This window comes from Mus musculus, chromosome 8 (genome assembly GCF_000001635.26).
Source record: "Mus musculus strain C57BL/6J chromosome 8, GRCm38.p6 C57BL/6J".
NCBI lineage: Eukaryota > Metazoa > Chordata > Mammalia > Rodentia > Muridae > Mus > Mus musculus.
The window spans coordinates 105,933,244-106,000,945 of record NC_000074.6 but is presented as its reverse complement, the minus strand read 5'-3'; the positions used below and the strand labels follow the sequence as shown (position 1 = coordinate 106,000,945).

At 49.6% G+C, this 67,702-nt stretch overlaps 6 protein-coding genes and 2 non-coding genes across 14 annotated transcripts in view; all 8 read left to right on the top strand.

Annotated features, from left to right (window-relative positions):
• Dpep2 (dipeptidase 2) overlaps positions 1–16,001 on the top strand; it is a 21,082-nt gene extending 5,081 nt beyond the window's left edge. The window contains exons 1-12 of one of the 4 annotated variants that reach the window (NM_176913.4): positions 4,523–4,763; positions 10,036–10,350; positions 10,928–11,054; positions 11,348–11,496; positions 11,573–11,704; positions 11,925–11,994; positions 12,091–12,267; positions 12,778–12,862; positions 14,452–14,503; positions 14,709–14,765; positions 15,417–15,552; positions 15,665–16,001. In NM_176913.4, the coding sequence (NP_795887.2) occupies positions 4,552–4,763; positions 10,036–10,350; positions 10,928–11,054; positions 11,348–11,496; positions 11,573–11,704; positions 11,925–11,994; positions 12,091–12,267; positions 12,778–12,862; positions 14,452–14,503; positions 14,709–14,765; positions 15,417–15,552; positions 15,665–15,889 (1,737 nt within the window). In that variant the 5' untranslated portion in view covers positions 4,523–4,551 and the 3' untranslated portion in view covers positions 15,890–16,001. Of the gene's footprint in view, positions 1–4,477; positions 4,764–9,172; positions 9,299–10,035; positions 10,351–10,927; positions 11,055–11,347; positions 11,497–11,562; positions 11,705–11,924; positions 11,995–12,090; positions 12,268–12,777; positions 12,863–14,451; positions 14,504–14,689; positions 14,766–15,416; positions 15,553–15,664 lie in introns of those variants that run through there. The other 3 variants (XM_006531081.4, NM_001301204.1, NM_001301205.1) reach the window with 3 other exon arrangements.
• On the top strand, positions 12,315–12,445 carry LOC115485637. The gene has a single exon (XR_003947672.1). It is a non-coding gene; the product is annotated as a small nucleolar RNA SNORA75 (small nucleolar RNA).
• Positions 16,002–21,526: 5,525 nt separating the features above from the next.
• On the top strand, positions 21,527–27,426 carry Dpep3 (dipeptidase 3). The gene is made up of 10 exons (NM_027960.2): positions 21,527–21,932; positions 22,108–22,234; positions 22,675–22,804; positions 22,905–23,046; positions 23,317–23,386; positions 23,509–23,685; positions 24,742–24,826; positions 25,689–25,764; positions 26,116–26,251; positions 27,095–27,426. Exons 1-10 carry the CDS (start codon positions 21,655–21,657, stop codon positions 27,353–27,355), a joined length of 1,482 nt encoding a protein of 493 aa, NP_082236.1. The 5' UTR covers positions 21,527–21,654; the 3' UTR covers positions 27,356–27,426.
• Positions 27,427–34,796: 7,370 nt separating this feature from the next.
• Positions 34,797–57,356, top strand: Slc12a4 (solute carrier family 12, member 4). 4 transcript variants are annotated; one of them, NR_045594.1, is made up of 24 exons: positions 34,831–35,021; positions 40,176–40,270; positions 41,457–41,588; positions 45,219–45,365; positions 45,465–45,519; positions 47,008–47,138; positions 48,925–49,166; positions 49,310–49,524; positions 50,086–50,250; positions 50,343–50,441; positions 50,692–50,749; positions 51,118–51,292; positions 51,690–51,808; positions 52,995–53,093; positions 53,351–53,453; positions 53,785–53,889; positions 54,087–54,255; positions 54,906–55,101; positions 55,216–55,385; positions 55,475–55,606; positions 55,704–55,811; positions 56,240–56,424; positions 56,538–56,671; positions 56,773–57,356. NR_045594.1 is itself a non-coding variant. In NM_009195.3 (24 exons), exons 1-24 carry the CDS (start codon positions 34,907–34,909, stop codon positions 56,862–56,864), a joined length of 3,258 nt encoding a protein of 1,085 aa, NP_033221.1. In that variant the 5' UTR covers positions 34,831–34,906; the 3' UTR covers positions 56,865–57,356. The 4 variants fall into 4 exon arrangements, 3 of the variants coding, with proteins under 3 accessions (XP_006530855.1, NP_033221.1, NP_001240733.1); NM_009195.3 differs by having other exon boundaries at positions 53,334–53,453; NM_001253804.1 differs by having other exon boundaries at positions 34,831–35,027; positions 53,334–53,453.
• On the top strand, positions 49,247–49,309 carry Mir7074 (microRNA 7074). Its single transcript, NR_106042.1, has one exon. It is a non-coding gene; the product is annotated as a microRNA 7074 (primary transcript).
• Positions 57,357–57,543: 187 nt separating the features above from the next.
• On the top strand, positions 57,544–61,395 carry Lcat (lecithin cholesterol acyltransferase). Its single transcript, NM_008490.2, has 6 exons — positions 57,544–57,721; positions 58,459–58,615; positions 58,693–58,808; positions 58,905–59,000; positions 59,083–59,307; positions 60,806–61,395. The coding sequence occupies exons 1-6, from the start codon at positions 57,568–57,570 to the stop codon at positions 61,372–61,374; spliced, it is 1,317 nt and encodes a 438-aa protein (NP_032516.2). The 5' UTR covers positions 57,544–57,567; the 3' UTR covers positions 61,375–61,395.
• Positions 61,396–62,553: 1,158 nt separating this feature from the next.
• On the top strand, positions 62,554–65,218 carry Psmb10 (proteasome (prosome, macropain) subunit, beta type 10). The gene is made up of 8 exons (NM_013640.3): positions 62,554–62,991; positions 63,180–63,267; positions 63,355–63,452; positions 63,565–63,705; positions 63,965–64,080; positions 64,192–64,250; positions 64,799–64,950; positions 65,041–65,218. Exons 1-8 carry the CDS (start codon positions 62,936–62,938, stop codon positions 65,150–65,152), a joined length of 822 nt encoding a protein of 273 aa, NP_038668.2. The 5' UTR covers positions 62,554–62,935; the 3' UTR covers positions 65,153–65,218.
• A 1,865-nt stretch (positions 65,219–67,083) lies between these two features.
• Positions 67,084–67,702, top strand: part of Ctrl (chymotrypsin-like) — a 1,869-nt gene continuing 1,250 nt past the window's right edge. Inside the window, exons 1-2 of the mRNA NM_023182.2 lie at positions 67,084–67,167; positions 67,694–67,702. The exon at positions 67,694–67,702 is cut by the window's right edge and continues 95 nt beyond it. Of these exons, the coding sequence (NP_075671.1) occupies positions 67,116–67,167; positions 67,694–67,702 (61 nt within the window). The 5' untranslated portion in view covers positions 67,084–67,115. The remainder of the gene's footprint in view (positions 67,168–67,693) is intronic.

Here is a 67,702-nt window from a genome sequence, read left to right as displayed (position 1 = left end):
GTTGAGTTGTTTCTTGAATGTGACAGAGGGATTACTCTTGTTTTCCTATCCAATCTGCATCTTTTTACTGGAGAATTGGGTCATTTATAGATATTAATAACCAATGATTGTTAGTTCCTGTTATTTTGGTGGTGGTGATAGTGTGTGTGTTTGTGTACACACTTCCCTTCCTTTGGTTTTCTTGAGGTAATAAATATTTCCTGTGTTTTCATGGGTGTAGTTAACTCCCTTGTGTTAGAGTTTTCCTTTTAGTACCTTCTGTAGGGCTGGATTTGTGGATAGATGTTATTTAAATTTGACTTTGTCATGAAATATATTGTATTTTCCATCTATAGTGACTAAAAGCTTTGCTGGGTAGAATAGTCTAGACTGGTATCTGTGGTCTCTTAGAGTCTACGGGACATCCATCCAGGCCTTTCTGGCATTCAGAGTCTTGTTGAAAAGTCAGGTGTAATTCTAGTACGTCTGCCTATATATGTGATTTTGCCTTTGCAGCTTTTAATATTCTTTCTTTGTTTATGTTTAGTGCTTTGATTATTATGTGGTGGGGGGACTTTCTTTTCTTGCTCATTTATTTGATGTTCTGTAAGCTTTTTGTACCTTTATAGGCATGTCCTTTTTTTTTTTTTTTTTTTTTTTTTTTTTTTTTAAAGATTTTATTTATTTATTATATGTAAGTACACTGTAGTTGTCTTCAGACACACCAGAAGAGGGAGTCAGATCTCGTTACGGATGGTTGTGAGCCACCATGTGGTTGCTGGGATTTGAACTCCTGACCTTCAGAAGAGCAGTCGGGTGCTCTTACCCACTGAGCCATCTCACCAGCCCGGCATGTCCTTTTTTAGCTTAGGGAAATTTTTCATTTATCATTTTTGTTATAACTATTTTGTGACTTTGAGCTGGGATTTTTCTCCTTCTATTCCTATTATTTTAGGGTTGATCTTTCCATGCTGTTCCAGATTTCCTGGATGTTTTGTGTCAGGGATTTTTTTTTTTTTTTTTAGATTTAACATTTCCTTTGTGCCTGATTCTATTGTATCTTCATTGCCTGGGATCTGCTCTGACATTCTGTTTGTGATGCTTGCGTCTGCAGTTCCTGTTCACGAACCTAGATTTTCCATCTCCAGGATTCCCTCAGTTTATGGTTTTGTTTGTTTGTTTGTTTTGGGGCTGTTTTGTTGTTCGAGACAGGGTTTCTCTGTATAGCCCTGGCTATCTTGGAACTCACTTTGTAGACCAGGCTGGCCTCGAACTCAGAAACCCGCCTGACTCTGCCTCCCAAATGCTGGGATTAAAGGTGTGTGCCACCACGCCTGGCTTAGTTTGTGTTTTCTTTATTGCGTCTGTTTCCATTTTCAGGTATTGAACAGTTTTATTTCTTTCCTTCAACTGTTAGCTTTTTCTTGGTTTTCTTTAAGATTTATTCATCTCCTCCAATTGTTTGTTTCTGTTTTCCTGGATTTCTTTAAGGGATTTATTCATGTCCTCTTTAAAGACCTCAATCACCTTCATAAAGTTTGTTTTAAGTTGATTTTCTTGTGCTTCAACTGTGCTGGAACATTCAGAGTTTGCTGCAGTAGGATAACTGGGCTCTGGTGGTGGCATATTGCCCTGACTGTTGTTGATTCTGCTCTTACACTGGTGTATTACACTGGGTTTGGCGTGATTATAGATCTAGGTGCCAAATTCTGAGTTTGTCCTTGTTAGTTGTGTGTTTTGTTCCTTGTTTTCTGTATCCTCTTTGGTCTTATGATCTTTGTGGCCTGGATTCCTGGCAGCTAGCATGACCTTTGGTCCAGTAGGGAATTTCTGTTTGAATTGGAGGCTGGACTTCTGGTGGCTAGTGTAGCCTTTGGTCCATCAGGGTGTCTCTGCCCAAACTGGAGGTTGGGGTGGGACGGGACATAATGATGAGAAGGGAAGTAGGGATTGAGATACTGGGGAAAGGGCATTGAGAGAGTGGAGGTGATCCATGGGTGGACCACCTATTTGCAATTGTAACATAGTCTTTTTTTTTTTTTTTTGGCTTTTTGAGACAGGGTTTCTCTGTATAGCCCTGTATGGCTGTTCTGGAACTCACTTTGTAGACTAGGCTGGCCTCGAACTCAGAAATCTGCCTGCCTCTGCCTCCTGAGTACTGGGATTAAAGGTGTGAGCCACCATGCCTAGTGGGAAGTCTCTGCCTGAGTTTGGGGCTGGAGTTCCTCTAACTGGTGTGGCCTGCAAACTGTTCTTTTGAGTGGAGTGGCCTGCATCTGAGTGAGCAGCTGGCATCCACTGGAGTGGGGGTGGGGCATGGAAGTGGGGGCAGGAAGGGGTGGCGGTGGGTTGGGTCTTTGGGATGGGGGAGGGTACCAAGGGCAGGTAGACATCTTGCCTGATCTTCTGACTAGCCTGGCCTACACCTGATCAGCAGATATTCACTTCAGGTGGAGGCAGGGGTACAGCAACAGGGGAGGTGGGGCAGTGTGGCAGGAAGAAGTGGCAGCAGATGGTTATCTGGAAACAGAGCAGAGGGCATAGGAAGAAAAGCAGGCAGACAGAAACCCTACCTGTTCTCCTGACTGGCACGGCCTGCACCTCATCAGCACCACTCTTACAGAGGACCCAAATTTAGTTCTCAACATCCAGGGTGCACAGTTCAAAACTGCATGTAACGCCAGTTCCAGAGACGGTGATGCCTCTGGCCTCTTCATTCATTGTACTCAGGTACACACACACACTTAAAAATGAAATAAAATAAATCTATTTAAAATAATTATTACCTGAGCTATAAAGATGGTTCAAAAGTTAAAAGCTGGGTCTGGCGAGATGGCTCAGCGGTTAAGAGCACTGACTGCTCTTCTAAAGGTCCTGAGTTCAAATCCCAGCAACCACATGGTGGCTCACAACCATCTGTAATGGGGTCTGATGACCTCTTCTGGTGTGTCAGAAAAAAAGCAATGGTGAATACATTAAAAAAAAATAAATAAAGATTAGTTAATTGGACAGTGGTTTGGTGCATGCCTTTAATCCCAGCACTGGGTAGGCAGACACAGACAGATCTCTAAGTTGGAGGCCAGCCTGGTCTACAAGAGTTCCAGGACAGCCAGGGCTACACTTTTAACCAAGTGTGCTTGCTTGCTTGCTTGCTTGTCAAACGATAAATGAGCGCCATGGAGCAGAGCTATTAAAGGCTTCTGATAAAACCTCACATTCAGATCCAGGTACCTTTACCATGCCGTCCTAGAAAACACACATATTGGCCATCATCAAACACAGGCCTGTCTAAGCTGGTGGGTACCAGAGGAAAGAAGGGTGTCACACACATGGGAGGAATAGAAGAGCTGCAACTGCTTCTGAGATGGGTTGTGGGAGATAAGGAAAGGGTGTCCCAGAAGTTGGGTCAATATGAAGAGTGTCTTTGAGAGTAAACTTGGCCCCTGGAATTTGGCTCTGGACCTCTTGTCTGCTCTTAGCATTTGGCATTAGAGCAGGACAGTGGATCAAGCCTATAGACCCCACTACTCGGGAGACTTAGCAGGAAGACAGCTTGAGCCCAAGAGTTGCAGGCTAGTCATGACAACACAGACAGCCTCAGGAAGCAGGTGGGGGATGCTGCAAAGATGGCGTGATGGTTAAGAATGCTTGTTGTACATTGGAGGACCTGAGTTTGGATCACAGGTAACAATCTGGGGATGGTCTCATGAATACCTGCAATGCAAGGTGTGTGGGCTGTAAAAAAGGAGAATGAGTGGGCCTTGCTGATTCCTAACCTGGCAGGTGGGAACAAGTCCCAGGTTCAAGGAAATACTCTGCCTCAATGACATAGAGAAAAAACACTGGACACAAACACTGGACACGCTCCTGTGAGCCTGACACACACACACACACACACACACACACAGAGAGAGAGAGACAGAGACAGAGAGAGACAGAGAGGGAGAGAGATAGAACAAGGCCACTTGCAGCTATGGCCTTTACTTCATTAGGACAATGTCGCAATAAATAAATAAATAATAAATTACTAAAGTATTCAAGATCTAGCTAAAATCAGGCTAGAGGCAAGAGTATGGTTGAAGCCAGTCCTAAGAGTATCTGCCAACAAGGGTGGGGCCAGTTCTTAACAAATTTATCTCACACCGATTTTCCAAACCTACTCGTTACAGCTCAGGAGCAGCAGACCTTTAAAACCCTTCTCATTTGTGGGAGGAAAAAATGAGGGGTCTCTACTGCAGCTAGCTCGAGGTTCTGCCATTCTTACGGACATGGGCCACACATGCTGACCTCCCACGACTCCCACTGGCTCCTCACAAGCCAAGTGCCTTTACACAGGCAACCCTTCAAGGGGACCCAGAGCAGTGACAGGGCAAGGCTGTGTCTGGCATGCCAAGCAGAGAGGTGGGCCCTAGTCAGAAACAGGAAGGGATGAGAGGAAGGGCTCTGTAGCACAGGGGAGAAAGCAGAAGTGACTGATCCGTTCTGGTTTTCCCTGCAGCGCCCATGCCTCCCACAGCTCCTTCTTCCCCCGGATACTACCACGTCCTCTACAAAGGGCATGCACAAGCCCAGATGGCCTGGCATGGAGAGACATACTGCCTGATTGGAGGCTACCGTGTCTACGGAGATGCGCCGCTTCCCACACCTGCAAAGGCTGAGCAAGAGGAGAAGCCAGTGCCCAGGCGGGCTCCCAAGAGACAGCGAGTTCAGGAAGAATCGGATCAAGATCTAGGCTGTCCCGGTGCAAAAGTTCCTCGCCTGAAATTGAAGCATGGTGGCAAAGGGTAGCCCCACATTAGATGCTGCCTGAGCATCCTGGAAGAGAAGAAAGGCTGCTAGCTGCCTCAGGAGGTTGAGCCCTCTTCAGCAATGCCCTCTACTGAACACCAATGTAGGCAGAACCACAGCTGTTCTGCCTGCATGCTCTGCAGTCAAGAGCCCACCTGAATGCCAACTAGCCGTGAGCAAGAAGTCTCAGAGTAGAGTTGCTCTGCACAGCACCTGTCCTCTTGGTCCTCTAGAGGCGTCTTGGGAAGCAGAAAGGGGCGGTCTGCTCTGAGTTGAGCTGAGTTGAGGAGACAAGTGCAGAGAGAAGATACAGAGGGACCAAACCGGAGCTGTCTCTCTGAGTATGCTCTGCTCTGAATCATGCCAGCAGCCACCAGCACAAGCCAGGAGTGGCTGGACTTCCTAAACCTGGAAGAAATGAGCAGTAGTTAATAAAGGAGATTCCTGCCTAGTATCTTAGGAGACAGAATCAAGAGCCCCGGGGCGACGCGCTAGCTGGAGCTGGAACACTGTGGACCAAGTCCAGCAAACCCATCTCCAACCCCATACCCAAGGCCTCCATGTTCCTTTAACTTCAGCTCATTCTGGCACTGGGGACCTGGGGGGAGGTCCCTTCTGCCCAACAGAATGAGTTTATGTAACAATCTTTGACTTGAGCCAAAGATCAAGTCAAGCCTTCCTGTTCCCCTAAAGTAAATTCCTTTACAGAGAAACTCTGAAGTTTCTAGAGTCGTGTTCCTATAGGGAATCCTTGAGCGCACCTTGGAATCCTACTGTTGAGAATGAGAGATTTAAACACCCATACCAGCTTAACAAAAGCTTTTAAGGTGAAGGCCTGGAGATACAGTTTTAAGAGCTTCTTATAGTCCAGGCATAGTGGCACATACTTTTAATTTCAGTACTTGAGAGGCAGAAGCAGATAGGTCTCTGTGAGCTCCAGGATAGCCAGGGATATATAGTTAAACTCGGTCTCAAAACAAAAACCCCCTTCCTGTAACTGACCACATTGGTTCATGCCTATAGGTAGCCCTAGCTAGTCAGGTTGCTGACAAAGGAGGATTGTTTAAGCTACAAGTTAAGGACAGGATGGTTAATACAAAACTTACACACTTCCAAATAAACAAGTAAATAAAAGCTTTCCCAATAAGCCAGTTTATAGGAGAAACAAGGAACTGAGGAACACATCAGACACCATAGAACATCACCAGTAAACTCAAAACCATGGAAAATGCCAAGGACCAAACTAATAATTTTTTTTCAACAAGTCAATTGCAAAGAATCAATTCTTTTCAGAGCTGCAAACTAAACCAGGACCGTGTTCATCATCATACATCATTTTCATATTGAAATCCAAATAGTTATAGAAAGGGGGCGGTTGTGAGGATCTGAACATGACAGTTTAGGACAATCTGGTATAGTGGCACACACCTGTAATCTCAGCACTTGGGAGACTGAGGCAAGATAAATGAAATGGGTTTGAGAGTTGCCTGTGCTGTAGAGTAACTTCTATGCCAGCCTGAGCTGCAGAGTGAGACTCTGTCTCAAAAAAGAAAAAAAAATTTTTTTTTAGGAAGGTCAGGTAAAGGCACCTGCCACCAAGCCTGAGTTTAATCCCCAGCTCACACGTGGTAGAGAAGAGAACTAATGCCCACAAGGTGTCCTCTGACCTCCATGTTCTTCCCATAGCACATGTATAGCCACATGTGCATACACATATACAGACACACACATACAAGAAATAACACCAGAAAATGGACTATGAGCTTTTAAAGATGCCTTTATAGTGATTTGCTTTTAAAAGCCCTGACTTTCTAAGAAAAAAATTTACATATAAATGGAATGTGTGTCTATGAGTTCTTTACCTTTTTTATTTCCTCTTATCCCTGTAGCTATTGCTCAAGCTTTGCACACTCTAGGTAAGCCCTCTACTACTGAACTAGATCCCAGCCTTGTGATTTGCTTCAAAATAGGGCCAGGGCTGGAGAGATGACTCAGAGGTCAGTAGCACTTGTTGCTCTTCAATAAGACCAGAATTAGGCTGGGCAGTGATGGCACACACCTTTAATCCCAGCACTTGGGAGGCAGAGGCAGGCGGATTTCTGAGTTTGAGGCCAGCCTGGTCTACAGAGTGAATTCCAGGACAACCAGGGCTACACAGAGAAACCAAAAAAAAAAAAAAAAAAAGAAAGAAAGAAAAAAAAGAAAAGAAAAGAAAAAAGAAAAGAAGACCAGTGTTAGATTCTCAGCACCCACATGGTGACTCACAACCATCTATAACTCCAGTCTCTGGGGATCCGATTCCCTCTGCTGACCTCTGAGAGCACCAGGCATTCATGTGGTAGACACAAGCATGCAACTAAAACTCATACACATAAAATAATTAAAAAATTAGCCAGGTGTGGTGGCGCACGCCTTTAATCCCAGCACTCAGGAGGCAGAGGCAGGTGGATTTCTGAGTTTGAGGCCGGCCTGGTCTACAGAGTGAGTTCCAGAACAGCCAGGGCTATACAGAAAAACCCTGTCTCAAAAAAATAAAATAAAATTAAAAATTAAAAAAAAAACCATAAGAAACAAAATGCTCAGCAGCTCAGCAGGTGAAGGTGCTTGCTGCCAGCTTTGGCATTCTGAGCTTGGTCTCTGAGACATGCATGATGAGAGCAGAGACCCAAGCCCTTCCAGTTCTCTGACCTCCACACCTGTAGACACACAAAGAAATAAGTAAATAGATGTTGTAATCTGTTGCAGTGGCGGGAGAATTAGCTCTATTGGTAAGGACGTATGAGCGTGTGGGCCTGAGTGTGGATCCCTGGTACACAGGCAAAGAGTCAGGCACAGCAGCCTCTCACCCTGAACTGGGGAGGGGGGGAGGGGGGGGAGAGGGTGGAATCTCTGGGCTTGCTGGCCAGTCAGGGTCGCTGAAGTGATGAGCTTCAGGTTCAGTGAAACCCTGCCTCAAAAAAGATAGGGAACAATGAAGAAGATACTTTTAAGTCATCACCTCTCTCTCTCCCTTCCTCTCTTCAAGATTTTATTCTATTTATGTGTATAGATATTTTGTCTGGGAATCAAACCCGGGTGCTCTGGAGGAGCAGCCAGTGTCTTCAGCACTAAGCTCTCTCTCTCTCTCTCTCCAAGCCGTATTCTTTATACCCTTCAACTTCCTGGGGCTTATTAAGAACAGAACAAGCGGGGTGCTCGGCCCGCACCTCACTCTCTTATTCCTTTGTCCTCTTACCTCTCCTCTCACTTTTCTCTTTCTCTTTCTCTTCTTTCCTCTCTTCTCTCTCTCTTTCTCTCTCTCTCTTTTCTTCCTTTCTACCTTCTCTCTTTCTCCTGCATTTCTATAATAAAGCTCTAAAACCAAAAAAAAAAAAAAAAAAAAAAAAAAAAAAAAAAAAAACAAAACAAGTGTGATATTTACCCTCAAACCCACAATGGTGACAGGGAGACCGGAAAACCTGAGAGTTTCTCTTCCCCTTTGTCAACTTGGCCCGCACGAAAGTGGCAGTGGGGGAGGGGAGGGAAAGGAGCCAGGTCTGAAGCCAGCAAAGAACACCTTGGTGTGAAGCACAGCCCCAAAGGAATACGCGGTCTAGAGTGGGCCTACCAATGAAACCTACTTACTAGCTATAGCAGGCAAGGACTTACTTACTAGCTATAGCAGGCAAGGACTTACTTACTAGCTATAGCAGGCAAGGACTTGGCTACTTTTAGCATAGCACTACTACAGGCAGCGCACACTAATGTACAGTCCCGAAAACACAAATACATCGTCCTGGGTAGTCCAAATTTTCTGCCTCCTTATCGAAGAGTTTGCTCATTTCCTTCTTAAATTCAAAATATATTTATTCATTTGAGACAGGGCTCGCTCTGTAACTCTATCTGGCCTACTCATTATGTAGACCAGGCTAGCCTTGAACTCACAGAGATACACTTGCTTATGTCTTTCAAGTTCTGGGACAAATGTTATCATGTCCAGACTCCATTTCCTTTTTGAAAGAGGGTTTCTTGACATCTCCAAGTCCCCATGCCTCCTGAGGAAGGTTGCAAAAACTGGATCCTCTCCAGTGGGGGCCAGGGGTCAGAACAGAAAAGGTTTTTTTAATGGAGTATAAGCATAGACCCTGAAACTGCCTTAAGGGATGGGACTTCTACAAAAACATACATGGCCAGTGTGTGTGTGTGTGTGTGTGTGTGTGTGTGTGTTTGTGTGTAGTATGGGGGGGGGGAAATGTGTACATGTATGGTATGTGTTTGTGTGTGTGTTATATGTGTGGTGTCTGTGTTATATGTGTGTGTGTGGTGTCTGTGTTCTGTGTGTGCATGCATGAAGCCAGGGCTGATCCTGGAGAAAGCAGAGAGGGTAAGGGCTCAGGCTGGAAACAGGGTGGGGCTTGTAAGGACAGGAACTAAGTCCTTGAGGTTTCTGGGAGAGCTCTGGCCTCAAGAGCCTCAGACACCAGGCGTGGAGCCGCTGGACACAAGTAGCAGGTCTGAGGGCTTATCCATCTGCCCTGGCTTCCACACTGAGGTAGGAGGTCAGCCTGCAGCCCCAGGAGGAAGGTGCTGGGATGGGGGGCTCTGCTGCCCTGGAAGGTATTCCATGTCCTTCCATCTCTCTAGCTGACAGACTTTTGTTCCTGTGCTACTAAGTATTTCCCTGAAGCACTCAGGTGCTTACTCTCTTCTTACCTCACATGATCAATAGGAGAGTCCTGGGTGGGCACAGCATCTGCTGAGGAGGGAGACCAGTCCTCACCTTGAATAGGGCTGGGGCATGCAGGTGTGTGTTCCTAATAGTTCCCAGTTGCTGGCTGGAGTCTTCAGAGGATGGTAGATAAGGTGGAGAGGTCAGTGTGTCTCGGTACTTGTGTCCCTTGAAGAAGTCAGGGAAGGCTGCAGGTAGTCAGGGACAAGATGTGGTCTGCAAAGAGCTAGAGGCCCTTTCACTGTGAAAGAAACACCACGGGTCTACTTTCTTGGAGAACAGTCCCTAGTCGCAGCTAGGAATCACCTGGGTTGGTCCCTTGGGAACAGTAAACAGGGGGGACATTGGACAAAAGAAACCTAGACAGAAGCAGGCCACGGAAGTGCACTTCAAGACGGGGATAGTAGGTCTGTAGCTCCCCCTGGCGGATGTCATGCACCTCTTTCCCGTACAGCGGCTGTTTGGAATCTGGTGACCTCAAACCTCTTCTCACCAGACCTGGTCTGTGCGTGGCTTAAATTGAGGCTCAGGATTATATCACTGCCTTCTGTCCTTCTCAGGCTTTCGCGACCCTCATCCGTGCCGGCTTGCTCCGCCCTGAGCAAGATGTCGCTCACGGGCCTCAAGGGTCATTGGGTGCTTGGCCATGGGCTTTCAGTGTTCCTGTTGGTGCTGCTGCTGTTAGGGCCTTCACAGCCTCTAATATGGACCCAGACAAAACCAGGCTTCTCTGGTGCTTCCACTACATCAAGCATCCCCAGAGCACTCACCAAGCCCGACATTTCCAGCATTCCAACCACTCCTGGCAACCCCAATTTCCCAGACCTGCGAGATCGCGCAAGAGCTCTGATGCAGGAGTTCCCGCTTATAGATGGGTGTGTAAGGATGGCTTGGGGGCGGCCAGAATGAAACGGGGTTGAACATACACCTGGGGTGCAGAGGGTTCGGAGCCTGCTGTACTAATAAAGGTCCTCTCCTACTACCCACCCCTAGATGCTGTCTCCTATCAGCAGTGGGTGACCTCTTTCTATCACTTCTCTAGTGAGGAGTCCCAGCCCAGCCCAGGTTTTGGGGGATCTCAGTATGGTCTAGGTAACGATGGTAAGGATGGGAGAAGCTGTCAGAAATACGTTCTGCTAGACTTGGAAACCAAAGGGGCACAGTGTGTGTGTGTGTCCAGATTATTACAGAGCTCATTAGAAGTAGCCTAGACTGGGCTGGTGAGATGGCTCAGTGGGTAAGAGCACCTGACTGCTCTTCCGAAGGTCTGAAGTTCAAATCCCAGCAACCACATGGTGGCTCACACCCATCCGTAATGAAAAAGTAGCCTAGACTAGACTGTCCTGAAACTTTAAATGATCCTCTTGCCTTAGCCTTCTGACTGCTAGGATCACAGGCAGAAGTACTCAGCCAATTTTGTTTGACCTAACCTCTTTTTTGACTCTTCTACAGCCACAATGACATGCCTCTTGTCCTGAGACAATTTTACCAGAATGGACTACAAGATGCTAACCTGAGAAACTTCACCCATGGCCAGACCAGCCTGGATAGGCTTAAAGATGGCTTGGTGGGAGCCCAGGTACACACACACACACACACACACACACACACACACACACACACACACACAGAGAGAGAGCTGCTGAGGAAGGTTGAAGAAATTGGTGCCCCAGAAATGACAATTTAGTCAGATGGGAACTCAGTTACCATAGTGACAAAGAAATTAAAAAAAAAAAAAAAAAAAAAGCCCTAATATAAGCCTGTGGCTAGATGGGTCAGATTCATTACATGTGGCCTTTAAACCCACAAGTCTGTCCATTGTAAGGCCAAGGTAGCTCTCCTATACAAACCAACCCCTGGCTTTGCCTCCAGTTCTGGTCTGCTTACGTACCATGCCAGACGCAGGACCGGGATGCCCTGCGTCTCACTCTGGAGCAGATAGACCTCATTCGCAGAATATGTGCCTCTTATTCTGAGCTGGAACTTGTGACCTCAGTTAAAGTTAAGTGGATTTATTCAGGGTATTGGGGGAATGGATGAAGCTACTGTATAGCTCCTGAAAATAATCACCTGACCTACGCCTACAGCTCTGAACAGCACCCAGAAATTGGCTTGCCTCATTGGTGTGGAAGGTGGCCATTCACTAGACAACAGCCTCGCTGTGCTTCGAAGTTTCTACCTGCTGGGGGTGCGCTACCTGACGCTCACACACACCTGCAACACACCCTGGTAAGCACAGAGACCTCCAAAGCGGGAATCTGCCCTTGTGGACAAAGACCAAGGTTTGCCCTCGTAGATTCCCGAGACTCGCACACAGGGCTTTGATAAGAGCCAGACTGGGATTCCTCCTTTTGCCAACCTGGGTCTGTGAACCAGCTCTGTGGGATTGCAGGGGTAGTGTTTGGAGGGGTGTGACCATCAGTTAGTTTGCCCCATGCTTGTCCTTCAGGGCAGAGACCTCATCCAAGGGTGTCCACGCATTCTACAGCAGTGTCACTGGACTGACCAGCTTTGGTGAGGTAAGAACTCCGCACAAACACACACCCCCTTTCCTGAAAGGTAAATGTGTGCATACGTGTAGCCCCGACACCCTCCTCCTTAACCTGTCCCTGCAGAAGGTGGTGGCAGAAATGAATCGCTTAGGTATGATGGTTGATCTGTCCCACGTCTCGGATGCTGCAGCCAGGCGGGCCTTGGAAGTATCCCAAGCCCCTGTGATTTTCTCCCACTCCGCTGCCAGGGCTGTGTGCCCAAATGCTCGGAATCTTCCTGATGACCTCCTGCAGCTTCTGGTGAGAGATTTCCTAGCCCTGGAACCTAACTTAAGACCTGAACCCCCATCTTCTCATTGAACCCCTTTCTGTCAACCAGTGATAGATTATGGATTCGCACGAGAAGAAGAGAATTCACAGAACTGGCACTTATCTTCTGTTTTTGCAGAAGTATATTTGGCTGTTGTGTGAGGCATTCTGAAGAAAAAAAAAAAAAAGAAAAAGAAAGACTTGAATCCCCGTCCCTTCATCCCCTTAACCCTCAGAGCGAGCATTCTCTGCCCCACAAAACCATAAACCATGGCCTCTCAATTCTTGAACCTGGGGTAGGGAGATTGTTGAAGATGAAATTCTTACATCTCTCCAATCCAGGGCAAGACGTTACCTAAATCAAGGTCAAGCTTCCCTCATTGACACAAAGCCAGGGAGGGAAAATCTCCTTCAGGCTCCAAAGCTTTCTCACAAGGGTTATAGGTAGGCACATAATTGTGCTGGGATCCAAGCTGAGTGTCCCTTTGACCATTCCTGCAGAAGAAGAACGGTGGCATCGTGATGGTGACCTTCTCCGTAGGAGTGTTACCGTGCAACCCTTTAGCCAATGTATCCACTGTGGCAGGTGAGGCCCCTTCCCTGAAACCTACCTCTCTCTATATCCTTTTAATCCTTTTTTTTTTCTTTCTGGTTTTTCTTCCCCTCAAAGACTATTTTATTGGAATTTGAGAGAATAATAAACGAAGTTCCTCTTAGGCTTTCTGAATAGCACTGTTTGACCTGAAGCCATGGGGGTAACAGCACGGCCTTAACATTTTAGCCAAAAATGCCATCATGGGAGCTCAGGATGTGGTTCAGTTGGTAGAGTGCCTGCCTCCTAGGAAGGCCTGGCTTTGATCCCCACAGATGATAATACAGAATGAGTTCCAGGATAGCCAGGGTTATGCAGAGAAATCCTGTCCAAAAAAAAAAAAAAAAATTCCCAATCTGGACAGTACATGCATCACCTAATGCTACCCTGAAACAGAGTAGAATCCAAACTGACTTGTTACACCATCAGTTCTACAGCAGTGTCTCAACTATCTGTTGTGGATTACCAAAGCACTCAATCTACCCTGTCCCTGCTTTGATCCCCATCAACTGTACTCTTGTCTGAAGGACGCCCCGTCAGGTTTTCCAGGCTGGAATCTACTATGAATAAGGCTGGATATGACCTAAATCAGTGGCTTTTCAAATGCTTTCATTCCAACCTGAAGTCTAGTCTAGGGCTTGCTTGTGTTAGTTCAAGTGTCAGGTATATGGAGTACCAGCTACAAGAAGGAGAATCTAACACTGGGCTTGGTGACACATGACTTTAATCTCAGCACTCAGGAGACAGAGTCAGGCAGATCTCTGAGTTTGAGGCCAGCCTGGTCTACAAAACCACTCTAGGACAGCCAAGGCCTTTTACACAGATGAACCCTATCTTGAATTAAAAAGGAGGGTGATGCCAGGCAGTGGTGGTGCATGCCTTTAATCCCAGCACTTGGGAGGCAGAAGCAGGTGGATTTCTGAGTTCGAGGCCAGCCTGGTCTACAGAGTGAGTTCCAGGACAGCCACGGCTATACAGAAAAACCCTATCTTGAAAAACCAAATAAATAAATAAATTTAAAAAGGGAGGGTGATCTGTTTGGATCATGGAAGCCATCTTCCACTAATTCACCAAAATGAGAAACATAAAAGGAAGGGGAGGGGCACCCTCTGTAATTTTTCCAGGTCTTATGTTTGTTTGGTTTTTATTAATTTATTTTTATGTGAGTGGGTGTTTTTGTTGTATGTATGTCTGTGTACCCCACACATGTCTGATGACCCCTTCTGGAGGCTAGAATTGGTCATCAGATCCCCTGGAACTAGAAATATAGATGACCATGTGGGTGCTGAAAGTTGAACCCAGCTCAGACAATGTTTTTAACCTCTGCGCCATCTCTCCAGCTCTCTCTAGACCTTTTAAGGAATATAGATTTATTCATTTGGAGATACACACACACACACACACACACAAATGCATGACAAGAATGATATTGTACACATCAAGGAGAGGGGCAGTGTTCAAACAGGAACACCTAAAACTGTCTATAGTTTCACCGAGCGTCCAGATGGCATTGCTGTAAAGAAGCAAGTTTCTTGCCAAGAAAATGTTCAGATTGAGGGGGAGGGGGAGGGGGAACGCCAAAGAGAAAGGTCAGCAGAAGCACCAGTTTACTCCACCCAGAGACACACACTTCGTGTGAGCCAGTCAGGAAGGAGCCCCAGCTGCTGCAGCCCACTCCCTGAGAATTCATGGCTTAATGTATGAGAAGAAATAAAGTTGACTCGACTGTGAACAAAGGAGGAGTGGGACCAGCCAAGTCTACTCTACTTCCGGGACCACGTTTTCCCTAAAAGCCCCAAAGTGCTGACTGTGTCTCCCCAGATCACTTTGACCACATCAGGTCAGTCATCGGATCCGAGTTCATCGGAATTGGCGGAGATTATGATGGTACCAAACAGTGAGTATTTACCTCTCTGCAGCTTGTCTGAAGCTGCTCTCACCACATCAGGGTCCTCATAGCCTTTAGGCTTTGCCCACTTGACCTCTCTCCATCCCCAGGGTTTCTTTCCTGTGCTCTCCTGTATGTCTCCAGTTCAAGGCCCCCACTAAGGCTACTCTGAGAAAGCTCGTAGCAAGTAACACCCATACCCAGGCCCAACAGGTCCATTCCCTCTGAGCTGTCAGCAAAGTCGGGGATGGGGTGACGACTATCTTCTCTGCAAGCTCTTTTTTATCACGTTTTTTTTCCTTGTTTATTTGTTTCTGGTTTTATTTTTCAAGACAAGATTTCTTGGGCGGGCAGTGGTGGCGCACGCTTTTAATCCCAGCATTTGGGAGGCAGAGGGAGGCAGATTTCTGAGTTTTGGAGACCAGCCTGGTCTACAGAGCGAGTTCCCGGACAGCCAGGACTACACAGAGAAACCCTGTCTCGAAAAACAAACAAACAAAAAAAGGCAAGGTTTCTCTGTGTAGCCCTGGCTGTCTTGTAGACAGGACAGAGATCCGCTTGCTTCTGCCTCCCAAGTGCTGGGGTGAAAGGCGTATACCACCACCACCTGGCTGAGTTAGGATACCAGGTCTGAGATTCGCCTGCTGGTGCTTACAACAGGTTCCCTCAGGGCCTGGAGGATGTGTCTACATACCCAGTGCTCATAGAGGAGTTGCTGAGACGAGGCTGGAATGAACAGGAACTCCAAGGCATCCTTCGAGGAAACCTGCTTCGGGTCTTCCGACAAGTGGAGCAGGTATGCCGAGATGGGGGTAATAGAGAGGTGTAAGTGCCTGAACGGGTGCTCACATACCTAATGAGCTATGGGAGACCTGGGAGAGCCGCTGACCACCAACTGTCATCTCCAGGTCCGAGACAAAAGCAAATGGCAAAGTCCCCTGGAAGACATGATCCCAGAGGAGCAGCTGGACAGTGCTTGCCACTCAGCCCTGCGACCTCAGAAACAGCATCCAGAAAAGAACCAACCGGAGACTCCAGAATATCATATACTCAAGTTCTCACACTCGAAATCCTCTCCCCACATTGTCCCAAGCCTCGCCATTGTTGCGACCTTATTAGGCCTTATTGTGTGACTTTTAGAGGATACCCACCCAGTCCTCTCAGATATCATTCTGGTGCCCTGGAAGTCCCTCCACTTGTGAAGGGGCAAATATTTCCTAGAAGTAAATGCTTTGGACATAGAAACAGATGTGAGTGTCCTTCTCTGAAGTAGAGTAGGTTAACACAGGCTTCCTGCACTGGTGGTTTGTGGAACTAGGCATTTCGGCCACCATTTGCTCAAGGAAGCTGGCAGTGGCCTGTCTAACCCAGACGGTTGGACTCAGCACAAGATGAATCCAATGGGTGGGTCTGGCTTTGGGAAAGTGAATTTTGGGGATTTTCTTAGTATTTTATCTCAATCCACAAACTGAACCACTGACTCCCACTCTTATGATCCCTCAAAGAATTCCTTCGATCCCTAAGAAGGGAATGTGACTGGATGGTGAATAACTTTCATTCTTGTTTGGACAAAGGCCAGACTGCCAGGACATATAATAGTCATGGGCCTCCAATGGTTGGACTCCCTTACATGTGGTATTCGCCAGACCCCAGGAAGTTCCTCTCTACCAGGTACTAACTACTTAGGCATCCATTCTATCCTGCTCCTGGGCCCTGAGCAGACATCAATAACAACTGCAATAATTACAGGTAATATTAAGAGCTAATACTGGGCTGTTGATGTAGCTCAGCTGGTAGAGAGGGCTTGCCCAGCATGCAGGAAGCCCTGGATTTGATCCCCTGCCCCCAACACTACATACAACCAGTCTTGGAGAGTCCTGCGACTCCAGCACTTGTGAGGTAGAGTCAGGAAGAATGGGCATTTCAAGATATAACCAGCCTGTGGTACATGGGCTCATGACTCCCAAGAAAAAATGAAGAGTTGGGGATGAGGGGGGATAGCTTGCTCAGTCAGTGAAACCCTTGCCATACAGGCCTGAGGACCTGAGTTCAATCTTCCAAACTCAAAGTTTAAAAAGCCCAGGAGCTAGAGATGCTCAGTGGTTAGGAACACTGGTTGCACCAGGCTCTGCACTGGCAGAGCAGCCATGGTTCTGTCTACATTGGTGGTCAGTGGAGGGCATTGCTGAAGAGGGCTCAGCCTTCCAAGGCAGCTACCAGCTTGTCCTCTCTGTGGCTACCATTTGTCACCAAGCTTCAATTTCAGGCGAGGAATTTTTGCACCGGGACAGCCTAGATCTTGATCTGACTCTTCCTGAACTCGATGTCTCTTAGGAGCCCCGCTGGACGATGACTTCTCCTCTTGCTCAGCCTTTGCAGGTGTGGGAAGCGGCGCATCTCCGTAGACACGGTAGCCTCCAATCAGGCAGTATGTCTCTCCATGCCAGGCCATCTGGGCTTGCGCATGCCCTTTGTAGAGGACGTGGTAGTATTCGGGGGAAGAAGGAGCTGTGGGAGGCATGGGCGCTGCAGGGAAAACCAGAACGGATCAGTCACTTCTGCTTTCTCCTCTGTGCTACAGAGCCCTTCCTCTCATCCCTTCCTGTATCTGGCTGGGGCCCACCTCTCTGCTTGGCATGCCAAACACAGCCTTGCCCTGTCACTGCTCTGGGTCCCCTTGAAGGGCTGCCTGTGTAAAGGCACTTGGCTTCTGGGGAGCCAGTAGGAGTCATGGGAGGCCAGCATGTGTGGCCCATGTCCGTAAGAATGGCAGAACCTCGAGCTAGCTGCAGTAAAGACCCCTCATTTTCTCCTCCCACAAATGAGAAGGGTTTTTAAAGGTCTGCTGCTCCTGAGCTGTAATGAGTAGGTTTGGAAAATCGGTGTGAGATAAATTTGTTAAGAACTGGCCCCACCCTGGCTAGCAGCTCCTCTGAAAACCTGTTCATTCAAATCATCTGTTTCAACTACACTCAAGGGTAACCATATTAAAACTAGATCCTAAATGCTTTTTCTTATTCTTATTCTTTTTTTTTTCATTTTTTGAGACATTGTTCTAATATAGAACACAGCTGCAAGTGGCCTTGAACTCTGTGTGTGTGTGTGTGTGTGTGTGTGTGTGTGTGTGTGTGTGTGTGTGTGAATGTAATGTATTTATTTGTATTGTATAGGGTTGGATTTCTGTACATGTGCCTGTATAGGTGAGCACAGAGGCAAATGGCAGAAGACAGTAACCAGTGTCCTACCCTTTTCTTCTCTACCTTATTCCTCTAAGGCGTGGTTTCAACTTGGACCTACAGCTTGTCTTTTTAAGCTAGGCTGGCAGCCTCAAAGCCCCAGCAATCCTTCTGTTCTACCTCAGTATCACTGGGGTTACAGATGTTTTTGAGGCCATACCTAGCTTGTCACCTGGCTCTCCTGAGCTGGGCAACATGCTTGCTTATGCCTGAAGATGTCACTTTACCCCAACCCCCTTCGAAAAAAACTTTTTTTTTTTTCAATTTTTCAAAACAGGGTTTCGCCGGGCGTGGTGGCGCACGCCTTTAATCCCAGCACTCGGGAGGCAGACGCAGGTGGATTTCTGAGTTCGAGGCCAGCCTGGTCTACAAAGTGAGTTCCATGGTAGCCAGGGCTAAATAGAGAAACCTTGTCTCGAAAAAAAACCAACCAACCAACCAACCAAACAAACAAACAAAAAAAACCCAAAAACAACAACAACAACAAACAGGGTTTCTCTCTGTAGCCCTGGCTGTCCTGCAGCTCACCCTGTAGACTGGGCTGACCTCAAACTCAGAGATCTTTCTGCCTTTGCCTCCTGAGTGCTGGGATTAAAAGTGAGTAACATCATGCTCACTGTAAAAGATTATTTAAAAAAAAGATTTATTTATTATTATACATAAGTACACTGTATCTGTCTTCAGATGCTCCAGAAGAGGGCATCATTATGGGTGGCTGTGAGCCACCATGTGGTTGTGGAATTTGAACTCAGGACCTTCAGAAGAGCAGTTAGTGCTCTTATCTGCTGAGCCATCTCGCCAGCCCCCAAAAGATTAATTTTTAATTATTTATATTTGTACATGCTTGTATGTGCCTGTGTCTGTATTGGTGTGTACCCAAGGTGGCTACGGCTATCAGTAGCATTGACTCCCTAGGAGCTGGATTTGTGGGCAGTTGTCAGCTGCTGATATGGATGCTAGGAAATGAACTTGGGTCCCCTGGAAGAACATTCAGTTTACTCAACATTGAGCACTGTCTCCAGCCCCCTCAGCCCTGTTGAGACAAATAAATAAAGTCAAACAAGATTCCTAATTAATTGTCTGTTCAATCTTGGTAGGCCCCTATCCCTAGTTATAGACAAATGTTTAAAGGCAGAGTCTTGCCATGTATCCCTGGATAGCTTGGAGTTCAGCTCATAGACTAGGTTGGTAGGCTGGCTTCAAACTTGCTGGCCATCTTGCTTCTGAATCCAGAGGTCTGACATTACAGATGCACTCCATCATGTCCCTCTGTCTTATCTCTTAGTTTCTGCAAGACTTGAGGCTCACTGGCTGACATACAATGGGTCTCAATAAACTCTTAATCAAAAAGTAATAGACTGGCTAATGGAGAAGCCACACTGTGCATCCTATCAGAACAAAGGTTTTCCTTTTGCCTCAGACTCCATTTTGGCTTTGTTCTGGCCTGTCATTCAATAAGTTCTAATAGTGTTACCTTTATTTTTAAATTTTGATTTCCTTTTTTTAAAAAAAGATTTATTCATTGTTATAAATAAGTACACTGTAGCTGTTTACTGATGCACCAGAAGAGGGCATCAGATCTCACTACAGGTGGTTGTGAGCTACCATGTGGTTGTTGGAATTTGAACTCAGGACCTTTGGAAGAGTCTGTCTGTTGTGAGTGATTCTTTGGCAAGGAGTCTAAGCAATGCGATTTCAAGAGTTCAGGTCAGCCAGTACTACACAGAGAAAACCTGTCTTGAAAACACAAGGTCTCTCTATGCAGCCCTGGGTAGCCTGGAACTTGCTTTGTAGACCCCAACTGACCTCAAGCTCACAGAGATCCACCTGCTTTTGCCTCCTGAGTGATGGGATTAAAGGTGTGTGCCACCACTACCCAGACCCGGATCTCACTTTAAAAAAAGAGCCAGATGCAATGGCATGTATCTGTAATCCCAGCACCCTTGCAGGAAGATGGCAGAGACAAGAGTCTCTGGGAAGCATTTGAGCCAGCTAGATCAGCATAGCAATGGAAACAAAAAGATCCTTGGCAAGGTGGAAGCTGAGGACAGACTTCTAAAAATTGTCCTCTGACCTCAATCTGAATGCCACAGCATGTAGGCACCTCCTCACCCTGTTCTTTCACATGCATAGTACTACTAATAAAATGAAATTTAAAAAAAGAAAATGAAAAAGTTAAGTAAAATATAGGGTGTAATTTAGTGGTAGAGTAAGAAAGACTCGTCTACAAAGTGAGTTCCTGGACAGCCAGGGCTACACAGTAAAATCTATCTTGAAAAGCAAAATAAATGAATTTTTAAAATATCTGGACATAGGACTCAGTTTGACTGGCACGGCAAATGCTTGTACCCACTGAGTCATCTTGATGCCCTTCATTTTGTGAGTACAGTAGAAATAAGAGGGTACTGGATTCCACTCTAAGTGGTTGTAAGCCACCATGTGGTTGCTGGGAATTGAAGTCAGGGTCTCTAGAAGAAAAGACGGTGTTCTTAACCCCTGAGCCATATCTTCAACCCCCCAAAATGTATTAAGAACCGGTCTTAGTGTATATTGAAAGAAGTGTTCAGGGACGGGGAGGGGTACTTAGGAAAAGGTAATTAATAAAAAAAGGTGTAGGTTTCTCAGCAGAGAATCCTGCTCTTGGTTGGTTGGTTGGAGACAAGCTTTTCCTCCATATAGTTCACACTGGCCTGGAACTCTGTGTAGCCCACGTTGGCCTTGAGTGCTTTGAAATCCTCCTGCCTCAACCTTCCAAGTACTGGAATTATGCATGTGAGTTACTATGCATGGCTTGGTGGGGTTTTGTTGTTTTTGTTGTTTTCTTTTGATGTAGGGTATTGCTATGTAGCCCAAGTTGGCTACAAACTCACAGCCCTGCCTTTGCCTTCTGACTGCTAGGATTATACACCTGGCTGGGTAGTCTTTCTTCTGTTAGTAGCAGTGCATCTCTAGATAACAGCAGTACTGCTGATAGCTTAAACTCAGCCCAGGCAATATAACAAGACCTCACCACAAAAACAAGACTAAGCCGGGCGGTGGTGGCACACGCCTTTAATCCCAGCACTTGGGTGGCAAAAGCAGGCGGATTTCTGAGTTCAAGGCCAGCCAGCCTGGTCTACAAAGTGAGTTCCAGGACAGCCAGGGCTATACAGAGGAACCCTGTCTCAGAAACCAAAAAACCGAAAAAAAAAAAAAAAAAAACAAGACGAAACCTAACAAAACCCACACAGATTTAATTCACTCCTCTACACAGAACTTAGCACATCACAGAATATTTGACCCCACTGAAGGCACCAGCACTTTCAGGCACTAACACACATAGGTCTGGCCAGGGGGTGAGATTAGTTAGATTTCTGGCCACTAGCAGGCCCCTTCAACTCAGCCACAAACAATGAGGTAGTTGACGAGCGCTGCAAGCAGAGACCCGCCAGGCCCAAGGGGGCGCCCTTCTACTTGGGGGAGCGGAAGGGAGGTGGTGCCCTCTAGCGACTGCGCTTGTAGGAGTGGAAAATTCCAGAGCGTCCGTTGCGCAGCAGGGTGACTGGAAGCCCTTCCAAGCGAGGCCACGTCCTAGGGACCCTGAATCGAAGGTCCGAACCCATTGTCGCCCTCTGCCCTATCCCTGCCCTTCTCAAGCGCTCTTGTGACCAAGACTGAGCACCATGCAGCCCGCGGGTCTTGAGGGTCCACGCGCGCTCGGCCTGCGGCCTCTGGGGCACCGGCTGTCCCTGCTGGGGGTGTTACTTCTAGTTCCGTCTCTGTGGGTAACCTGCACCCTGACTACTCCGAGCCCCTCCAGTGCTCCGACAACACCGGAAGCCTCCAATGCCACGACCGCTCCAGGCATTCCTAATGACACGGCCACGTCAGGTGTGACCAGTGACCCTCGCCTTCGAGAGCAAGCACTGGCTCTGATGCGAGACTTCCCACTTGTGGATGGGTGCGTATGTGCGGGTGTGAGGCATTGGGGGTTAAGTTATACTATCGAGAAACATCCCTCCCCTTATACCTTTCCTTTGCCATACACGGGGACCCCCTTCTCCCTTTGACCCCATTGCCTATGGAACTGCCCTGCTCTGGAGGCCATGTTCTCACGCTGACCACACCATCTCCAGCCACAACGACCTGCCTCTGCTCTTGAGAGAACTTTTCCAGAACCAGCTGCAGGATGTGAATCTGCGCAATTTCACCCGTGGCCAGACCAACCTGGATAGGCTCAGGGACGGCCTTGTGGGTGCCCAGGTAACGCAGTACCAGAATGATGGAAATGTTGGGGACACGGAAACCTGAGAAGGCCAGGCTCTCAATAACTAGGTATTTGGAGCATGCCGCACACCGTCATGCAAGAGCATATAAAGAGTTTGAAGGCCAACACAGAAGAGCTACTTAGATGCTCAGGGTTAGTGGAAATACATATAAAATAATCAGGAATGTTCTTGTGCGTGTGGGGGTTGCTGGATCCACAGAGGATATGGTAACATCACCTGTGACATCCACATAGGATCATGGACAAACAGCAGCTATGTGTCACTCAGCCCCAGCATGTCCACTGGCTGCCAGGCTTAAATATCATGAGGGTACTATGGAGAGCCATTGATTTAAATGGGCTGAGGCAGGAAGGGCAGGCCTAAGGCTTTGAAGACCATACTGGTCTCACTGTGAACCCCTGGACCTACTCCTAGTTCTGGTCAGCCTACATCCCGTGCCAAACCCAGGACCGGGATGCCGTACGCCTAGCCCTGGAGCAGATTGATCTCATTCGTCGCATGTGCTCTGCTTACCCTGAGCTGGAGCTGGTGACCTCAGCTGATGGTGAGCCAGAAAAGAGCTTGGGACTGACTCCAGTGGTTCTTTTCTTGGGATACGATCATTTGACTCACCCCTCCCCCAACCCCCACCGCCCCTTTTCTAGGTCTGAATAACACTCAGAAGCTGGCCTGCCTCATTGGTGTAGAGGGTGGTCACTCACTGGACACCAGCCTCGCTGTGTTGCGCAGTTTCTATGAGCTAGGAGTGCGCTACCTGACTCTTACCTTCACCTGCAGCACACCGTGGTGAGCACAGCACTTGGCCTGAGCAGGGCGGCCTGTAGGATATGTGAGGAGGGAATGGTATGAGGCCCTTCACAGCATGGGCCTGACAAAAGCTAAGTTAAAGTAACTCACTGGGGGAGCCTGGGTGCCTCGCAGGTCCTTCACACTTGCAGAAAATAGTCGGGCCTGGTCCTCATCTGTTCTAGATGTAGGATGGAAAAACAGAGGCCCCAGTCACTGATAGCTAAACTCTAGCCAGCCAGGATTTGCTTTCTCTTGTCTGTTTTGCAGGGCAGAAAGCGCCACAAAATTCAGACACCATTTCTACACCAACATTAGTGGGTTGACAAGCTTTGGTGAGGTGAGGACGCGTGGATGTACCATATCCTCTGCCCTGTGTGTTTCCTAGAGATACTTGACCACACCTTTGCTCCCCGGCACACTGTGCTCCCTCCTAAACCCAATTGTCTGTCCCGCCCCCAGAAAGTAGTGGAAGAAATGAACCGTCTGGGCATGATGATAGACTTGTCCCACGCCTCGGACACCTTAGTGAAGCAGACCCTGGAGGTGTCTCAGGCTCCTGTGATCTTCTCACACTCGGCGGCTAGATCGGTGTGTGACAATTTGCTGAATATTCCTGATGACATATTGCAACTTCTGGTGAGTGGAGTAGCCCCCTGGGGCCCTCAAACCCAGGACTAAATACACTTTATTTAGAGCAACATTTCTCAAGACCCCTTTGGAAAATCTCTGTCTTCAGAAATATTTACATTGTGATTTATAACAGTAGCAAAATGATGCTATTGCACAAAGTAGTACTAAAAATAATTTTATGGTCAGGTGGCCAGCACAATATGAGGAACTGTACTAAAGGGTTGAAAAGCCTTAGGAAGTTTGAGAACAACTGATCTAAAGTGTCTATCCCCCTTCCCACCCAGACAGGGTTTCTCTATGTAAGCCCTGGGTGTCCTGAAACTCGATGGACCAGGATGGCCTTGAACTCAAAGAGGTCTGCCTGCTTCTGCCTCTCAAGTACTAGGCTTAGGACTTTGACTTTTTTTTTTTAAGATTTATTTATTTATTATATGTAAGTACACTGTAGCTGTCTTCAGACACTCCAGAAGAGGGCATCAGATCTCATCACGGGTGGTTGTGAGCCACCATGTGGTTGCTGGGATTTGAACTTCGGACCTTTGGAAGAGCAGTCGGGTGCTCTTACCCACTGAGCCATCTCGCCAGGCCTAGGCTTAGGACTTATCTGTGTCTTAAAGCGAGACATAGTGGCACATGCCTGTAACCCAAACACTTGAGAGGTGAAGGCAGGTAGATCATGCTCCTGCTTCCGGAGGTGACAGGTTGAAGCTAGTCTGGGCTACATGGCAAGGTCCTGTCTCAGAATTCCAAAAGGGACACAAAGAAGGAGACTCCTGTTTTTTTGTTTGAGATAGGGCATCTTGCATATCTCGGCCTTACCTGGATTTAATTCTTCTGTCTCAGCCTCCCAAGGCCTGGATGTACAGGCATGTTGCCACCATGTCTGAGGAGAGTCTCAACCCTAAGTATCAGGCTGGTTAACCCTCCTCCATCCCTGAAACCCAGGCCCAAATCAACCCAGGAGAAAAGGTTCTTCCAGCACCTGCTTCCCACAGCAAGAGAAGCAAGCACAATGGCAGTCCAGAGGGTCTGGACTGACTGCCCCTTTGTCTGTCCCTGTAGAAGAAGAACGGTGGCATCGTGATGGTGACACTATCCATGGGGGTGCTACAGTGCAGTCTGTTTGCTAACGTGTCCACTGTAGCAGGTATGTCCTGTCTCAACTTTTCTTAATTTAAAAAGTTGTTTCAAAACAAACAAACAAACCAACAAGGCCGGGTATGGTGGCGCACACCTTTAATCCCAGCACTTGGAAGGCAGAGGCAGGCAGATTTCTGAGTTCAAGGCCAGCCTGGTCTACAAAGTGAGTTCCAGGACAGCCAGGGCTACACAGAGAAATCCTGTCTCAAAACAAAACAAAAAAAGTTGTTGTTTGTGGTTATTTTCCCTGCATGTATGTCTGTGTATCGTGTACATCCCTAGTGCCCCATGGAGGTCCCCAGGACAGAAGATGTCGCCTCCCTTGGAATTTTAGAGTTACAGACAGTTGTAAGCCACTATGTGGGTGCTGGGAATTGAACTTGGGGCCTCTGGAAGAACAGCCAATGCTCTTAACTACTGAGCCATCTCTCCAGCCCCGCCATAACCACACCTCAGCTCTTTTTGCAGTTCCAACTGAACTGTAGCCACCAGGGCTCTCAGACAGCTCTAATAGTCTAGCACATGTTGGGCAATGGCAGACCCTCCAGGGACGATAAACTCCGCTCCGTACTGCCCCCGGAGGCGATGATGGGTTTGATCCCGCTAAGTCCCATTTCTGCTCTCAATCCTTGAGCCACCCTTAATCCCCACACCTCAAGACAGGACAGGCAAGCCCCCACAAGGTCCTCAAAGGACCTAGATGGGAGGAAAGGTCTAAGAGAGCCTTGTCCTGGTTGTTGTCACAGCAACCAGTTGAACAGGCAGCTGACACAGCCAGGAGGGCAGGGTAACTGGTCAGAACCAAACTTCCTCAGGTTAGAAATGCTCCAGATTGCTAATTCTTCTACCAACCAACCTCTACTTCCCAGATCATTTTGACCACATCAGGACAGTCATTGGATCTGAGTTCATTGGGATCGGTGGAAGCTATGACGGGTCTGGAAGGTACTTCCCCTGGGCTTTATCGTGGGCTGGGGCTGCAGCAGCAAACCTGTTAGCCTCAATTTCCCCATCCAAAAGTCTGACCATCCTTCAGGCCTCAACCACAAGTTCTGGTCTCCCAGCCCCCATCTCCTCTCCCCATTCCCAGGTTAAAGGAATTCCAGTCACGTACCACTCCCTAGCCCAGAAGAGCTGTGTGGGTACAGCAACAGGTTGAATCCATCCTTCCTAACTCAGCGTTCACTTATCTAAAGAACTTGGCCCTTAGTTTTAGTCATATATGCCTGAGCTGGTGGGAGTGCAGGCCCTAGACCAGGTCTCAGGGCAAAGGTCTCAGGGTGGCTATCTGCACAGGTTCCCTCAGGGACTGGAGGATGTATCTACATACCCAGTGCTGATAGAGGAGTTGCTGAGTCGCGGTTGGGATGAACGAGAGCTTCAAGGTGTCCTTCGAGGAAACCTGCTTCGGGTCTTCAGACAAGTGGAACAGGTACACAGGTTATGGAGAAAGGATAGTGTGTTAGTCAGGCCTCTCTAAAAGAAGAGACTGGATAGAGACTGTATGGAGTGCTAACAGCCAGTGCTCCGGGGAGTCCAGCAATGGCTGTCTCCCGATGGAAAGGCCACAATGGACTAGCTGCTCAGTGCACAAGACTGGATGCCTTAGCAGTTCCAAACCAGTGCTGGAGGCCTAGGGGCTTCCTGGAGAGCTGTTGGTCTTCAGTATCCATCAGAATCCCAAAGAAATTGGTTCTAATACTACTTCTTCGTATCTTAGTATCGGAGACAGGATAAATGAGCCTTCCATCGAGAAAGAGGGCAAGCAGGCAAAAAACAAACGCTTTCCTCTTGCATGTCCTTTTATTTGGGTGGCTACCAGAAGGCGTGGCCAAGTTTTTGGTGGATCCTGCTACCTCAAAAGATCCTGTCCAAAAATAAAAAATAGTTGGTCATCCTGGCGCACACCTTTAATCCCAACACTTAGGAGGTGGAAGGGGTGGGGCTCTATGAGTTTGAGGCTTGCCTGGGCCATGGTGACACCTTAATCCATGCCGCTAGGCACTCAGGAGGCAGAGACAGGTGGATCTCTGAGTTCCAGGAAGAGAGTGAGTTCCAGGACAGCCAGGACTATACAAAGAAACTCTGTCTCAAAAAAAAAAAAAGGAGAGAGAGAAAGAGAGACAGAGAGAGAGAGAATAAGACAGAAAAAGAAAATGGCTCACAGGCACGGCCAGCTGTTTGGGTTGATTGCAGGTGGAGTCAAGCAAACCGTTGCCTATCACAGATGGGTGGCTCAACACTAGGTTGTCTTACTGTTGACTCCCTCCCCCAGGTGAGAGAGAAAAGCCTTGGGCAGAGCCCTGTGGAGGTCAAGTTTCCAGAGAGGCAGCAGAGCAACACCTGCCACTCCCACCTGCTGCCTCAGCCTCAGGAGGACCAACACCAGGATACACACCTGAAGGTGACAAAGCTGCCAAACATCCTCCAGAGAGCCTCAAAAGCCCCTCCCCACCCCTTGCCAGGCCTCATGGCTACGCTCACCTCCCTAGCCCTCATCCTTTGGCTATGTTGCTCTGGCCACAGGGCAGTTTAGCAAAACCCACAAAGTTCCCCTCCTCATTGCTGAGACCCCAGCTTATGTTGAGAATAAATACCTGAAACATCACGCCAAGTGTCTGAGCCCTCGTCCTCCTTTATTGTTGGGATTTGGGTTGGAAGGATTCTCGGCGAGGAAACCTGACTGAAGCTGGAGCCCATAGACCAGCATAACAGAGTTCACCATGACAGGGAATGTGTTCCTACTGATCGGCTGTATTTTTTGTTTGTTTGGTTTACGAGGTTTTTTTTTTATCTTGTTTTGGAGACCCGAGTCTATGTTGTCCAGGTTGGCCGGGAACTCCTGGATTCAAGCGATTCCCCTGCTTCTGCCATCCGAGGACTAGAATTTCAAGCATGTGCCACCTTTCTGATTTTCCTTGCTCCTTCTAAGAACCAGTTTGGCAGCACTCGGGAAACAGAGGCTGGGGGATCTCCATGACTGGGAGGTTTAAGAGTTCTAGGCCAGCCAGGCCTGCACAGCAAGAGTCTCTGAAATAAATAAATGGATAAATATCAGTCCTGGTCCAGGTGTGCTGACTCAAGCCTCATATCTTACAGGCAAGATCCACAAATTCAAGGCCAGGCCTGTCATTATTATAATGAGTTCCAGGTCAGCTAGGGGTAAACACAGTAAGACTCTTTCTCAAACAAACAAACAAACAAACAAACAAGAAACTTGTACAGGGTGTTACAGGAGAATAGTTATGACCTGAATATATGGACATAAAAAGCAGAAAACTAAATTAGTAACTTCTATGCATTATTATCAAGTACTACTACCAAAAGAGTGAGAAAACAGGTCCCAACCAGGAAGACTTTTTTTTTATTATCATTTTTAGTAGGCTCGATGGGGTTTTTTTGTCTTAAGGTTTATTTACTTTTTTATGTATATGAGTACAATACCAGAAGACACACCACAGGAGGGCATCAGATCCCATTACAGATGGTTGTGAGCCACCATGTGGTTGCTGGGAATTGAACTCAGGACCTCCGGAAGAGCAGTCAGTGCTCTTAACCACTGAGCCATCTCTCCAGCCCCCAGGAAAGCATTTTAAATACATGGAGTTGACAGAGAGTTTATATCTGGAGTCAGACAATCTGTTATCAAAATTAGCAATGCATTAAGATAGGAGCAGAGCAGCTGGGCAGTGGTGGTGCACACCTTTAATCCCAGCACTTGGGAGGCAGAGGCAGGCGGATTTTTGAGTTGGAGGCCAGCCTGGTCTACAAAGTGAGTTCCAGGACAGCCAGGGCTACACAGAGAAACCCTTTCTCGGGGGAGAAAAAAAAAAAAAAAACCAGCAAAAAACAAGCCAGGTGTGGTAATCCACACCACAAGCTGGTCTCTCTCAGATCCAGCTATATAATGAGTTTCGGGCCAGACAGGGCTACATAGACCCTATCTCAAAAAAAAAAAAAAAAAAAAAAAAAAAAATCAAGACAGAGCTGGTAAGGTGACTCATCCCCACCCCCAGGTAAAAAACCTTACTAAACAAGTCTGGAGACCTGAGCATGAACCCCAGGGCTCTGGTAAAGACAGAGGGCAGAACTGACTCCACAAAGTTGTCTTTGAACTTCACACTTGCAGTGCGTGCCCTTCGTGCACACCTGTACATGCACATACCATACATACACGGCTACAGACTTTTAAAAGACGTTTGAATAGAAACTTCACAAGGAAAGAAAGAAAAATGTCTAGGAACCATATAAAAGGGTGTTAGTCATTAGGGAACTACAAGATGGAACTTCTAAATTACTGGGGTTGTAGAACATAATAGGTTTAGTTAGCCTGACTGGAAAGAAAAACAAACCAAACTCAGTCGTTTAGTTACTATTCTACTGCTGTGAAGAGACACTGCGACCAAGGCAACTTTTACAAGAGAAAGCGTTTAACTGGGTCCTTGCTTACTGTTTTAGAGTGTTAGTTAGTCCATGGATGGTGGGAAGCAGACAGGCACGGTGCTGGAACGATAGTTGAGGGCTTTACATCCTGATCTGCAGGCAGCAGGCAGAGAGAGTGAGACTGCGCCTGATAGGAGCTTTTACATCCCAAAGCCCACCTCCAGTGGCACACCTCATTCTTTGAAAAATAGTTCTACTCCCTGGTGACTTAGCATTCAAATAGATGAGCCTATGGCGGCCATTCTCCATCACACCAGACCTTGGAGCTTCCTTCTTTGGCAGAGAACCTTTCCTTTCTTAATAAACTTCTATTCCTAAACTAACAAGCCCTCATAATGAAGATGCCTAGGATCCAATACGTTAAAAACCTTTTATATCAGACTGGGTGGTGGCATTTAGGCAGCACTCTGCCTCCCCAGCACTCTGGAGGCAGAGGCAGGCAGATCTCTGTGAGTTCAAGGTCAGCCTGATCCACACAGAAGGAGTTCCAATGTACACAGAAACACCTTGTCTCAAACAAATGAAGCAAAAAACAGAACCAGGGCTGGTGAGATGGCTCAGTGGGTAAGAGCACCCGACTGCTCTTCTGAAGGTCCAGAGTTCAAATCCCAGCAACCACATGGTGGCTCGCAACCATCCTTAACAAAATCTGACTCCCTCTTCTGGTGTGTCTGAAGACAGCTACAGTGTACTTACATATAATAATAAATAAATCTTAAAAAAAAAAAAAAAAAAAAACAGAACCAAACCCCTTTTATGTCTATGCTTTTGTTAACATAAATTAACCCACTTATTGCAGGCCAGGGATGTCTCAAACAGTCGGATGCTGCTGGTCTTTTGATTCCTTCTGTTTGCGGTCCACTGACTTGTATGTGACAGAGGAAGTGGTCCTGTAGGCCCCGCCAGCCACTGTGCCATTTGCCATGGTTGGTCTTGCCACAGAAGGAGCAAGTGTGCTTGGCCTGCTGGCCCGTTTCATCTTTTGTCACTGTGTGGAGAAGGAGGGGTTGCAGTGGGTCCCCTACCCCCTGAAGATCCCAGACTTCTTGGTGTGCTTACATACATTTTCAGGTTTTCCCTATGGCTTTAGCAAATTCTTTATTGAGATGAACTCTATATACAACAAAACTATGTAAAAGGCCAATTCAAAGCTGGGGAGATGGCTCAGTGAGTAAAATGTCTAGCTGAATCAGAGAGCTTCAGATTCAAGGAGAGACCTAGTCTCAAAAACAAAACAAAACAAACAAAAAAAAACATGGATCAGGGTCTGGTGAAGGGGCCACAGGTGACATGTCAGGCCACGAAGGTGGTAAAAGGGACCCCTGAAACAGCCCAAGAAGCAGGCTACTCAGAGATGGATGAGGAAGACAAAGCTTTCGAGCAAAAATGATAGGGCAACAGAAGCAACTCAAGAACTAGCAGCCAAGGCCACCAAGAAGGGCCCTGGCCACCCATGCAATTAAAAAATCCAGAAAGGGGGACCGGAGAGATGGCTCAGCCGTTCCGAGCAATGAGTGCTCTTTCAGAGGTCCTGAGTTCAATTCCCAGCAACCACATGGTGGCTCACAACCATCTGTAATGGGATCTGATGCCCTTTTATGGTGTGTCTGAAGAGAACAACTGTGTACTCATATATATATATATATATATATATATATATATATATATATATAATAAATAAATCTTTAAAAAAGAAGGAAAAAAGAAAAAGAGAAAGAAATAAATTTAGTGAAAAGTACCTGAGGTGACAGTGACCCTCTTCTATTCCTATTTAAACATCTGGACTCCCTGCCACACCATCTTTTGCCACCTACAGCTACACCTATAAGGATTTAATCACAGCACAAAGAAAAAAATCATTGAGACAGGTTGACCAGTAAGCCCCACGGTTCTCTCTCTATGACTCCTTATCTCTGATATTACAAGTGTCCAGGCTTTTTTTTTTTTTATGTGCATGTCTGTCTTTACATACTGAGGTTATGTGCACCACATGTGTACCCGAGTCCACAGAGGCCAAAAGAGGGTATCCATCCCCTGGAACTGGAGTTACAGACAGACAGTTGTGAGCCACCATGTGGTTCTGGGAACACAAGCCAGGTCCTTTGCAAGAATAAGTACTCTTGGGCTAGAGAGATGGCTCAGTGGATAAGAGTACTGACTACTGTTTCAGAGGTCCTGAGTTCAATTCCCAGCAACCACAACCATCTGTAATGCCCTCTTCTGGTGTGTTTGAAGACAATGACAGTGTACTCACATATATGAAATAAATAAATCCTTTTAAAAAAAGTACTCTTAACCACAGAGCCATTTCTCAAGCCTCCAAGCTTTTTTAAATTTTTTTTTTAATATAGGATTCTTGGGGTTAAACTCAGATTCTCACGTTTGCAAGATGTATTTGTTGATTTATTCTGTGCTGTGATTAAATCTGGGACAGAAACAGTTCCAGGAAAGAGGAGTTTACTTTGGGTCACAGTTCCAGGGTCCAGTCCATCATGGTGAGAAAGTCCCTGAAGTCGGAGCTTGAGGCATCTGGGCACAATGCTTCTGCAGGCCGGAAACAGAGAGGATGAATGCTGGTTTCCTTTCTTTCTTTTTTAAACAAAAAACAAAAAACAAAAAAACAGGATTTCTCTGTATAGTCTTGGCTGTCCTGGAACTCACTTTGTAGACCAGGCTGGCCTCGAACTCAGAAATCCGCCTGTCTCTGCCTCCCAAGTGCTGGGATTAAAGGCGTGCGCCACCACGCCCGGCTCGAGAACATATATTTAATCTATTTATTATGGATACAGTGTTCTGCCTGCATGTTTCCTGCAGGGCAGAAAGGGCATAAGATCTCATTACTGATAGTTGTGATCCACCTTGTGGTTGCTGGGAATTAAACTCAGGACCTCCGGAACCCCAGATAGGTCTCTTAACCTCTGAGCCATTTCTTCAGAGAACATTTATTAAAAAAAAAAAAAAAAAATCCTACTGAAGTTAAAATTTGCCAGCATTTAGGCAAAATGGGCAGCCTGGTCAACAGAGTGAGTTCCAGGGCAGCCAAGGCTACACAGAGATTATAGGCATGTACTCTTATTATATCCCATTTTTTGTAATATGCACTAGAAAAGCACTCTACCAACTGAGCTACATCTTGAGTGAGCCTCTGTTTTTTGTTCTTTTGAGACAGGGATTATACATAGCTCAGGCTGTCCTCCAACTCAGCCTCACATCTCTGTTGAGTTCCAGGGGTGCAGGGTAGCCCACGATGCCCAAACTTTTCCTTTATTTGAATTTCATTTTCTGAGATTTTAAAGAGTCAGATGTTAGAGTTTCTGTTGCCAATCCTCAGTATCTCTCTTTTCCCCCTGTCTGGCTGCCCTGGAACTTACTATATATAGACCTGGCCTGCCTCTGTCTCTCTAGTGCCAGAGAAATGGCTGGACACTTGGGAGCCCTTGCAAACGCTTGCAGAGCACCAGAGTTCAGCTCCCGATGCACATCAGATAACTCACAACTACCTGTAACTGCAGCTCCAGGGGAGTTGACACCTTTGATCTTCCAGGGCACCTGCACACACACATACTCACACCCAGACACACATGGAAACCGATAATTAACAAGAAAACATCCAGGCATTGCGGCACACATCTTTTATTCTAGCACCTAGGGACTGCCTGTGAGGGCAACCTGGTCTACATAGAGATCAAAGCCAGCTAGGGCTACATAGTGAGACTCTCTGGGGGGGGGGGGGAAAGCAAAAAAGAAGAAGAAGAAGGAGAAGGAGAAGGAGAAGGAGAAGGAGAAGGAGAAGGAGAGGAGAAGAAGAAGAAGAAGAAGAAGAAGAAGAAGAAGAAGAAGAAGAAGAAGAAGAAGAAGAAGAAGAAGGGAAGGGAAGGAAGGAAGGAAGGAAGGAAGAAAGAAAGAAAGAAAGAAAGAAAGAAAGAAAGAAAGAAAGAAAATAACTTAAAAAAAAGAAAGAAAAGAAAGAGAAGAAAAGATGGGGCCTCTGTGTGTGTGTGTGTGTGTGTGTGTCCAAAGATCTTCAAGTGTTGTTCCTCAGTAGACACCCACCTGTTTTTTTGTTTGTTTGCTTCTTTGGTTTTGATTTTTGGACTGACTGGGGTAATGCTATTAGTTATACCTTGTATCTTTTTTTGGAATATTTATTACTCATAGCTTGTATTATATTTCTTCTTGCTCAGTTTATTTTTCAATTTTAAAGGTAAATTTAAATGTGTGTGTGTGTGTGTGTGTGTGTGTGAACCCTGGTACAGTCTGAGGGAGCTGGAGGGCATCAGATCCCCTGGAGCTAGAGACATATGCAGTCATAAGCTACCTGATGTGGGTGCTGGGGACTGAACTTGGGTCTGGGGCAAGAACAACAAAAGCTTGTAACCAGTGAGCCTTCTATACAGAGAGTGCAGGATAGGAGATGCAGAGCCGAGAGCACGCGCGCACAGCTGGAAAGCAGTTAAAGGTGCCAGAAAGAGAGGGAGGCCGATTGCAGCCCGGAAGAGCTGACTGGGAAGGGTTAGTTGTTGAGCTGCTTCAGGGAGGTCCTAGCCGAGCGGCCCACCCAGGCAGTTGGGGCTGGCGGGTGGCAGCAGAGGGCGCGGATTCTAGAGTCAGCCCAAATTCTAAAGGCTACACCAGAAAGGGAGAAAGAATGGAGATAGAGCAGAAAGATGAGCCCTGGAGCTTTCTGATAGGAAGGAAGCGGGGTGGGGTGGGGGAAGAGGCCAAAAGAACAACTCAGAAAGATAAAAATTCTCAAGTCAAGGCGACTAGGTAAGTTATCTGAGTGTGAAAGAAGTTAGCACCAAGAAAGGAAAGGACTCGGGTGCAGGAACCTCCAGGAGGTGAGGTTATGAAGGAGCAAGTTCAAATGAGATAACTGGGCTATCCCAAAGTGTCGATGAGGGATGGGCCGGTGTAACCTCTAGCGAGGAGGGAGCGGACTCCTCTAGGAAGGGCATACGATCTTCAACCACCTGCTAAGGGAGAGGCTGCAGCGAGCAGAACTGAGGGAGAGACCGTAGGCTACCAAAGTCCTGGAGAAGCGTTAGAGAGAAATGATGGTAATGGAAGAGTATGTATGTGAGGGTGATGAAAGACTTGAGGAGGTTTGGGGTGGTCACTGTGACATTGACCAGGTCCTGCTAGCTTTCCCGCTATGGAAGAGTATGTATGTGAGGGTGATGAAAGACTTGAGGAGGTTTGGGGTGGTCACTGTGACATTGACCAGGTCCTGCTAGCTTTCCCGCTAAATAACAAAAAGTGACTGAGAGCTAATTAGATTCAGGGAACAGAGCCAGTGCACCCTGCGCCCCGTCTCACCATCATAATACCCCTAAAAGTTAAAATACTTTCCCTCACTTTATTAAGTATCGCATTTGGGGCTCAGAGAGGGCAACCCCTTACCCAAAGACACACAGGAACCCTACCCTCCAGCAGCTAGAGTACTTCGTTCCCGGGGTCCTCTCATCCCCCCTCGGGGAGGAGCCGACCCGAGCCCCTCCTGCTCCCCGCCCCCGAGGGGCGGCCCGGGGGGCGGGTGGAGGAAGTGAGCGCAGCGGGGTGGAATGCGAGCGGGCGGGGCGGGCCAGCCTGGGGCGGCGGGGACTGCCGGCTGGAGGCCGGGACCGCGGGCCAAGCGCGCGCGATGCCTCACTTCACCGTGGTGCCGGTGGACGGGCCGCGACGCGGCGACTATGACAACCTCGAGGGGCTCAGTTGGGTGGACTACGGCGAGCGCGCCGAGCGGGAAGACTCGGACGGTGAGGGTGCGCCCGGCGGGGGCTGTGGCCGGGACGGGGGGCATCTACACGGGACTCGCGCCTTCGGACCGCGCGCGCAGACGTCCATGCAGGACTCCACTTTTCTTGCTCCTTGCGCGCTCAGACCGATGAGTCTTTTTGGTCCGGGACTCCCGGGCTAGGTCGTCCTCCACCCACTCCCAGCTCCTCCCCCGAGGGCCGCGGGCGGGGGCTGCAGACGTGGCCGCCTTGGGAGGCCGGGTAACGGGCTGCCTTGCTTAGGCTGGCGCCGAACGCGCCACGGGTCTGGGTCCAATGGAAGCCTGGATTGTAGCTTCCTCACTTTCTGTGAATCGCCCCCATCCTCTTGAGTGTCACCCTCTCTTCCTCTATGACTCACCGCCCCTCTCTTGTCCTTTCCCTACCCCTGCCTCCTTGCACACTGGCCCGGTAGGAGCAAAGGGTGTGCTCGCTGAAGAGCCTGTGTTGGCCTTGGTCTACGTAGATCTGTGCGTATCATGGACACCTAGGGAGCAGTCACACGGGGCCAGGCTTGTCTAGGCACTGTACATGAAGCAACTCGCTTTAATCCTCCCAACCTCCCCCATGGGACAGGTTCTGTTACTCGCACTTAGGAAGGAGTGAAGGGCGGTGGGGAAGAGTTATGTAACTTGTTCCAGTGGGATTCAAACCCGGATATGAGAATGTAGTGCCTTAACCTAGGTATCAGGGCTGGTTATAGAGGTAAACCCTTTCTCCCTTCCAGTGCCCCATCTCTCCATCTTCCACCCACGGAGGCTCCTCACACTTGGAATGGGAACGGTCCTGGTTATATGTGTCTGTCTGTATAGCTGTCCAGGCATGTGTAAATGCACGTGTGTCGCTGAGTATCACAGGGTCAGGTCAGGACGTCCTTATGGCTACTGTTTCCAGGAAGGCTGCCAGTGATGAGCCTGGTGCTATGATAACAAATGCCTGTGATGTCTGAGGCTGACCGTGATAGAAAGGTGTAGGAAATGTGTGTTGTGTCTGGTGATGGTATCGGAGGCTATCTGATAGGTCTGTGATGGTGACATGCTTGAGGGGTAGTCTGTGCTTCATGTGAACGGTGACTGAATGACCTGCCTGCCATGTGGACATACAGGCCAGGGGCATGGACTGCAGATGTCACGGAGATTTGTCAGGTTTCACAGCTGTGTGTAAGTAACCCTAGATCCCACATCCCCTGCTGCCCCTTGCCTGGTCCAAGGTGTCGGAACCATATCCCTCCTTCCCTGGGACTGGAAGGATGTCTGTCCCTAGATGATGTACTGAACTGCATCCTGGAGATTAGCCTGGACCAATGGGCAGTACTGAGCCTTTTCTTTGGCTCCGCCTTGGTCCCTCACAGGTTGATAGGAGTAACCTGGAGCTATGCTGGCTGTTGGCTGTGCCCTGCCAGATCCCTCCAGGCTAGGCCAGCTCCTCCCAACCCCACCCCCTTCTTCTCTTCCTATTTACTTTTCGGCCAGATTGTGGTGTGTCTGTGGCATGGGGGACACCCTGCATCCGGGTGAGTGATTTTGCTTCTTCTTTGTAGATATAGCAAAGAATCAGAGAGCACAGAACTATCTTAGGCCTAGCTCTGTTAGGATCCCCCCCACAACACACACACACACACACACACACACACACACACACACACGCCTCTGTTCTGAGGGGCATACATAGGCCTGCTCACCTAGATGGCCTGTGGCCAGACTGGGAAGGTCATGGAAGGACATTATAGGTAGATTCCATGTACATAGGGACCAGAAAGGTCATCCAGATCACTTCCTACTGTCAGGGCTTTCCCAGTTGCTGGTAGGAACACACCTGAGCCCTTCATAGGGAGCCCCAGGCCTGAGCTGTGCTTTGGTTCTCTGGGGGTCTCAGGTAATGTCTGAAAAGCTTGAGCCTGGCAGGCAGGCAGGCAGGCAGGCAGGCATGCCTAAGCCTGCCCTGGAATTTTTGGAATAGCTGAGGCCAGGGCGGGTAGCTTGAAGTTTGGGGGACCAGAGACCTGAAGCTCTGCTCAGACCCTTTCATATCCCCATAATCCTATGGGAGGGGTCCTTAAGTGAGGCTTTGCGAAGTGCCCTGCCCGTGTCTGGGACCAGACACTACCTTTTCTGATGCATCCGGGAAGTTGGGAGAGGGAGTTACTGTCTCTGCTTCATAGAAGATGACAGGGTAGCTCGGAGAGGCTAAGCAGTTTTCTGTGGGTCGCACAGGGCAAGGGGCAGGTATCCAAGCCAGCCTGCCGGATCTCTGAAAACCCAGAGGCTGGAGTATGCACGCAGTGATCAGACTACATATGCCAGTATGCCAGAGGTCTTTTCTATGCTGGGGTATCATGCTGTACCCCAGAGCACTCCCTAAAAGGCCTGGGCTCTGGAATGTGAAAAGAGAACCTGAAGCTCACCTCTCATCGCTGTGATAGACCCAGGTCTGGCCCTCCTCACTAGGCAGCCTTGTCTTGTTCCCAAAAGGGGAACTGACATGCATCAGCAGGTAAGGACCAGAGACAGATCTTAGAAGCATCCCAAGCCATCTGGGAGTGAAGCTTGTAGGGACAACTAAGGATCAGGTGGGTCACAGAGTGGGGCACTGTCGTGTGCTCAGCTCTGTAGTTGGTAGGATTTTTTTCCTTTGGTTTCCTTTTAAACCCAAGGTCTCATGTAGTCCAGGCTAGCCTTGAACTTGATGATGGTTTTGAACTTCTGATTCTCTTGGTGTCACCTCCTGGCATTCCACACCTGTGCCGCCAAGCTCGGTTTCATGAGGTACCAGGGATCAAACCCAGGGCTTTGTGCATCCTAGGCAAACACCTTACCACCTAGGCTTTATCCCTAGTCCTCTGGCTTCTTTGTTTTCTTTATGCAGCCCAGGCTGCCCTGGAAACCGTGTCGTAGCCTGAATTGACCTTGAACTCAGGGCTCTTCCTTCTGTAGCCTCTGGGGGGGTGGGGGTGGGGGGTGGGGCAAGGATTATAGGTTTGTACCACCATGCCTAGGTCTACAGCAGCGTTTCCCAACCTGTGAGTCACAACCCCTTTGGGAGGGTCTACTGTCTCTTTTGCAGGGGTCGCCTAAGACCATTGGAAAACACAGATATTTGCATTAGGATTCATAACAGTAAAATTACAGCTGTGAAGTAGCAATGAAATAATTTTATGATGGAGGGGTCACCACAACATGAGGAGCTGTATTAGAGGGTTGCAGCATAAGGACGGCTGAGAAGCACTGCTGTACAGTTTCTGGATAATAGTAGATTCTTCTTAGAAACAATCAGTAGCGGTGGTGGGACAGCCTGCAGTGTGTGCATTTAGAATAATTGGTATTTATGTCCAGCTTCATGGAAGGATACAGAGGGAGAGGGCAAGAACTGAGAATAAGTGCTGGCGGCTTCTGAGGGATAAATCTATGGAGACTCCTAGCGGGCAAGGCAGAAAGGGAAGTAAGGTGAGCTGCCAGGATGCCGTTTTCATTTCTGTTATTTTCTTCGTGTTGTGGCTCTTCTCGGTAAAGAGTTTTCAATGTGAATGGCAGCAGTGGCTTGGTGGCACAGGTGTGGCCCAGGAGTCTTGTGACTCCTCATCCCAAATGAGCATGGAAGTTAGCAAAAATGCCAGGATGTCTGGGGAGCTACCTGACCCCACCAGCCCTAAACATGACTTGGGTTGAGATGACTGCTGGCTTTGGCATTGACCTTCATTGACCTTGATCTGCAAAGTCAGCCAATATGAAACAGAGAGCCAGGTGTACAAAGCCAGGCACACGGACTTCCTACGATCCCAGCATTGGGAAAACAGAGCCAGGAGAGGCCCTGGGTCTTGCTGGCCAGCCAGTCTCACTGAATTGATGAGCTCCAGGTTCAGTGAGAGACCCTGTCTGGAAAAAATAAGGCGGAGAGTGGGAAAAGAATGCACCTGATATTGACCTTGACCCCCATTGACCTTGTAGACTTGTATGTACACATCCACCACATATACAAAAAAGAAAGTGGGCGTGTGCTTACATCTGTGATCCCAACCCTGCTGGGGCAGGAGCATTGGCACAAGTTTGAAGCCAGCCTGGGCTACATTTAGAACCTGTCCCAGAGGAGGAAAAGGGGTGGATAACGTATGTGTTTGTGGCCCAGTGATAGAGCATGGGTTTGTGGGTCTTATCTCGACACATGGCAAGAATAGATGCGCGGGCTCCCTCCTGCCTGGGAGGTTTTCTAGTTTCGGAAGCACATTTTCACCAGCCTGAGATTTGCGTGGCGGCTGGCCCCTTAATCTGTTCTGGAGCAAACTGGCAGGATCTGGGGACCAAAAGGCTAATGGGTAATCTCAACCGCAGCCCGTGCCCCTGCATTTCCTATGCTTAACTCAAGATCCATCTGGTGCCCTGGCTTTTTTCTGGTTCCTTGTACCCATGCGAGATTGGCTCCATCTCCCAGCATGCTCTGGGTTACCCTCCTGGACACCTGACACAGTGCATGGCGGGGTAGTTAGCTGACCCCTTGTAGGCTGAGGCAGCGGAAGACGTTCTGTGTGGTTTCATCTTCCTGGAGGGCGAAATGGTGCCTTGTACTCTAGGAGCTCCAGATCCTTGGGAGGAAGGAAGGTGGGGCCCCAGGGTTGGTCATGGCCAGGCCCCGCCTCCTCCGCAGGCCCCGCCCTTCATGTGCACGCTTGTGGCACAAGTGTGGAGATTTGAAGTCTTCTATACATAGAATGACAACCCGGGATTTGATTCCTGGGTGCTTCCTTTACGGCCCTTCAAGAAGGCTGACAAGTGATGGGAAAACGGAGGCCGAATGTGTAAACGCTGCGACTTCCAAAAGCGTTTTAGAGAGATGGTGTGTGTTTGCCGCTTCCCAGCCTCTCTTCTCGGCTAAGATTGAGTGCAGCGCTGTTTTGTGGGTTGGCTTTCTGGGTTGGGGTATAGGCTGGGGTCCCCGGGAGGCAGTAACTCACTGGAATTCTTTTGTTTGTTTGTTTTTTGTTTTTCGAAACAGGGTTTTTCTGTGTAGCCCTGGCTGTCCTGGAACTCACTCTGTAGACCAGGCTGGCCTCAAACTCAGAAATCTGCCTGTCTCTGCCTCCCAGGTGCTGGGATTAAAGGCGTGCGCCACCAACGCTGGAATTCTTTCCCTCTCTTTCCACAGGACAGGGTAACCACAGAGAGAATAGCCCTTTCCTTTGCCCTTTGGACGCCTCCAGAGGAAATGACTACTATGACCGGAACTTGGCACTGTTTGAGGTATCTAAGGAGCCATTCAGGTGTGGTCGTCTGGAAGGGGCTTCTCCGGACCTCTCAGCTAAGCATCAGGCTGGCTTCTCTTCCACTCCCAACTGCCCTCTCTTTGCAGCCATCCAGGCTATGGATCTCATGGCCCTTTCAATACACTTCACCTTCCCAGACCCCCTTGCAACCTTACGTCTGTCCTCCAGGGCCAGTATCCTTTGCCTTCCTTGCAGCCCCTCACCAAGGTGACCACTTCCTCCTCCCCTCCATTCCTAGGGCCTCTCCCAGCCCATGGCTCTGCTGTGGATAGATTCTTTCCTTTCTCCTTTCCTATTGGCTCTTCCAGCTGTTACCCTCTGGTTACAGAGGCTTGTTTTCCCTCCAGCCTCTGTCCCACTCTGCCCTCCATAGCTAGAGCTGCAGGGAATGTGTCTCTGGAAAGATTCCCATGTTTGTGCCTTCCAACGGGAAATTTCCCTTTCTGGACCCAAGCTGAGAAGTAAGATCTGGATTTAAGACATGGTTCAGGGTCCTAAACTCCGAACCTGTACATTCATCTGCCTCACAGCCAAGTAATGTCAGCTTCTCGGTCTCCACACATTCAAAGGGCCTACATCTTCACTCATCACTCCTAACCTGGCTTCCTGTGTATAGGATCAGAAGGGACATAAAAGCTTAAGACAGTGGGCAGATGGGAGAGTCACATAGGCCACAGGGGCAAGAAACCCTTGGACCCCTTGGAGTGCTGGAAGTCTTGTGCTCTGTCCCCACCTGAAGATTGTGTATGTATGTGTGTTATGTGTTTGTGTGTGTGTGTGTGTGTTGATGTGAATCCCAGCCATAGCTTCAAAGTGGTGTCCAGGCAGGCAGAATGGAGTGTGCAATCTGTCTGCCTGCCAGCAGAGCCTGCCCTTCTTTCTCCCCTGAGGCAGGTGATTTTCACAAATGGGCTGGCAGTGATTACAGCCAGGGTTGGGCAGAGAGACCAAGCCACTGGGCTGGGCCTTTGAATGCTGCCTTCTGGGGTGTGGTGCCCACACCTGCCCAGTTAGCTGGCTTGGGCTTCCCCAAGCAAGAGCCGGGATCAGGTCCAGGCCTGCCTCAGGGCTTGGCACTGGGCCAAGCTGCTGGCTCCACACAGGTAGCCTGACACTGGTCTAGCCTGGCCCGTTGCCATCCTGCCCCGTGGCTCTGTTTACAGGAGGAGCTGGACATCCGCCCAAAGGTGTCATCTCTCCTGGGCAAGCTTGTCAGCTATACCAACCTCACCCAAGGAGCCAAGGAGCACGAGGAGGCTGAGAGTGGAGAAGGTGGCCGACGGAGAGCTGCCAAGGTGAGCAAGTCAGGGCCAGCAGAGGGACCACATCTGGGAAGACAGACAGATTGCCGTGGAAGTAGATGCTGGAAATAGATGTTTTCCTGTGTGATGTTGAACATTTGTGGACCAGAAGGTGGTAGGCGTGGAGGGTGAGAAATAAGTGTCTTAAGCCGAAGGAGCTGTCAAAGGCTGAGCTAAGTGGTATGGAGATCCTGAGGGTAGAGGGACAGAGGAGCCTCAAAAGCAACAGAAGGAACAGTAGCTCCTTGTACTTAGCTATCAGCAAACAGACACTGTTGTAAGAGTGGACCCAGGACTTGAATACTATTTACACACACACAGACATATACACACACACACAGACACACACACAGCTGTGAGACAGAAACCTGGTTTGGTAGTACATACCTAGAGTCCTACTAATTTTAAAGGGGCTATCGACTGTCCCAGAGGCTATCTTGGGCAAATAGCTGTGCTTGGAAGGAGCTGGGGTCTGATCCTGGCTGTGTCATTCTCATTGGTGGTAAGCACAAACCAAAGGAATTCCTGGTTGAAATAAGCCAGGTTACCAGCGGCTTCAGACCTTCTTATGAGATACTGGTGTTGCTGAGGTGGGTCAGAGAGAGAGAGAGAGAGAGAGAGAGAGAGAGAGAGAGAGAGAGAGAGAGAGAGAGAGAGAGAGAGAAAGCGAGAGAAAGCCAAGCTAAAGTGTATCCTTTCCCTTCTGCTTATAGACATCTGCCCACTCTTCAGAGAGGGCAGCTGATATCTTGAAGTGGTCTAGACCTGACCCCTGGTTGTGATTTTGTTGGCAAGAACTCTGCCAGTCTCTAGTCATCCCTATCCAGCCCTGTAGGAGAGATCTCAGCTTCCGAAGAGTTTTTTTGCTTAGTGCTGGTAAGATCAATGCCTGGACAGTGTGGAGGAGCCCATGGCTAGGAATGAAAGGTCTGTGGGAGAGGAACCTGAGTTAACCTGTAGCTTAATCAGGAAGCCACCCAGGTTACCTGATGCTAGGATGATGGTGTAAGAGGGTAGCTAACAGCCCTAGTCCCACTGGCTGATCTGAGGAGGGAGGAAGAGTCTAGCTAGACCTAATAAGAGGAAGCTAGGGAGCCATGGGCCTCAGAAAAGAAGCTTGAAGCAGGGAAGGAGGATCTCCAATCAGACCGTGTCTGGAAGTCAGCCTTTCCCCACCACACACACACACACACACACACACACACACACACACACACACACCCGCTCCCCCCCCCCCCAGCCATTTCTGCTGTAACCCAGTGCCCTTCCCAGGCTGCCAGGGGTTATTTAGGGATTCAAAAAGCATTTCCGGCCCAGCCCTTTCCCACACTGCCCTTTTCTTAGAGTGACTCAGCCTAGGATAGGGGTAGGAGTTGGAGTTCTTGCTACTACCGCTGCCCAGTAGGTGGTGTCCTCTGAGAAGGGCTCCAGAGCCCACCTAGATAGCCTTGTGTGGGATGGTGTCTGGCTCCAGCTCTGGCCCAGCTCAGGGAAGAAGAGGCTTGGCTGGGTTCTGGGGATGCTCTCAAGATGCCACTGACCTGGGTGGCATCAATGTTGCCTCTGTACACACAGCCTCTGCTGTGGCCTCCTGGGTAGCCCCCTCACTTGCTTTTCCAGAGTTGAGAAACTGCCAATCTGTAAGCTAGATGCTAGAGTGTTCTCACTTGCTCACAGCCGCATCTCTGTTTGGTCAGGACTTAGAAGGCATTACTTACTGGGTTCAGGAGCATCTGGGAGCCTTGTTTGGTCAGTTGGTGTTAAGAAGCTATATTAGTCTAGAGGAATAGAACTTAAAGAATGTAAATATAATACTATGTATAATATTTATTCAATACACTTAATATTAAATGTATGACATTTAAATTATATAAGTAAATACAACATACTACATATATACATGGTATATACTACATATATACATGGTATATATAATTATAAATATATAGTTATAAATAAGTAAACACTCACACACACACACACACACATATATATAAAGAGGATTTTCTAGAGTGGCTTACAAGTTGTGGTACCACTAGTTCAACACTGACTGTCTACCAAGCGACAGTCCGAGCATCCAGTAGTTGTTCAGTCCACGAGGCTGGATGCCTCAGCAGGTCTTCAGTAAATGCCAGATTCCCGAAGAAGGAGGCTCTGATGCCAATGAAGGGATAGACTTGCTAGTGAGAGTGAAAGCAAGTAAGCGAAGAGGGAACAGGCTTCCTTCTTCCGTGTCCTGCATATACGCTGCCAGCAGGAGGTGTGGCCCAGGTTAAGGTGGTTCTTCTCACCTCAAAGACCTGGATTAGAAGTGGGTCTCCCCACTTCTGATGATTTCATTAAGAAAAAAATCCCTCACAGGTGTACCCAGCCATTTGAGTCTTAGTTAATTCCAGATGTAGTCTAGTTGAGAGCTGGGAGTAGACTTCACATAAGCCAAGTCCACTAAACACAGTCATGGATAGACCAGTAAACTGGTCTGTAGTCCAGAGGAATGCAATTCAAAGCTGGTGTTGACAGGAGGGGTGAAGTACACCCAGAGGCCAGAGCCAAGGAGTCTGGGCCACATGGATCCCACACTTCAGTAGAGGGCAGTGCAGGGGATTTCCAGCAGGAATCGTAGGATTGGACTTGGTTTTCAGTGTAGAGAGGTTGTCAGACATCCGGTGTCCCCGGTGAAGTTTGGTAAGAACCAGGCTAGTGTCGGGCAGGAATCTGTCTACTCCAGCTGGAGGTGGGGGTTAGAGAGAGGGAGGGACAGGAACAATGTTTTAAGCTTTGGCTTGGGGAATGAGGCCAGCCGGGTGAGAAGGAGGCGATCTGAGACAGGCAGTGCTTTACAGAAGTTGAACAGAAATGAGAAGTTAGGTATTGCAGTACACTCCTGTAATCTCCGTACCCAAGAGGCTGAGACAGGAGGATGGCCACAAGCTTGAGGACAACGTGGTTTATATAGTGAATCCCAGGAGAGCCTTACTAAAGATCGAGACTCTCTCACATAACCACGGGCACCTATTACCCTAGCACGGGGGAGCCTGAGGCAGGAAGATCATCAAAACGTTGGGTATGCTTAGTCTACATAGAGTTCCAGGCCAACCAGGACTATACAGGACCTTATCTAAAAAGCAAATGAACAAAAGCAGCAGAAGAGAAGGAGGCAGTTTCTTTGATGTGGGGGAAGAGCTAAGCTTTATACATAAACATTACGCATAAGGTTTAGAACCTTACACATAGCACAAGAGTAGGGTCGAGTCTGTCCATATGGCCCAGTGGGTAAAAGCACTTGAGGCACGAGTCCGGGGACCCGAGCTAGAGAGAACTGATGCTGAGTGTTGTCCTCTGACCACCACGTGCACACTGCGCCAAGTACCTGCCACTCACACTCATACAATAATGTTTGAGAAAAAAAAAAGAAAGAAAGGAAAATCGGGTCTCATACCTTCTTAGCCTGAGCTGGCTTCCTATGGGAGAGATAGCCTAGCATCTGCTCCTACCTTCTGTGCTCCACTGGACTCTGCATATAGAGGCTGCTGAGTGACTAGGGCCTCCTTCCTGTAGTGTACCTGGACCTCTCTGATGCTGTGTGCCCTCTCCTCCCTCTCCCCCTCGCCCCCGCCCACATAGGCTCCCAGCATGGGCACACTCATGGGAGTGTACCTGCCCTGCCTGCAGAATATCTTTGGGGTCATCCTCTTCCTGCGGCTGACCTGGATGGTGGGCACAGCTGGTGTGCTGCAGGCTCTCCTCATTGTCCTCATCTGCTGCTGCTGTGTGAGTGTCCCTGAGCACCGGAGGTGGGCTGGGCATGGGGCAGGTGGCTCTACAGAGCCCACCCAGCTGAGCCGCTCATCCAGGCCTTCCCTCCTACAGACCCTGCTGACAGCCATCTCCATGAGCGCCATTGCCACCAACGGCGTGGTTCCAGGTGAGTAAATGCCACACCTGTGGGGCCTCTCGTAAAGAACACACTTAGAATCCAGTCCTATCTGCCTGCTGGCTTCCATTGTCCCTCCTCCTCAGGCAGTATCTGGTAGAGTCCCATCTTTGACTTTTAAGACAGTTCCTGCTAGGAGCGTTACTGCTAAACAAAACGCTGTTGTGTTTTGTTAATGTAAGAGTAGTGTGCCCTGCACAAAAAAAAAAGTGGAGCGTGTTTACCATGAGAGCTTAAAGGGGCAGGAAACAGAATGGAAAACGGAAAGTACCCATTCCCTCACCAGGCTGAGCTCATTACTGTTAGCCTTTTGAAGGTACATGGTCTTAGGTGCATACAAACTATTAGTCTCTCTGTGTGTATATATATAATTTATGTATTTTCCCAGATTTGGAAAAGTTTTTTTTTTGTTTGTTTTGTTTTGTTTTGAGACAGGGTTTCTCTGTATAGCCCTGGCTGTCCTGGAACTCACTCTGTAGACCAGGCTGGCCTCCAACTCAGAAATCCACCTGCCTCTGCCTCCCAAGTGCTAGGATTAAAAACCACTGCCTGGCTGGAAAGGTTTTTTTTTTTGTTTTGTTTTGTTTTTTAAAGATTTATTTATTTATTTGTTATATGTAAGTACACCATAGCTGTCTTCAGACCCACCAGAAGAGGGTATCAGATCTCATTACGGGTGGTTGTGAGCCACCATATGGTTGCTGGGATTTGAACTTCGGACCTTTGGAAGAGCAGTCGGGTGCTCTTACCCACTGAGCCATCTCACCAGCCCCCTGGAAAGGTTTTTTAAAGCAGGTTACTCTATGCTAGAATATAACCCCTTTATGGAATAGTCTCCTATTTATAGGTTCTTCTTTTTCAACATTGTATTTTGTTTGGTTGGGGTTTGTTTGTTTGCTTGTTTCCGGTCTTTTGTGATAAATGATGTCACTACGTAGCCCTGGCTAGCCTAAAACTATGTAGCCCAGGCTGGCTCTGAACTTGAAGCGATCCTGCTTCTGCCTCCAAAGTGCTGGGATTACAGGCTCGTGCTGCTGCAGCAGCCTTTTTAAAATTTTATTTATTTTTTCCTCTCCTTGCCACTATTGCCATGAACAGTCTGGAACACCCTTGATGTTCCCTTTAGGGGAATCCAAGAGGTGGAGTTACAACATACAAGAAATTGACCCCATTGGCGATTTTCAGTGTCTATCAGGATTTAACAGCAGTGATGGATCGGTCTTGTCTCCGTATTCTTACCACTTTGGGGCCCAGGACTGACTGCCAGTTTTCTAGAAGTGCGTGATTCTAATAGAAAGAAGCAAAGACTCAGGCAGGCTCATGCTGAGCCTCAGGGACAAGAAAACAGTCAGGACAGATTCTGCGCTGGTCTATTAAAGAGAAAAGCAGGCTGCGCTTTTGGGTGGTCGCGGAGGTTTGTTACAAGGGAGATCTCACTGAAGAGTTAGTCTTGACCTGTGTGCACTCTCTCCATTATAGCTGGTGGCTCGTACTTCATGATTTCCCGCTCTTTGGGACCAGAATTCGGAGGTGCTGTGGGCCTGTGCTTCTACCTGGGGACGACATTTGCAGCAGCCATGTATATCCTAGGGGCCATTGAGATCTTGCTGGTGAGTTGGGCTGAACCTCGGTGACCCTAGTTGGATCCGGTCTTTCTAGACTCCAGAGGCCGCTAGTACTTCCATCATGCCTGGCCAGCATCTTAGGTTTTCTAGTGGGAGGCCTTTAGAGAGAAAACCCATTGCTCAGATCTGTGTCCCCACCACACTTTACACTTCTGATGGTTTGAGCCAAGCAGGGAAGAGGCCTGGTTGCCTTCACCTGAGCCTAGGTGTTTCTTCTACCTGAACAGTGTTGGGCCATGGCAGGGGGTCTGTCAAGCGTTGGGCTGAGTGACAGATCTTGATAATGACAGAGACATTGCCCTCTAGTCTTTTGTGGGCCCTAACAAGCTCTGACTCCCCCAGACTCTGTTCCAGGGTCTTTTAGATCTATTTTCTCCGTGTCCTTAAATCAGAATGAACAGCTATGGACTGCTGTATAGAGGTCCTTGAGTCCCATGGGTGCTGTCTTAGGCCTAGCTCCCTACTCACCAATGAATGGCCTAGACCAATGGCAGAGCGGCCTGGTGGGGGAGGGGCACAGTGAGATGAGGGAAGTAACACAGAGTGACAGGTACCTCCCTGAAGATCCAGAGAATAGATGTTAAGAGACACACACGTGGCTCTGCAAACCAGAAGCCAGGACTTTTTGTTTAGAACTTCTGAATTTTTATTTTCTATCTCACATTTCTTCTGTGTTATTTGGAATTATGTAAGGAAATGTGTCTCTTCTCCCCAGTGTATTTATTTATTCAACCATGTAATTATATGGGCTTCTGGAGGCCTATTTTGTTCTCTGGGCTATTGGGTATAATTCAATACTATCATTATTTTGTTGCCCAAACTGTTTCTTTTGGGCCGTTCCTTCCACAGACTGGCACCTGTGTCTGTGTCTTCTCCTCTTCTTTTCTTTTCCTTTCCTTTCCCTTCAATGGCGCTTTTGTTGAGCCACAACATTCATGGCAAGCAGTTCACTGTCCATTTGAACGTATACAAGTCTGGGGCCAGTGAAGTGGCTTGGTGGGGTCAGGCACTTGCTATCCACATGGGCCCGCGGCCCCGAGCTCAATCCTCAGGGCCCACCAGGAAGGCAAGAACGGACTCCTCTGACCTACACACCTGCACGTCATCCTCCTCCCTAAATAAATCAATATTTGTTTTCTTCGTTAACATACAACTCAGGGGCCGTGGCGGTGCATGCCTTTAATCCAACAGATTAAATTAATTAATTAAATTAATTAATTAACAGATTAACAGAGGCAGGTGGATCTCTGAGTTCCCGAGACCAGCCAGGGGCTACGAAATGAGCTGCGCTGATGTCAAAAAAAAAAAAAAAAAAGAAAAGAAAAGAAAGAAAAGGAAGGGTGGGGTGGGCATTTAGCTCAGTGGTAGAGTGCTTGCCTAGCAAGTGCAAGGCCCTGGGTTTGGTCCTTGGCTCCAGGGCAGGGAAAAAAAATTTTTAAAAAAAGAAGAAAAAAAGAATGTTTTCAAGTTACTGGTTTTTAGTATATTTATAGGGATGTAAACATTGCCAGAATCAGTTCAGAACATCTTCACTACTCTAAGAGAAACTTCACTGGTAAACACTGTCCCTTCCCCTCCCTTAACAGACACTAATCTGCGTTCTCTCTGTGGGTTTGCTCTTCTCGATGTTGTTCAGACATGGAATCGTGCACCGCTGGTCTTCTGAGACTGGCTTCTTCTTGTAGGCATGCTTTTAAAAAGAAAACCAAAATGACAGGTTTCACTCCCCCAAATAGAAGGTTGAAACTAGAGGTCTGTCTTCCTGTTTCAGACCTACATTGCTCCGCCAGCTGCCATCTTTTACCCATCGGGCACCCATGACATGTCAAGCGCCACCTTGAATAACATGAGAGTGTATGGGACCATTTTCCTGACTCTGATGACCCTAGTGGTGTTTGTCGGTGTCAAGTACGTGAACAAGTTTGCCTCGCTCTTCCTGGCCTGCGTGATCATCTCCATCCTTTCCATTTACGCGGGAGGCATCAAGTCCATTTTTGACCCTCCCGTGTTTCCGTGAGTAACTAGGGCATTTGTTCCAGCCATTGCCCTGGCATCCTTTCTAAGCCTTTGGTGTTCTGTGTCCCTCTGATTGCTTGGGTGGGAAGAGGCTAGGGCTCCAGTCCAGCAGGTAACTAGGCCTTCTCCTCTCCCTGCAGGGTGTGTATGCTGGGCAATAGGACCCTGTCTCGGGACCAGTTTGACATCTGTGCCAAGACAGTCGTGGTGGACAATGAGACAGTGGCCACCCGGCTGTGGACTTTCTTCTGCCACAGCCCCAACCTTACTGCTGACTCCTGTGACCCCTACTTCCTGCTCAACAATGTGACAGAGATTCCTGGCATACCTGGGGCAGCTGCTGGTGTGCTCCAGGGTGGGTCCTCCCTCCTGTGTCCTGAAAGCCCCAGCCCCAGCCCCAGCCCCAGCCCACGGGCTGAGCAGGAAAGCAGAGTACAGAGCTGTCCTTGTGTGCCCGGATCGAGGGGGATGGGGGGGGGGAGGTCAGGTTTGGCTGCTTTCCTTATTCAGCTGTATCCTTTTAGCCTGCCTCCTTGTAACTGAATTTTGAGTGAACGGAGCCTGTTTGGCCAACATCCCAGGCCTGCAGCAAACCCTAAAGTTCTGGCATTCCACTTCCCTGGCCACTAGCCCCTGATGCTGTGGGGGGATGTTCCCACAAGAGTCATAAAGGGCCTCTGTCTGAGAGTCATGGAGTAGTGAGGTCTAGGCTGATGAGGGTTTGGTCAACTTTATCTGTTATAGCTCTACCAGGACAGCTTCCTCTCTGGCCAAAGCAGTCCTGTGGCAGACACCGTAGTCACTGTGTCCTGGCTGTCCCCAAGAGTTGCCAGAGATTCAGTGCATCTGTAGGATCTTGCTGGGCTGTCCCCGGGACATCAGTGGTGCTGTAGTGGGAATGTTCCTGCTTCTACAGAGAACCTCTGGAGCGCTTACCTGGAGAAGGGGGAGGTCGTGGAGAAGCATGGGCTGCCGTCCACAGACACCCTCGGCCTAAAGGAGAGCCTGTCCCTGTATGTGGTGGCTGACATCGCCACGTCCTTCACCGTGCTGGTTGGCATCTTTTTCCCTTCTGTGACAGGTAAGATCTCCATGCCCACACACTTAGCCCTACCCTCCACCCCCACCCCCAAATCCCGGAGAATCCCTGAGGGAATCTGTCTGTCTTTGGAGGCATCATGGCTGGTTCAAACCGCTCCGGGGATCTCCGTGACGCCCAGAAGTCTATCCCAGTGGGGACCATTCTGGCCATTGTTACCACTTCGCTGGTGTGTATCCTTTCCGATTCCTGGCGGGGCCATGTGTCAGAGGGTACTTCTCTGTATAAGAGTTGCCACACTGTGGGCGGGCACCGAGACCTTAACCCCCTCCTTTGCACCTGCACACAATGGAGAGTATGTGTGTGTTCACCATGGGACCCTCTGAGGACAAGGACAAGGCGATGGCTGTGAAGATCACTGGGGTGCTGTGTGGGGAGTGGACTGGGGTCTGGCGAGCTTCTAGTTTCCTTAACACAGTCCAGACTTCAGCAGTGTGATCCTCTTCGGTGCCTGCATCGAGGGTGTGGTACTCCGGGACAAGTGAGTGAGCGCTGTCCCTCCTTGCCAGCTTTTTCTGTCCTCCCTTTAGCCCCTCCCCTCCCACCCACCCCCGGGTCCTACACATCTCAGACCGTTGACTTCCAGTAATGATCTGTGTAACCAGGTAGGTCAGTCCCCTCTATGACTGACTTTTGCTTCCAAGGTGACCGTGTCATTAAGATCGAGGATGAGATAAAGGGCAAAGATACAAGGCTAAGAGCTAGCAACTGGTCTCCACTCAAAGCTAGAGCCTCTTCTCCATTTTTCCCGACCCTTGACACCCCCCCCCCCCTTTACTCTTGGGTGGCTTGACCCAAGGCTTGGAGGGTTTTTTACCGGGAGCATGGGCTGAGCATGGGCCTCTGCAGGTACGGTGATGGCGTCAGCAGGAACCTGGTGGTGGGCACCCTGGCCTGGCCTTCGCCTTGGGTCATCGTGGTTGGCTCCTTCTTCTCAACATGTGGGGCTGGTCTCCAGAGCCTCACTGGGGCGCCACGTTTACTGCAAGCCATTGCCAAGGATAACATCATCCCCTTCCTCCGGGTAAGCCCCCCTGGATGTCCCATAGCCTTGATGCTCTTGGCCCTCTTCCTGGCAGTGTGTGTGTGCGTGCGCGCGTGTGCGTGGGCAGGCAGATTCAGATGCAGTGAAGTTTGCCTACAGTGGCCCCAGCCTTGGCAGCCATCCAGAAGCTGCTGAGAGCTCCTCTGGCCCTGTTTGCTGTTAGCACTACTGTTTAGAGCCCGAACCCTGTGGCCTGTCTGTGCTTCATCCAAAGCAGAGAGACCCAGAGAAGGAGAGTCAGGGAAACTTGTGACTCCACGGGGACAGGCATAGTACTGGGACCAGAGGGATGATGGGAGAACAGGTTGTGACTTGGGGCTGCAGATGTGGGGGGCAGTGGCTATGGTAGGGACAACTCCTTTTCTGGTACCTGCAGGTGTTTGGCCATGGGAAAGCAAACGGTGAACCGACGTGGGCCCTCCTCCTGACAGCGCTCATCGCTGAGCTGGGCATCCTGATTGCTTCCCTTGACATGGTGGCCCCCATTCTGTCCATGTGAGCTGGGGGAGGGGCGCCCCAGCACCTCCCAGTGATCCTGCCAGGTTGCCACTGGGAGATCAGCAGGGCTCAGTGGGGAGCTGGCAGGGCCGATCACCCTGATTTCAGAAGCCAGCCTGGTATACCCACAGCACCGAGGAAACCCAGAGATAGATCCTAAGCCCCATGGTAGGAGCCTCCCTAGAGCAGAAGACCAGAGATGACCATTTCAAACAGGGTAAGCGCCTGGTCTGATGCCTCATCAAAGCCATCGCTGCCTGGTCCGACATTTTAAATGTTTTGTAAGCAGAGGAAGTGAGTGTGCTAGTGCCTTGCAGGTGGTGGTCAGCATGATTCCGAGGGGTCCCCTGCCCATGTTGGGGTCCTCACCCATTCTGTTGCATGGTCAATGGTCCTTACTTACTCAGTAATGAAAGGTTTCCACTTCCCCACTCACTCAGCTTATAGATCTGACAGGGTTGCCTTCCCCCTGAGCAGACTCCAGCCCTCCCCCCAGCCAGGCCTGTCACATCTGAGTTCTTATCTTCCTAGCGTTCACCTTTCCCCATAGATGTGCATACCTCACGTAGTCATCTTGAGTGGAGGCTATTGCTGGCGGTCCCTTGTTGAGTGGAGGCTATTGCCGGCGGTCCCTTGTTGGGACCTACTCCAACAAGGAGTTCCTGCCCCCTGATATCTCTTTCCCTTCTTTGCCCTTCCTCTTCATCACTGAGGATGGAGTTTGATGCCCTGTCCCCACAGTCCTCAGAAGGACTCACACAGCCTGCCTTATCCGTGTCCCAACTCCCACATGTAATACAGCATCCTGTCTCTTCCCTTCAGAACAAAACCGCATGGTTCTTGTCCCTGGTCATGTTTTCCTGATTTACTCCCTGGCCTCCATATGCTTGATAGCCCCCATTCAACTGATTGTCTAGGCCACGGGCTTGTATAGCTTCTTGTCATCTGTCACACTGAGCAGTCCCCAGCCTTGCTCCACATCCCAGCCCTGGACTTGGTCCCTTTCTCACCTCATCTACTGGTGAATACTTACCCATTCTCTGCCACTTGGCTCTGAGGACATTTTCTTAGTCCTGCCATCTATCTGCATCAGGACATGGGAGTGGGTTCCCTGAGTTAGGAGCCACTGTGTATGTAGCCCGAGGGACCAAGGAAGCTTTTCTGTACCAACTACCTCCTGTAGGTTCTTTCTGATGTGTTACCTCTTTGTAAACTTGGCCTGTGCCGTGCAGACACTTCTGAGGACCCCCAACTGGCGGCCCCGGTTCAAGTACTATCACTGGTAAGTTGCCTGCTGGACGCCGTGGGCGAGTCCCCTGATACCAGTGGTATTGGGGAAGCCACAAGCCCCATTCTGGAGGAGGTCTGAGTTTCCGTACAGTATGAGGAGAGAGATTCTCCGAATGGAGACCTGACCTGCTTCACACATCCAGCTTGTGACTTGGGACCTACCAGGGCCACCAGGGTGTGGGACAGACTATGACCTGGACTCCTGATTCCTATCCTCTCATCCCTGTCCCAGGACATTGTCTTTCCTAGGCATGAGTCTCTGCCTGGCTCTTATGTTTGTCTCCTCCTGGTACTATGCCCTAGTGGCCATGCTCATCGCAGGCATGATCTACAAGTACATCGAGTACCAAGGGTGAGTGAAGGGCCAGCGGCTGGCCTGTTGATACATTGTATAACATTGAAGGTAACTAGCTGAAGAGTTGGGATGGTCTGAGTGTTGGGTGGGTGGCAGGCTGGGCCAGCTTTCCTTCTGCAGTGGCTTCTTGGTCTGTGGTTGGGGGCTGGGACTCAAGGCCTGGCCTTCCTGCAGCACAGAAATCCCTGGGTAAAGGGCTAGGAGGCCCCAGCTCAATAGTAACATACTCACTTAGAAAAAAGGGAGGGAACGAGAGGAAAGGAAGGGAGGGAGGCCGGGAGATCCCGGGGTGAACCAGGGGCTCAGTGGCTTGTGGTGACATCCACAGGGCCGAGAAGGAGTGGGGCGATGGGATCCGAGGCCTGTCCCTGAGTGCGGCACGCTATGCACTGCTGAGGCTGGAGGAAGGGCCTCCTCACACCAAGAACTGGCGGTAAGCTCGCGCCCGCAATGACAGGGCCCCCTCAGGGTGGGTTCTGTCGTCCCCCCCAGGAGGTTGTAGGAGGACCCTCTTGCTATTGAGCCCTTGCATCTGTGCTACCCACACTTGTGGGAGTCCACATCCTGAGAAGGAAGGGACTCTGGGGAAGGGCCAGGCCCTTAGGCCGCCTAACTGTTTGACTGCCGTAGGCCTCAGCTCCTGGTGCTGCTTAAGTTAGACGAAGATCTTCATGTGAAGTACCCCCGGCTCCTCACCTTCGCCTCCCAGCTGAAGGCCGGGAAGGGCCTGACAATCGTTGGCTCTGTCATCCAGGGCAGCTTTCTGGAGAGCTATGGTGAAGCCCAGGCCGCTGAGCAGGTAATGGCCAGGGGTGGAAAAAGAACTTAGGCCAATCAGTGGTTTCTGGGGTGCCACAGGCATAGAGGGGAGGGCCCCCCAGCCCGTCTTGGTCAGCCCCGATGGACAACACTGTCGCCATCTTGAAGCTTGAATAAGTATGGTTGTCCCACTTAGAAACCATGGCCCCTGGGCTGGCAAAACGTCTCAGTGGGTAGAGACTCTCATGTTTAGGCCTAATGACTTGATGCCCAAATTCTATAGAGACAAGGGCAAGACCCACTCCCAAGAGTTGTCTTTTCTTTTTTTTTTTTTTTTTTTTGGTTTTTCGAGACAGGGTTTCTCTTTATAGCTCTGGCTGTCCTGGAGCTCACTTTGTAGACCAGGCTGGCCTCGAACTCAGAAATCCGCCTGCCTCTGCCTCCCAAGTGCTGGGGATTAAAGGCGTGCGCCACCACGCCCGGCTAAGAGTTGTCTTTTGACTTCCATATGAGGTAGTATGCTTGCACTGCATTCACATTTACACACACACACATACTCTCACACACTCACACACACACTAGTGCAGCTTGCTCCAGGGTCTCCCCTGTGAACCCCAGTGTTCTGGAGAGATCCTGGGTAGGATGGAGACAGGTGGGCCTTGCTTTTTGATGCTCTTGTATTCCCCACAGACCATCAAGAACATGATGGACATTGAGAAAGTCAAAGGCTTCTGCCAGGTAGTGGTGGCCAGCAAGGTTCGAGAGGGACTGGCCCACCTCATCCAGTCTTGCGGCCTGGGCGGCATGAGACACAACTCCGTGGTGCTGGGCTGGCCCTATGGCTGGCGACAGAGTGAGGACCCACGTGCCTGGAAGACCTTTATTGGTGTGTGAGGGTCTGGCGCCTAAGCTGGGCCAGGGGCCAAGGGCCAGGGTTAAAGTGAGGTGGCAGAGACCAGAGGGTCACAGGCTGGCAGTCAGCGGTGCCCCTCCTCCCTAGACACTGTGCGCTGCACCACAGCTGCCCACCTGGCCCTGCTGGTGCCAAAGAACATAGCTTTCTACCCCAGCAACCACGAGCGCTACCTGGATGGCCATATCGACGTGTGGTGGATCGTGCATGATGGAGGCATGCTTATGCTGCTGCCCTTTCTGCTGCGCCAGCATAAGGTATGCCAGCTGGCTGGGTGTGGGCAAGGGCAGCTGGGCTCTCGGGAAGCCCGGCATGACCCAGCTGCTCACACGACCCTCGGCCACAGGTTTGGAAGAAGTGCCGGATGCGCATTTTCACCGTGGCCCAGATGGATGACAACAGCATCCAGATGAAGAAGGATCTGGCCATCTTCCTGTATCACCTCCGCCTGGAAGCTGAAGTGGAGGTGGTAGAGATGGTGAGCTGTCTTTGGCCTGCTCTGTCCCCGAGGAACCCCCCTTGCATTCCCCCCCACCAATCATGCATCCTGATACTCATCCCCCTCCCCCCACCAGCACAACAGTGACATCTCTGCCTATACCTATGAGCGGACACTGATGATGGAGCAGCGGTCTCAGATGCTGCGGCAGATGAGGTTGACCAAAACTGAGCGGGATCGAGAGGTAAATGGCCATCTTGGCTTGGGCTTGGGTAAGGGCCACATCATGCCTTTGTCTGGTGGATATAACAATGAATGATTCAGGACTAGGCTTGGTGGCCCATATCTATAATCCCAGTACTCAGTAGGCGGAGGCAGGTGGATTCCTTTGAGTTCAAGGCTAGCCTAGTCTACAGAGTGAGTTCCAGGCCAGCCAAAGGACCTGTCTCAAAAAAACAAGACAAAACCAAACAAACAAAAAGGTAGGCATGGTGGTCCGTGCCTATAATTCCATTGCTTAGGAGCCTGAAGCAAGAGGCCAGCCTGTCTTTAACAAAGAACTGCATCTGTTTGCCTGAATCAGAAAGGTCTTAGAGGCAGGATAGTCCTATTGGGCCAAGCAGGCCCCCATTTTCCCAGGGTACCAAGGATATCTCCTCTGGTTGTCCTCAGGCCCAGCTGGTAAAGGACAGGCACTCGGCTCTTAGGCTGGAGAGCCTCTACTCCGACGAGGAGGAAGAGTCTGTGGCAGGGGCCGACAAGATCCAGATGACGTGGACCAGAGACAAGTACATGGCTGAGCCCTGGGACCCCAGCCACGCCCCTGACAACTTCCGGGAGCTGGTGCACATTAAGCCGTGAGTACAAGCCATGGTGAGGTCTGGAATGGAGGGAGAGTGGGGACGGGCATGCTGTGCAGATGGGCCAGGGACAAAGATCGCTGGCCTGTGACCAGCCACTTGGTCTGCAGGGACCAGTCCAACGTGCGGCGCATGCACACTGCTGTGAAGCTCAACGAGGTCATTGTCACGCGCTCCCACGATGCCCGTCTGGTTTTGCTGAACATGCCTGGCCCCCCTAAGAACAGCGAGGGCGACGAGAACTGTATCCTTTTGTGTAAATGCTGACAGTGGGGAGAGGTCCTCTCCTTGAGTGGAAAGTGGCCTTGGTCCTGTGGCTGCCTCCTTGACCTGACAACCCTGCAGACATGGAATTCCTTGAAGTCCTAACCGAGGGCCTTGAACGGGTGTTGTTGGTGCGTGGCGGCGGCCGGGAAGTCATCACCATCTATTCCTGAGCCCCGATGGAGTCTTGTGGCCTGGAGTTGGGGTGTCTAGGACAACAGTGCCCGGCCTTGCACCTACTTGCCAGTTCTGCTTTGCCCAGCCTTGCTTTGGACCAGCTCTGCTACGTCTCCAGGGAAACCAAGCTTGGGCCTTGCAGTGGAAATGGATCCGAGGGCCCAGGGGACCCTGGTGGATTTAGGGACTGTCCCCTCCCATACTCCAATAGAGGCCTATCCTGACTAGAGAAGACTGGTGAGGGTTGATACGGGATTTGAATTCCCAGATGGGCCCACAAGTGCTATTTATTGTATATTTATTGTTTGGATGTCATCATTTCAGAAAGGGGAAGAGGGGCACAGTAAGAGGGGGAGCTGAGCTGGGCCTGCCTGCAGGAAGACCTGGCCCAGGCTGCTGTGGGCAGAGGCCCTCATCAAGCCAAGTGGAATGGAGCCGGCCAAGCTGAGCCTGACTTTTTTCAATAAAACATTGTGTACTTCTGGGCCTCCTGCTGCTCCGGCTCTTTTTTCCCTGGCGCCAAGGGAAGAAAGACGGAACTGAACCCCAGTCCAGAGCCAGATCCCAAAGGCTATGCCCCTTCCTGGCCACCCCCATTGGCCGTCTGTCCCTCCCACTGGCCCCGGGGGCCCCTCCCACCCCCGGTCCAGATAAGGCCAGCCCAGGACTGCCTCATCTGTCAGTAGGCACTGGGCTGTGATGGGGCTGCCTGGCTCCCCATGGCAGCGGGTGCTGTTGCTGTTGGGGCTACTGCTCCCTCCTGCCACCCCCTTCTGGCTCCTCAATGTGCTCTTCCCCCCGCACACCACGCCCAAGGCTGAACTCAGTAACCACACACGGCCTGTCATCCTCGGTAAGCCCCCACTAGGCCCCTGATACATCAAGCGAGACCCCGGGGAGCCTGGGTCCTAAGCCCGACAGCAGCAGATTCTGTCAAGGTTCTCTTGGCCCACCATGAGCCCTCACGAGCCTGAATTGGTGTGGGGAAGGACCAAAGGCTCGTTCTCCAGAGACATCACTCCTTTCTTCTTCATACTATTCTGTCTCCAAGTTGTCTTCTCCGGGGGTCTGGGGTTGGGGTGGTGGTCGGCGAATGGGAATAGATTTGCCTGAGGCCTTGGCCAGGGCACTACAAGCCATGACCAGCTCTAGATACATTGGATACTGGGTTAAGTCCCACACTTCCTTGGCCTCTGTCTTACCAAGAACAAGATACCCAGCCAGAGATACCCAGCTATCCCAGGCAGGATAGCAGGAGAGGTCTGTAAAGGCCTGCCCCCTGTTCAAGGCCCAGCCCCTGTCCCCCCTTACCTATTTGTTCTCCCCTTGGACTTTGGCAATAATGGAAAGCCAGGCTGGGTGTTTGCTTTGTGGGGGCAGGGGTCAGTGGCCTTGGTTCCTGGAACCTTCCGTGCCTGAAGGGAGCCTGGAATCAGCGGTACCGGTGGGACAGTAAGAATGGAGCCGGAGAGAGGTGTCATTAGAACCTTGAGGAGGGTGTACGAGATGGAGGGGTGGGCTTTTTTGGGTGGTAGGGTTGGGGGGTTGGAGAGAAGCCAAGAGGTTCAGAACAAAAGCTGGTGCCCACAGTGCCTGGCTGCTTGGGGAATCGGCTAGAAGCCAAGCTGGATAAACCAGATGTGGTGAACTGGATGTGCTACCGTAAGACAGAGGACTTCTTCACCATCTGGCTGGATTTCAACTTGTTTCTCCCCCTCGGGGTGGACTGCTGGATTGATAATACCAGGTATGTCCTGTGTGGTCTACCAAACCCCTGCACGTTGACCCTTGGCTGCTGGCTGCTAAATGTCCCACTATCCCCAGGATTGTCTACAACCACAGCTCTGGGCGCGTGTCCAATGCCCCTGGTGTCCAGATCCGTGTCCCTGGCTTTGGCAAGACCGAATCTGTTGAGTACGTGGATGACAACAAGCTAGCAGGTGTGTGTACCCGGGAAAGGCAAGGACTCTTCTTGGCCACCGGGCTAGCCTGCGGGCATAATGGACAGAATCCCCTCTGTTTCTGCCTCCCCACAGGCTACCTGCACACACTGGTGCAGAATCTGGTTAACAACGGATATGTGCGGGATGAGACAGTGCGGGCCGCACCCTATGACTGGCGTCTGGCACCCCGTAAGTGTTTGCAGGTGATGGGCTGGGGCCTTGACAGGTGGTCCCAGGTCCTAACTACCCTGACCTATCTACTCGTCTTCAGACCAGCAGGATGAATACTACAAGAAGCTGGCTGGCCTGGTAGAGGAGATGTATGCCGCTTATGGGAAGCCTGTCTTCCTCATTGGGCATAGCCTTGGCTGTCTGCATGTGCTCCACTTCTTACTGCGGCAGCCTCAGTCCTGGAAGGACCACTTCATTGATGGTTTTATCTCTCTCGGGGCTCCGTGGGGTGGTTCCATCAAGGCCATGCGGATCCTGGCCTCAGGTGAGGAGCCTCTTGGGCGTGGTCATCCAGTGTGGGGTAAGGAGGAGTGAAGCAGATCACAGAGCTAGCTAGCCGTCACTCCAGCTCTGCTCAGTGTTGCCCCGGGGATATTGTCTGTCTGTCTGTCTGTCTGTCTGTCTGTCTGTCTGTCTGTCAGGGCACACCTGTTGTCCTTTAGCCCCTTGAAAGCAGCAACCATTTGGACATCTCCTTCCAGAGTCCTTGAGTGCTGATAGAGGAAGCCAATCCCAGTCGTCTGTCAACCCCAGATTTGCTCCTGGTAGCCCCCAAGTCCTGTACACTATGGCTTTTAGCTACATTTTACCTCCCAGAGCCCCTGTGCCCAGGAATCTGTTTCATTGAGGACATGATCTGCCACGGCAGGGCCAAACCTAGGGATCCTTCTTGCTCCTGTTTGTGCAGTAGCCCCAGGGACCCAGTACTAATACAGCTACTGCTCACTAAACACCACCGTATACTGGGCGTAGCCAGACTTAGCCTTCACTGTGAAGTTTACAGTCTAGTGAGTGATCCACCAGACTGTACGACTGGATGTAAAGCAGATACCATTGCCGGGCAGTGGTAGCACACGCCTTTAATCCCAGCACTTGGGAGGCAGAGGCAGGCAGATTTCTGAGTTTGAGGCCAGCCTGGTCTACAGAGTAAGTTCCAGAACAGCCAGGACTACACAGAGAAACCCTGTCTCAAAAAAAACAAAAACAAAACCCAAAGAAACCAAAACAGATACTGTCTAAATCTCCTGAAATGCAGTCCTGTGACCACTGTGTAGCATAGGCAGAGGACCTAAGGAAGAATAGCCAACACACACACACAAACACATATCCCTTATTCTCTTTAACTGTCATACACTCTGTTTGAGGCCCCATCTTCCCTGTCGTCTTCCCTGTTTGAGCTCTGTCTTACCAGCATAGCCTCTTTTATTTATTTATTTTAATTTTTATTTTTTTAAGATTTATTTATTATTGTATCTAAGTACACTGTAGCTGTCTTCAGACACACCAGAAGAGGGCATCAGATCTCATTACAGATGGTTGTGAGCCACCATGTGGTTGCTGGAATTTGAACTCAGGACCTTTGGAAGAGCAGTCAGTGCTCTTAACCACTGAGCCATCTCTCCAGCCCTTATTTTTATTTTTTTTAGGATTTATTTATTATTTATATGTAAGTACACTGTAGCTGTCTTCAGACACACCAGTAGAGGGTATCAGATCCCATTACAGATGGTTGTAAGCCACCATGTGGTTGTTGGATTTGAACTCAGGACCTTCATAAGAACAGTAGTGCTCTTAACCGCTGAGCCATCTCTCCAGCCCCCGCAAATAAGCATACGGAGCACTTAACCGAACACCAGGCCTGCTCTTGTCTGTGTTTTGGAATCAAGATCAGGTTGTGGCAGAAACAAGGTGGAGTGCTTTTGCCGAGGTAAACTGTGGACCAGGCCCAGCTCCCTGTCCCACCTTGTTCTCCCCTGTCCTAGGTGACAACCAGGGCATCCCCATCCTGTCCAACATAAAGCTGAAAGAGGAGCAGCGCATAACCACGACTTCCCCCTGGATGCTCCCAGCCCCTCACGTGTGGCCTGAAGACCATGTGTTCATTTCCACACCAAACTTCAACTACACCGTCCAAGACTTTGAGCGTTTTTTCACAGATCTGCATTTTGAAGAAGGCTGGCACATGTTTCTTCAGTCTCGTGACCTACTGGAGCGCCTCCCCGCACCTGGTGTAGAAGTATATTGTCTCTACGGTGTGGGCAGACCCACACCCCACACCTACATCTATGACCACAACTTCCCCTACAAAGACCCCGTGGCTGCACTCTATGAAGATGGGGACGACACCGTAGCCACCCGCAGCACTGAGCTCTGTGGCCAGTGGCAGGGCCGCCAGTCGCAGCCCGTACATTTGCTGCCCATGAACGAGACAGATCACCTCAACATGGTCTTCAGCAATAAGACACTGGAGCATATCAATGCCATCCTACTGGGTGCCTACCGCACTCCTAAGTCGCCAGCTGCCAGCCCAAGTCCCCCACCCCCTGAATAAAGACCTAGCTGTTATAAATAAGTGCAGGGTGTTTGTTATGGGTTAAGGGGAAGGCACTACTAGGTTCCTTAGATAACCTGCATCACCTGGCTGATGCATGCTTGATCTGGGCTTAGGGGAACACGGGGTTCAGTGGGCTTTGCTAAGGCCCCAGACTGGACTGACTTTGAGATATGTAAATAGATTTTCATTGTCCTAGTTGAGCTGCTCAGGAAGCTTGCTCTGTGGCTTCCTTCTTAGGGGCCCAGGACAATATTCAGATCTGGGTATATGGCTGTTAGAATGGGGACACAGAGAAATAGGATTTGAAGTCGACTTTTGAGTTCTGGTTGGATACAGAAATTTATAATAAAGCATGGTGGTGCACGCCTTCAACTCAACACTTGGGAGGCAGAGGCAGGCAGATCTCTGTAGGCCACTCTGATACACACAGTTCCAGGACAGCCAAGACCACAGAGATTCTGTCCCCAAAACACAAACAAATAAATAGAATTTAAGATATTGGGGCTGGGGATTGTTAATGTAAGAACTTGGATTCCATGACAGCCGGAGCTATACAGAGAAAACCTGTCTCGAAAAAACAAACAAATAAATGGGGCTAGAGAGATGGCTCAGCGTCTGTTGAAAGAAGCTGTTTTTCCAGAGGACCCTGGTTCAATACCCAGCACCCACATGGCTGCTCACAAGTGTCTGTAACTCCAGTTTTAGGGGAGCTGACACCTCACACAGACATGCAGGCAAAACACCAACGCACATAAAATAAGCCATAAAAAAATTAAAAAATTAGGGCCACGTGGTGGTACACATGCCTTTAATCTTCTCATCCAGGCCAACCTTGTCTACAGAGCTTATTCCAGGGCAGACAGGGCTACACTCAACTACACTGAAAAACAGTTTTTCAAGCGCCCCCCCCCCCCAAAAAAAAAGTTTAGGATCTGAAGAAAAGACAGTTCATCTAAAGAAGATTTAATGTGAGACATTAGAGAGAGAGAGAGAGCAAGCACTCAGAAGTTAAGAGCATTTTTTTGCACTTGGAGAGGACCTGAGTTTGGTTCCCAACGCCCACGTGGTGGCACGCCCACATGGTGGCTCATGATCATCTGTAACTTCAGTTCCAGGGAATCTGATGCCCTCTTCTGACCTTGGTGGGCATGTGGCATGCACATACCACATTCACTCACACACATAACTAAGCCTGCAAGGGCTTCATTTCTACTTACTTTTAAGGGGTTATGTGTGTGAGTGTTTTACCTGAATACATGTATGTGCCTGCAGTGCTCAGGGGGTGTCAGCAGAGATGGGAATGGAGGATCTAAGGCGCACCATAGGTCTGGCAAGGAGTGTAATAGCCCCTTCCTCAAGTTATCTGGGACTAGCAGCAAAGACGAAAGTGAAAGAGAAGATGCACACAGCAGCCAACAGCCTCTGAACTAGGGTGGGGGTGAAAGCGAAAGTAGGAAGCGTCCGGAAAAACCCCACAGAAGCCAGGACAGACGCCTCTGCTCCCCCTGGCTGATCCACTCATCGAGACCCCCGCATTCTCACTTGGCCTTCCTGCGAGATGCTGAAGCAGGCAGTGGAACCCACAGGAGGCTTCTCTTTCGAGAACTGCCAGAGGTGAAAGGGGAGTGGAGTTCTAGTCACGAACTGCTGGTGCCTTGTTTTATTGGTGGAGTGGGGGAACCCTATGTTGGGTGACCAAGTAGGGGCTTAAGCCAGGAGATGAGTAGAAATGGGTTTGGGGACCGGTTCAGGGACCCTCCCTTGATGCAGAACTGAAACGCGAGTCACCCCAATGTTTCCAGGAATGCGTCCTTGGAACACGTCCTTCCGGGACTTCGGGTTCCTCATGCACGCAAGACCGGGACTACCATCGCGGGGCTTGTGTTCCGAGTAAGCGGGGTGATAAGGGCTGGAGGGCTAGAAGGGCAGCCACTGCGGAGATCAGGTGGGCATTAAGGCTGGGCTCTGCCTCTGCAGGATGGAGTCATCCTGGGAGCGGACACGCGGGCCACTAACGATTCGGTTGTGGCGGACAAAAGCTGCGAGAAGATCCACTTCATCGCCCCTAAAATCTAGTCAGTATGCCCCGGACCAGTCCCCATATTCAAACATAAGCTGCACTGTCGCTCACTCCCTACTTTGTCCCTGCACGTCCCTGTCCACATCCACCATCCCTTTGTCCCTTAGCTGCTGTGGGGCTGGAGTAGCTGCGGACACTGAGATGACTACGCGGATGGCAGCTTCCAAGATGGAACTACATGCGCTGTCCACCGGCCGTGAGCCTCGGGTGGCCACGGTCACCCGTATCCTGCGCCAGACGCTTTTCCGGTGAGCAAGTGGGGCTAAGATGACCCCTAAACGGGGTATCTGCAGGTGGGTGGAGTTGACAGGAGGCGGGACGTGGAGTGGGGGGGAGCGGGGCTGCGACCTGCAGGGAGACCGGAAGAAGACAGACCAAGCTGAGTTCCGGAAGAGGCAGCGTCAATTGCAGGACGCCAGGCCAAAGGAAGGGGTGGGACTCAGACCAAAAGGCAGTGTAATGGGCGGGGCCTGTCTGCTAACATTAACCCTGCCTGCTCCTCCACAGGTACCAAGGCCACGTGGGGGCATCACTGGTCGTGGGCGGGGTTGATTTGAACGGACCTCAGCTCTACGAGGTGCACCCACATGGTTCCTACAGCCGTCTGCCCTTTACTGCCCTTGGTGAGCTCTTCCACCCTTTAAATCACACGAATCCTGCTCCTGCAACCCCACCTTCAAGGTTTGTACCTCCGCAGCTAACAACTGACTTCGGATGCCCCTTCCCACCTGCAGGCTCTGGTCAGGGTGCAGCCGTGGCACTGTTGGAAGACCGGTTCCAGCCAAACATGACGGTGAGCGACTTCTTCATGCTCACTGGCGGGGAGTGCTGAAAAACCCTAGCCAAGTATAGAAATAAGAAAGGCTTGTAGGTGTGAAGGGGACAACTGAGTAGGGACTGAGTAAAGTTGAAGATGGGAGGGCCAGTCAGGAACCAAGCTTAGACCACAGAGAGAAGCAGAAGCTCACAACGGATCATTACTGAAGGAAGAGGTAAATGATGTTTGAGATTGGACTTGGGAGTGGGATAGAAGTAAGTGACTATGTGCTTCAGAGATAACTAAGGCCCAGAGAGAAACACGTGACAGACTGGGTGGGAAGACAACTTGGGGGGGGGTACATGTAAGCAACACTGAGAAGTTTGTACAGAGGACAGTGAGTGGAGGGCACACAGTTTTGGAGGAGAGGGGGTCAGAAGCCAAGGGACTGGAATTTTCAATGGATGGAGAGAAAGGAGGTTGAGCTTACATAAAGAGCAAATTGTCTAGACTTCAAGATTAACAAGTCCCCTGGTTAGAGTGTGGTAACACTAGGTCCATTTAACCTCATTTCCACTACCCAGCTGGAGGCTGCGCAAGAGCTGTTGGTGGAAGCCATCACAGCAGGGATCCTGAGTGACCTGGGCTCTGGGGGCAATGTGGATGCCTGTGTGATCACTGCAGGGGGTGCCAAGCTGCAGAGAGCATTGAGCACCCCCACCGAGCCTGTGCAGAGGTAAGAGCACAGGAAGGGAGGGCTCTGTGTGTGTTCACACGTGTGCATGGACAGGCTGCATTCTAAAAGGCTGGCCCTCCTCCCTTCTAGAGCTGGCCGTTACCGATTTGCTCCTGGAACCACACCTGTCCTGACCCGGGAAGTGAGACCCCTGACCCTGGAACTTCTTGAGGAAACTGTGCAGGCCATGGAGGTGGAATGAAGTGGCCTGAGATGTAGAGTTTGGAATGAGGGTGAATAAATCCGGGAAACACAAACACTTAAACAGAAGGCTGTGTCTTTCTTGAGAGGAGTGAGCCAAGCATCTGTAGGAGTTTTGTGGCTGAGGTATTCACCTAAGGACGACAGACCCAGTTCTTGGCCTGAGGTCCTCCTCCTCCTCACCTCAGGGATCTATCCGTGCAGAAGCCCAGGACTATAAGCTTTGGGGTAGAAAGCTATATCCTGTCATCCCCAAACCATAGTTCCATATGGTAGAAACTTACCCCACCAGTACCCTGTCTTGGAAGACCCCGATGGACAATCCCCACTGTTAGCCTTTCCCTTTCTTATCAGTAACCACCTTTTTCCACCAGCTACCCTGGGACCTTAGGAGGCTAAAATGCTGATAGAGCAACCACTTCCTGACAAGTTCCCACTAAGCACCTCTCACCACCTACAGTTCCTCTACTTAGGACAGCCCTCAGAGGACCGAACATGTGTGAGCTTGTGAGAAGCTGGGCTTTGTCTACACACGTGGGACTGTGAGGAAGGAGATAGCCTCTGTCCTCTGGGCTGAAAGGGGTGGTGGACTTGCGGGGCAAGATGACACAGCTAATGTTTCATAGCGAGGTCTCTTCACTGAGTGCCAGGCCCTCTGGGTAGAAACACCCTGCCCTGCGAGTAGCTGAGCTCCACTGGGGCTTCAGAATGGATAAGGCACGTTCTCTAGAGAGGTTCTCCTCCAGGCTGGACACCCTTGGCCCCTGATTGTTCCCCCAAGACTTTATTATGAAAAATAGTATATACGATAGTAAAGCGAAAGGGCTAGTTTAGTAAACATCCCTATGTCCACCAGCCTTTATAATTCATATTTCCTCATATCTGATCTGTGTTCTTTATTTACCCGTTCACCTGCTTCACATTTTAGACTGAGGTATTATTATTATTATTTTTTTTTTTTTTTGGTTTTTTCTAGACAGGGTTTCTCTGTATAGCCCTGGCTGTCCTGGAACTCACTTTGTAGACCAGGTTGGCCTCGAACTCAGAAATCTGCCTGCCTCTGCCTCCTGGCACTCAGTGAAGAAGAGTGCTGGGATTAAAGGCGTGCACCACCACACCGGGCTTAGAATGAGGTATTCTTGAGCCTGTCAAAGCCTTTGATGCCCTAGAAAAATTCAAGCCAACTCACCATTGTAACTCTGCATATAGAAGCACCCTCTCTCCACCGGTTCAAGCTCAGCCTGGAGCTCAATAATAAATATGCTGTGCACATATCTCGCCTATGGCAAGCTGAGGTCTAGAAAAAGATTTTCTACTACCAGCTTCAACCCAGGGTCTCTTAGCCACTGAGAGCTCACACTTACCAGTAACATAGGTCTCAGAGAGTCAGACGTATGAGGTTTGCCTTGTGCTGGTAAGAGAATGGCCTCTCTGGGCAAACCTCTGACTCCTGTTCCATACTGATGAGAAATCCAAGATGCTGTCTGTTAGGATTCACAACCTGCTGGAACCTTCCTCCCTGGCCTTCCTGGCAGAGGTTGGCTACATCTGGCCATTCTCTCCACCAGTCATAACACCCCCATGCTCTGAACAGGCTTCTTTGAAACTCCAGTATTCCCAATAGCCCTGGGAATTTCATAGGTCCCAACCACCAACCAGGTTGACACTTTAGACCTAGTTCAGCCGTATGTCCTTGGTACCCAGTGGTCAACACTTGAGGTAGGAGGTGATTCAGAAAGTCAATGGGAAGCCAAGGTTTGGAAAGATGGAAGTGAGAACCTCACACCTGGGTACTTGATAATTCCAAGGACTTTGGTCTGAGAAGTCCTCTCCTTAAAGCAGGTGTGGGGCTATGCCAAGACCACACAGCTGGCCTAGTCTCAGGCCCAAGACTTCTGCCCAAGGACAAGGATGTCCATAAATAAAGCGCCAGACCATCTCAACACCATTCCTTATTTGTCACAATGCTACTGCTCAGCCTAACCCTTAGCCTGGTCCTCCTTGGCTCCTCCTGGGGTAAGTGGGCTGGGAACCGACCTTGGCTGTTCAGGGGCCCAGACAAGGAGCCAGCCTGATGAGAAGGGAACGGACAGTGTAAGCAAAAGGAAGGAACCTTCAGGGCTGAGAGTAAGGGAAGAGCCAGGGACCGGTCTCACAAATGAGGCGGGAGCTTGAGCCAGACCTAAGGAGGCTCAGGAACATATAAGAGATGTGTATAGACTAACAAAGCCTTCTAGCTGCATGGTAGACTGTGCAGGCCTAGAAAAACAGAGGGCAGGGAGATGATAGCAGGAATTAGAGAGAAAACTGGCCCAAGGTACATTAGGACTAGGTTGGTAGCTGTGAAAGCATGCACAGGACTTGAAGGCTGGTAGGGTGGGGTAACCAAGATAGCTGTGTATGCCTAAAAGGCACTCAAGGGAAGGCCTTGGAGTAATTCTCTTGGACCTCCTCCTGGATCTACAGCCTGGGGGCACCTTGAAGAAGGCATTAGGGAGAGGTAGACTGGGATTGGATTCTCACCAGCCCTATCTATGTTCAGGCTGTGGTG

Coding starts and splice junctions, on each gene's coding strand:
- Dpep3 (NM_027960.2), top strand. CDS start 21,655: ATGCAGCCCGCGGGTCTTGAGGGTCCACGCGCGCTCGGCCTGCGGCCT. Junction 22,805..22,904: donor GCTGGTGACCTCAGCTGATG/GTGAGCCAGAAA, acceptor CCCCTTTTCTAG/GTCTGAATAACACTCAGAAG. Junction 23,686..24,741: donor ATGACATATTGCAACTTCTG/GTGAGTGGAGTA, acceptor CTGTCCCTGTAG/AAGAAGAACGGTGGCATCGT.
- Slc12a4 (NM_001253804.1), top strand. CDS start 34,907: ATGCCTCACTTCACCGTGGTGCCGGTGGACGGGCCGCGACGCGGCGAC. Junction 40,271..41,456: donor GGAACTTGGCACTGTTTGAG/GTATCTAAGGAG, acceptor CTCTGTTTACAG/GAGGAGCTGGACATCCGCCC. Junction 56,425..56,537: donor GAGCTGGTGCACATTAAGCC/GTGAGTACAAGC, acceptor CTTGGTCTGCAG/GGACCAGTCCAACGTGCGGC.
- Lcat (NM_008490.2), top strand. CDS start 57,568: ATGGGGCTGCCTGGCTCCCCATGGCAGCGGGTGCTGTTGCTGTTGGGG. Junction 57,722..58,458: donor CACACGGCCTGTCATCCTCG/GTAAGCCCCCAC, acceptor TGGTGCCCACAG/TGCCTGGCTGCTTGGGGAAT. Junction 58,616..58,692: donor TGCTGGATTGATAATACCAG/GTATGTCCTGTG, acceptor CACTATCCCCAG/GATTGTCTACAACCACAGCT.
- Psmb10 (NM_013640.3), top strand. CDS start 62,936: ATGCTGAAGCAGGCAGTGGAACCCACAGGAGGCTTCTCTTTCGAGAAC. Junction 63,268..63,354: donor TCGCGGGGCTTGTGTTCCGA/GTAAGCGGGGTG, acceptor CTGCCTCTGCAG/GATGGAGTCATCCTGGGAGC. Junction 64,951..65,040: donor CCCACCGAGCCTGTGCAGAG/GTAAGAGCACAG, acceptor CCTCCCTTCTAG/AGCTGGCCGTTACCGATTTG.